Source organism: Notolepis coatsorum (genome assembly GCF_963971535.1).
Source record: "Notolepis coatsorum genome assembly, chromosome: 9".
Classification (NCBI taxonomy): domain Eukaryota; kingdom Metazoa; phylum Chordata; class Actinopteri; order Aulopiformes; family Paralepididae; genus Notolepis; species Notolepis coatsorum.
In genome coordinates this window covers 152,348,022-152,420,110 of record NC_140173.1, presented here as the reverse complement: position 1 = coordinate 152,420,110, position 72,089 = coordinate 152,348,022, and the positions used below count along the sequence as shown (strand labels likewise).

At 44.1% G+C, this 72,089-nt stretch overlaps 1 protein-coding gene across 3 annotated transcripts; it reads left to right on the top strand.

Annotated features, from left to right (window-relative positions):
* The first annotated feature begins 14,940 nt into the window (after nucleotides 1-14,940).
* LOC311233962 (E3 ubiquitin/ISG15 ligase TRIM25-like) lies at nucleotides 14,941-57,626 on the top strand. Of its 3 annotated transcripts, none has more exons than XR_014620048.1 (9): nucleotides 14,941-15,053; nucleotides 16,640-16,936; nucleotides 19,254-19,628; nucleotides 34,129-34,224; nucleotides 49,139-49,372; nucleotides 49,675-49,834; nucleotides 53,164-53,339; nucleotides 54,015-54,074; nucleotides 56,935-57,013. XR_014620048.1 is itself a non-coding variant. In XM_084321031.1 (9 exons), exons 2-9 carry the CDS (start codon nucleotides 16,706-16,708, stop codon nucleotides 57,471-57,473), a joined length of 1,827 nt encoding a protein of 608 aa, XP_084177157.1. In that variant the 5' UTR covers nucleotides 14,941-15,053; nucleotides 16,640-16,705; the 3' UTR covers nucleotides 57,474-57,626. The 3 variants fall into 3 exon arrangements, 2 of the variants coding, with proteins under 2 accessions (XP_084177157.1, XP_084177156.1); XM_084321031.1 differs by having other exon boundaries at nucleotides 53,208-53,339; nucleotides 56,935-57,626; XM_084321030.1 differs by having other exon boundaries at nucleotides 53,184-53,339; nucleotides 56,935-57,626.
* Nucleotides 57,627-72,089: the final 14,463 nt, after the last annotated feature.

Below are 72,089 nucleotides of genomic sequence, written 5' to 3'. Positions count from 1 at the left end.
TCTGATCTGATGGTACTTGTACTTTATAATGTGTTATATATGTATGTACATGGATTTTATGTCCGGATGGTATATCTATGGAATGGTCACTGTCTCTATCACACTCTCATATGCGCATGTTTAGCCGCATACAAGTATCTAGGATACACATATTCGTATGTGTACATAATAGGTTTACACACACTCATATGCACAAGGCTAAGTTATACATGTCAGGGGCACACATACATGCACATACTCACTTATAGGAAATAGGCATACACACACCTACATATACACATAGTTGAGGTATAGGCTCTCACTGACACATATGGGGGATATACATGTACATAGGAGACACACACATACGTAGCTGAGACGCACATATATATGCACACCTGAGATATACACTCACATAGGGGGCGGAGGCACACATGGATACGAGACACACACAAGAGATAGGAGTACAGTCGCATACCTGGAAGATGCACACACACACACATGTGAGGCATGTACACATGCTTACGTGATACACGTACCCACATACATATGTTGGAGACACACATGCATGCATGCTATCATGCACACCTACATGTGTCTGGGACGCTTTCTCTCACATGCAATATGGAGAAGGGTGGCATCCCGATAGAGGATGCAGCACATACCTGCTCGCAGGTAGATCGGTCTACATGCAAAGTATATATATCAGGGATGTATACGCACAATGTATAGTATTTTTCTTTTTTTCGTAAGTCTTTTTTATTTTCCATGTCAGTTGTTAATGTATTTGTATGAGTCCTTTACATGTTTTGTATGTTCTTACAAAAAAGAAAAAGGCAAATCTTGGAAGTTGCATATGGTGATGTGGAAAGAGATGTTTTGAATATTGGAGAGATTTGTGCAAAAAATATCAAAAAAAAAATAATAATGAAATGCGGGTGGTCGTGCCCGCAAAGATGTGCATAATACAATAGTAATAACATATAATAGAATCCAATAGAACGACATTGTGCAATAAAACAAGTAAACAGAGTAGGGCATATCGGTATATGTACATAAGTTATTTACAGAGCATGGTAGGACATGCTAGGTCCTGTGGTAGTGCAATATTAGCTACGGATGAGGCACTGGGTCTTTATGTACATGCTATATTGGTGGTCAATGTCACTTCGGATTGCTACGACACATCTCTACTGCTTGTGACAGGCTGTGGTGCGTTCCAGACTTTACTCCTGTTGGGAAACTATAGCGATGGTCTGTGCTCACCACACTTTTCTTCGGCCTCCCCGCAGCGAGCCGTCGTCGACCCCCGAGCTTCATTTTACGACGGGCAACAGAGGTGGGTTGAGCCGCTATACTTGGCCCAGCACGGTTAGCGACTCGCCTGAGTGCGTGTGCACGTTTTGATGCATGGCTGATACCAGAGCGGCCGAAGGTGTGTAGCGCTGACAGCAGCTTGGAGGGATTCCCCTTCAGCTGATTGAAGGTCTTTATCATGGCTTTATCATCACCACCCTCTGTAGAGCCTCTTGCTCTGCCTTTGTGCAGCTGGATAACCACACAGACTTCACACAGACTGTCTGTACAATACTGCTGTAGGCCTATAATACTTATGTAAATAAGTAAGGCAATTGAAATATATCTGCAGTACAGCTCAATACACACAATTGTTAAGGGGATGCAGACCAGAGAAAGACTTCCGTCTTGTTTACATCAGGGTCCCCCATTTTCAATTCATCATAAATGTACAGTTCCCTCCCCCTTGTATATATTTACTGTATGTCACAAATGTAACAGTACTGCATGGTCTGCATCCCCTTAACAATTGTGTGTATTGAGCTGTACTGCATTCTGCAATCTGTTAATAAAGTTTTCAATCAATCAATCAATCAATCCCGCAGTGCAACGTGCAACGTGACCCAAAATCACGTCACCAAAATCAGCCAATGGAAGCGAGGGGTTGCTATGTGCGGGGCTTGTATGTGCGGGGCTTGTAAGCGCTGGTCTGAAGGTCTGCAGCTGGATACTATTGGTTCAAGGGGGGATCTCCCTTCTTAGATGTCGGTGATAGTAGTGTTGCAGACGGACAGTTGGTAAGCATAAGAGCACCCCTAGGTGTCACTGTAACACAGGCTATAAACATGCCTATTATGTAACAATCACTTCTGTTTGTTCTTGATATATATTACACTAAATGTGGTTTGATTGATTGATTGAAAAGTTTATTAACAGATTGCAGAATGGGTACAGTACAGTACAGCTCAATACATACAATTGTTAAGAGGATGCAGACCTGAGAAAGACTTTCGTCTTGTTTCCATCAGGGTCCCCCATTTTCAATTCATCATATGACACACATGACATACAGATAGACAGTACTGCTACATCTATACATTTATGACATACCAGATTTTCAAATACAGTACTGTTTGTGATACTAAAAAAATCCAGAAGAAGAGTATATACATTTGACATAGAAACTGTGCATTGGGGGAGGTTGGGTAGGTGGGGTGGGGCTGTACATTGGAGGTGGGGGGGGGTTGGGTAGGGGGGGGGGGACACTGTACATTGGAATACTGACATACATTTGACATGGAAACTTTACATTGGAGGAGGTTGGGTAGGTGGGGTGGGGTTGGGTGGGGCTGTACATTGGAATACTGACAAAGCCATGCTTGGTCTTTATTGTACAACTGGGTTAGGACATTTGTAGGGGCCAGTTTTGAATTGCAGTCTCCCGTAGGTGTTCTTTGAGAGTGTTTTTGAAGGTGGGTAGTGATTTACATTCCTTTACAGCTTTGGGTAGGGCGTTCCACATTGTTGTGGCATAATTGCGAAACGTGCTTGGAGATGTAAGAAACCAAATAAATAATATATATAATGGAACAATTAAGTTTTGTCTTTACTGTCTGCATCCTATATTATTTAAAACGACCCCAAAGACATTCTTAACTTTCTATGCTGACTTAAGGCGAGACACTGCAGGTGAATAGGCAAATATACTTTTTTTGTTGATTTTGAGATTTTGTTATATTTTGCTTCCTAAACATGTCTTCTATGAAACTAGTGACAATAAAACGTCAATAACACACATTTAGTTGTTTATTTTACTTCATTTTGCCTTATTGCATCCATAAATGTGCACATATTTAATGGGGAAGTGCCTCATTTGCATATATAAACATAAATTTCAGAAAACTTGCAATATATTTTTTCTTAGTTTATATGTACATAACAAACTGGGAAAGTTTCATAGTGATATCTATTTAAATATTGTTTGCCTATTAGGGGGTACTACACTGTACTACACTGTTTGTAGCCTGTGTGTAGTTCTGTTCAGTTCAATAACATCATTATTATTATTATTCAGTCATCAGGCATGTGTTTAGGTTGTCTATTACTAATGGTTTGATTAGATATTGTGTTTGTAAAAATCTGTTAAAAAAAAGTATGGCATTTTACAATACAGAACTTTGAAGGCGTTTTCCCAAAAATGAGTTTTAAGAGTTTTTCCTCATACTCTGAGCCAGAAATCTCCACTTCAGTAGCACTCACATACACCAAACCTTCCAGTTCTATTCATATCTATGTTCTGAAGGTATTTACAGAAGGGTTTGTTGATATCGCATTCATACCCTGATTTATATCACATTTTATTCCTAAAAACATGGCGAAATATGGAATTTTACCATAAAAATTGACTGAATGGAGTATTTTCTGATTTATGGAGTGATAAAAAGAGATATCCAAAATCCCCTCTGTAATAACCTTTGGCTCTAATATGTCAACAAAATGAAACTATAATTTTGAACATGGCTTTATCCAATGTTCAGATTTCTGTCCTGGAATTATATGCAAATTAGTGCATATTTAAGTAGATAATGCCTCGTTTGCATATTTAAACATACAATTTCAGAAAACTTGTAATACAAAAAAGTCTTGTCTTATTGTACTGTTATTATAAGTAATCAACTGGGGAAGTTTCATTGTGATATCTATTAGTTAATTTTTTTACCCTATTCACCTGTAGTGTCTCCCCTTAAATTCCACCCCCTGGGAGGAAACCAGGAAGTAGCCTGGTATGTTCGAGCATAGATATATATAGAACACTAGATAGCTTGCCCGCGCTGCCGGCCAATGGAGAGCGACGTCACTGAACCGCCGCCATCTTGCCCAGGTCAGCCTTGAGTGAGAGTGAGTGAGCTGCACAGACAAAAATACTCATAACTCGCTGAAATATTGACGGATTTACAAACGGTTTGGTTTATTACAAGCATTATTAACGTGGCTATGATTCAAGCGGTTTGTAAAAAAAAACATCTTTAAAAAATTTATTTTTTTATAAGTATGCAGTATCATAACTACATCTTTGATGTTTATAGCAAACCAACCCGTTTGTAAATCCTATCTAGTGTTCTATAGATATCTATGTGTGCGAGTACTGTAATAGGCAGGAAACAGTGGAGCATGTGTTGCTGGCAGCGTGATTTTTTTCCGTAGCCGCATTTCTCGGAGACGCTCTCTGATTGGCACTGACTGACGCTCTCTGATTGGCCACTGACGCGTTTGCCCAATCGCGTGACGAGCTGTGTCTTTGCCCATTTCCACGTCAAACAGCCTGCAAACTACCTGGTGTTCTATTGCCATGCTCTAAGACAAACTCTAACCTTAACCAACTTGGAAAGAGTGCCTAAGCTTAACCGTTGAAAGAACTTGCCGTCACGCTCTAAGACAGACTCTAACCTTAACCAACTTCGAAAGAGTGCCTAAGCTTAACCAGTGTAGAAACAGGCGTCGGCAAATCAGAGAGCGTCTCATAGAAATGCGGCTACGGAAAAAAATCACGCTTGCTGGCAGGGGTGTAAAAAGTACCCAGAAATGATACTTAAGTGAAAATATGGGTACTGTCTCAATATCTTACTCAAGTAAAAGTCAGAGTATCTGGCTAAAAACACAGTTGAGTAAAAGTAAAAACGTTTCTACTTTTAAATGTACTTAAGTACTAAAAAGTAAAAGTTTAAACTTTTTTTCTGACTGTCTATTCTTCTGATATAGCAGGTGTTTAAGGATGATTTAATGTTTAAAGATCCCGCTTTCTAGTCTTGCACAAGGACCAATCAGCATGGGTGTGGGCGGGTTAATTTTCCATATATGGGGGTTTGATTGGCTGTTTTTAAATAAAGTGCGGATTAATAACGTCAACGTTAGTTCGGCCACTCGGCCAGAGAAACAAATATACTAATTAAAATTGTTGGACCTGCGAGATTTGTACTTTGTACTTTGTAGGTCTGCATTTTAAATGTAAGGAGTGAAAAGTATGTTTTTTTCCTCTGAAATGTAATTGAGTAAAAGTACAAGTATACAAACCTAATAATACTTGAGTAAAGTACAAATCCCCCAAAACAGTACTTAAGTATTGTAACAAAGTACAATTACTCAAGTACTTTACACCACTGGTTGCTGGATTGTATCAAATACCAACAGGAGAGACAGATCCTCAAAGACGGGTTGGAGAGAGACCACATCAAGCTGGAGGTGAGAGAATTGTTACGACTGAGCTCAGGGAATGTGGGGGTACAGGGCCATTAACTTTTTCTAAATGAGACAGGTTTGAGTGGAAGGATATCGAGTAGTCACTAGTCATTAGCATCATGTGCATAACTCATCTAGATCCACACTCCATTTCAGAAGGTGGCGGTAATCAGTGGTGCGTTATTGAAATCATCTGGGGTTGCACGCTCCTAATGGCGCCACGTGCGCGCGCTCCCGCGAATGCGCATTTAATGTCCCCTCGCTTGAGCACAGACTAAAGACAGTGCCTAATTGCCTCTACGAATGGAATGTAACACATGTCATTCACAATAAGTTAGGTGCGAATGTATCTGAGAACGTATTTAACACACCTGACGACCGGCGCTATTGATATGCAAATAGAGAGTACTTATCTGGGGTTGCAACCCCGTCTCATGAAGAACGCATGCCTGGCGGTAATGCACCAAAAAGTTTGTGCCAACCGCTAATAAAAACCAGAAGAAGAAGAAGCAGCAGAAAGCGAAGAGGCGTCAATCGCGCGTGGCTGTGGACGTCGAGCGGACTCGGAGATGGCGTCGGTTAGAGGAGGAAGGCACGGAGGAGGGTTGGACCCATCGCGTGAATATTAAAGGCAACCAACTTGTGTTCAGCTTTTCGTTCAGCGTTTCTCTGATTGGCCACACGGCCACGTGACCGCCCTAGCACACGCCCTTCGTGGCAGAGAGAGACGCGGCAGACGCGGCAGAGAGTAATCATGCTTTTCTGCTGCCAGTAAGAAGACCATTGTACAATAATCCACAATTATGTCTGTATTTGATTATGGTGAAATTATGTACATGCAGGAATTTGGTCATATAGCAGTTTCATGTACAGTAGGAAGGGACAGAGGTGTGCTAGGTGTGGCGGGGAGCATGACTATGGGAAGTGTGGGGAGGGAGTGAGGCTGAAGTGTTGTAGTTGTGGAGGGGAGCATAGTTTAGGGGGTGTGAGGCAGTGGCGGCTCGCCACTAGGGGCGCTCGGGCGCCGCCCCCCCTCAGGCCCTGCCCTGGTTATATGAGAGAAGAACAAGAAAAATTTTTTAAGTATGTTTGTGTTTCCAATGCACAATATAACGTTAATATATAAAATAAAAAATACTCGTTTTCCTGAACAGGAAGTGACTCACTTTTTTTTTTTTTTTTTTTTTTTTTTTGCCCGGGCTAGACGCAATAGCGCTCTGAGTGCGCGTCACTGTTTGATCGCTGTATCCGTCGCAGCCAATCAGTGCGTAACGCGTTGTGCGTTGAAATATGACTATTGTTACAAAGGGTCAGATTAAACCGAATATATATATTTATTGATTGATATATATTGCATAATATTTGTATATCGTTTGATATCCCTTGTGTATTCTTTGTACATATACACGGAATATCCCTTTAACCTACTACAGACCATAATATTTCATTCTCTTATTGGATGGCGTGCCACCAGCGCCAGTGTCTTACCCCCAGAGTCGAGTTCAAAGCTACCGTCAAGGCTTGTCTCAACATGCCCGGTTCTGCCCAGGACTACGAGACAGGAATAAGGCTGGTACTAGTTTGTTCCCCCAACATATAAATATGGCGCAGGTGAATACAGAAGTAGTTCAGTCCGCAGTTCAGTTCGAGTTCGAGTTACCCAAGTGAAGCCTCACCCACTATGCAACGTGCAGTGAAGTGGGCCCGTATTGCCCCAAAATAGAGTCTTGTTTTATCCTAATACGTTTGTTCAACGTATCGTTCGCTCCTTACTAGTAAGCCTTCATCACGAGTCAAAGACCAAGTGAAGTGAGCAATTGTGTGTCTAAATAGAGCACTTATAGCCGCGTGCGAATAGGATAGTAAAGTATCAGCGCTTGGTTGAATAACGTCCAGTTCAGCTTAGTTAATGTGAACCACCGCGCACCGGAGGATCTACACCGGTGAATGCAGACCCCCTTTCCGACTGGATTATTATTATTGCTTTGGACCAGGCTGTTAGAGCGGAGAAGAATCGTCTACACCCACTGCTGTGGGACCTGCCCGTGAGGAGCATCATTCGAGCCCGTCTCTATTGGAGAGGCTGACCGGCTTCCACCTGTGCTGCACGCATACTGGGATTACAGTCGCTGCCTTTCGTCTGCTGAGCAGGGAGTAATATACCGCCTCCGGGAGCCTATTGAGTCCCCGCTGACCCAGACTTTGCATTAGAGCATTGCCTCCCCCTGCTGGCTTACAACCGGTGGAACCCCCTACCAGTATCCCCTAGATATAATTCTTAATATTCAAGTTGTATTATTATCTCATGCGTAATATGAGAATGGACATTCATTATTGATTTGCCTACGCACATTCCTTTGCCTTACAAGTGCATTCAATTAAAGTATATTATGTATTCTTGCTGCTAATAAATACTTAAAGACAACTTTGTGTAGAACCGATTCATTGTGGGGAAGTGTTCTCATCATATACTTGTGTACGGTATGGCCAGTATAATGTACATAAGACGGTAGTGGTTTAATGATACCATACTTGATTAATACAGTCAGGGAATTGTACCCCTCAGTTACAATTGGTCCTTCGAGCCGGAGATAAGAATTAGCGTAATATTAATATAATATTAATATTAACATGGCCGATGATGAACACTCGACAAACGGTTCTCCCGAGCTAGAACGCCCGCAGCGCAGACGACAGCCACCTCCCTATCTAGAGGCATACACTGTCAGTCCAATACCTAGCTTTAAAGGGAAGTTAAATGCGGATAAAATAACTAAAGCGGATAGTAAAATTATGTCCAACCCTACCGACCAGGCTACCCCGCCAGTAGAGACCCCAGTGGGTTCTAACGTAACTGACCAAGCTCACGGGGGGGACCAGGAGGGACATGACATGACTTTACCCCCAGACAACGTCGACGAGGTAGTCCCCGGAGAGCTCCAGGATAAAGAAAGCCCTCCCGGGATGGAACCCGACCCACCACAAGAAGAGACGCGCACCCAGGAGATGGATCTCCTCGGTACGCGACAGGAGAACGGATCTCCAACAAGTACTGCCGGGAGCCGATCGCCTCGAACGGCGTCTTCCCCCAGCGAGGCGGACAAGATGCTGGCGCAGGCACTCATCGCCACCCTGGCAGCCTCCACCGAACGCGATCGACTTCAAGCGCAACAGACGCGCGAGCGCGAACATTTTGCAGCCGAGCGAGAGCGCTTCCAGGCGCAACAAAGGAGTGAAGACGACCGCATAAGACTGGAGACCAGACGCCTTCAGACGGAAGAGAACATTGAAAGAAGCCGCGCCGATGCACAGCACGCCGCCGCCAATGCACAGCGCGACGTCGCAAATGCACAGCTCCACGCCGCCCATGCCAGCGCCAATGCCCAGCGCGACGCCGCCAACGCACAGCGCGACGCTGCCCAGGCCAGCGCCAATGCGCAGTGCGACGCCGCCAATGCCCAGCGCGAAGCAGCGCGCGACGCAGCCCATGCCCAGCGCGAGGCAGAGCGCGACCGGCTGCAGGCGGAGCTGATGGACAAACTGGTTGCCATGGCGACACCCCCTCTCTCCGCACGGAGCTCCCGGAGATCGTCACGACAAGGGTCAAGGACGCATTCCCCTACCCGACCAAGCGACCCGGGACCCCGCCAACAGGAGGCTCCTGTCCACGTCTCCGAACCCCCTCCCCGGCCGGTCCATACGAGACCCAGCAACCGGGAAGAACCGGACCACGCCGAGAGACTGAACAGAAGACTCCAGGTCCTAGCAGAGGAAGAGGAGGAGGAAGAGGAGGAATGTCAAGCCGACCAGCAGCAACGTACTCTGGACCAGGAGGCCCAGTACAGCCCAGAAGTCAGCCCCGAGGCCCTGCGCTACAAACCCCCGACTCCACTCACGGGTGAGTTTGACGCACCGCCAGCCCCGAGGAACAGCACCTGGGTACCCGGCCCTTGGTACCCACCAAGTACCAGCCCAAGACGACACGTAAGAGGAGACTCGCCTAGGAGGCCTCTCCCCCAACGCTCACCGATGTGCCAGTCATCCATGGCATTGTACCTTGGCACACCGACGTTCCCGGACTTCACACACGAGAACAGAGCACAGTACACAGAGCTACGAATGTGCTTAGAGACTATGCTGTCCGACGTACCAGATGAACCGTACAAGTATGCTATCCTACTCAAGCACCTGAAGGTGCCCAGAGCGCACAATATAGCGCTGGCATATTCCAGCTCTACTACTCCATACACCGCGGCTCTAGTAGCCCTCGACCAACGTTATGGACGCATATGGGACTATGTGATACAGGAGATAAGAGACATTGACCGTCTCCCCCCAGCCAGAGACAACAGAGCATTAGATGACCTCTCCATCAAGGTACAGTCCCTGGTAGGGATGCTGGGGTCCCAAAAGGAAAAAGGGATCTATGAACTGTACGCTAACTCTAATGTAGAGAGGATACTAGAGAAGCTCCCTCCCGCCCGACAAGAGCGCTTCAGGCGGCAGAGAGACCACCGCGACCCCAACGGCCCAGAGGCATCCCTCCTAGACCTATCTGAGTTCCTCGCAAGGGAGGTCAGTAGCCTACGACTCGACACGTTCGTATGGAGTGGATCAAGCCCAAGACTCGGACCTCGGGGATCAACAGATAACCGTCGGTTGGTGACCGTTATGCACCAAGCCGAATCAGTACCACAGCACAGGAACCACAACACCCCCTCGACGAAAGAGGACCAGTGGAAGATTGAGTGCCAGTACTGTGAGGGAGAACATCGGCTGTACCAATGCGACACTTTCGGGAAGCTGACCACGGACGAGGTGAGTCAGTGGATCAAGGACCACCGCTGCTGCTTCCGCTGCGCGCGCAGCCACCTAGCAGCTGAGTGCCGCTTGAAGAAGAAGTGCAGCAGGTGCGGTGGCACCCACTTGGAGGTCCTGCATGACATCAACAGGCGTCAGCCAGGACAACAGAGTGGGCCCGTCGCGGTAATGTACCATGCCGAGGCGGTGGCACCAGTACCGAAGAGCCACCAGACCGCTCCCTACTGTACCTACTGCGACGGCGGACACTGGCTGGCACAGTGTGCCGAATATAAGACACTGAACCCCGTCCAAGTTGACCAGTGGCGTGAGGCGGCCCAGGCGGGCGCCGCTTACCGCGCAGGGGCGGCCCAGGCGGGCGCCGCTTACCGCGCAGCACGGTGCGGAGCCCACCAGAAGGTCCAAGGCAACCGACCAACAGGAGTGCTCCACATTGACCAGCATAGCGGGACCCCCCGAGTGCTCCTCAAAGTGGTCAGAGTGCTCCTGAGCTACGAGGACAAGGTCCTGGACACTTACGCCGTCCTGGACGATGGGTCTGAAAAGACTCTCCTCCTCGCTTCCGCAGCAGCCCAGTTGGGCCTGCGGGGTGTCAAAGATACCATGACCATACGCACCATCAGAAGGGACCAGAAGACCATAAAAGGTGAAAAGGTCTCCTTCAAGATAGCAGCGGTGGACCAGCCCGAGAAGCAGTATAGTATAACCAACATCTTCACCAGCCACGACATAGGCCTGTCGCAGTACACCTACCCCATCCCACAACTGATGGCTAAGTATGTGCACCTACGTCAACTACCTATACCGCTTATCGACGGCGCCACACCGACCCTGCTCATCGGCTCCGACCACGCGGACCTCATTCTCCCAATTGAGGCGGCCCACATCGGACCCAAAGGATGCCCAGTCGCGGTTCAGACCCGACTGGGATGGACGCTCCAGGGCCCCCTCTACGGACTTGACAGTCAACCCACGTCTACACGCTGCCTACACACAAAGGCGAGCGACACCGGCCACTCCCTCGTACAGCAGAGGCTATTGACATTAAGCGAGAGGCCCGTGAGAGAACCGTGGGCACCAGAGGGAGTTCGGAACTCCACCCCCCTCAGCTGCGCTTCAGACGTAGCTGACCTCGAACCCAGCACCCCAAGCGACTCCTTGACGGGGAGGCCGGGACCGGCCCCTCCTCAGACGGGGTACAGAGCAAACAAGAGAAACAGACGGAGGAGGAGGAGGCACAGCGAAGCACAGATCAAAGCAGTCTCAGGCCCGCTTCCTCCTAAGCCCCCCTTCATCCCGTCCAGTCGTCATGACCATAGACCAGTCACTACCCCGAGCTGCGTGGCCGGCCGGCCGCGTAAGCAAAGTGACCACTGGTGCCGACGGAAAGGTCAGAGTGGCAGAAGTGCTCGGCCAAGGGCGGACATACAACCGACCCGTGGCGAGGCTGATAGAGTCGCCAAGGCTCCCCGACTTGCTTAATGACGACCATGACCCCTGACTTTGTGAACTGCCTACCCTCACAACGGACATTGAGTAGTGGACAGTGCGGTTAATCTGTCTCTGCTTAGCTAATTAGGTGGGACTAATTAGGAGGCGGCTGTTACAAAGGGTCAGATTAAACCGAATATATATTTATTGATTGATATATATTGCATAATATTTGTATATCGTTTGATATCCCTTGTGTATTCTTTGTACATATACACGGAATATCCCTTTAACCTACTACAGACCATAATATTTCGTTCTCTTATTGGATGGCGTGCCACCAGCGCCAGTGTCTTACCCCCAGAGTTGAGTTCAAAGCTACCGTCAAGGCTTGTCTCAACATGCCCGGTTCTGCCCAGGACTACGAGACAGGAATAAGGCTGGTACTAGTTTGTTCCCCCAACATATAAATATGGCGCAGGTGAATACAGAAGTAGTTCAGTCCGCAGTTCAGTTCGAGTTCGAGTTACCCAAGTGAAGCCTCACCCACTATGCAACGTGCGGTGAAGTGGGCCCGTATTGCCCCAAATAGAGTCTTGTTTTATCCTAATACGTTTGTTCAACGTATCGTTCGCTCCTTACTAGTAAGCCTTCATCACGAGTCAAAGACCAAGTGAAGTGAGCAATTGTGTGTCTAAATAGAGCACTTATAGCCGCGTGCGAATAGGATAGTAAAGTATCAGCGCTTGGTTGAATAACGTCCAGTTCAACTTAGTTAATGTGAACCACCGCGCACCGGAGGATCTACACCGGTGAATGCAGACCCCCTTTCCGACTGGATTATTATTATTGCTTTGGACCAGGCTGTTAGAGCGGAGAAGATCGTCTACACCCACTGCTGTGGGACCTGCCCGTGAGGAGCATCATTCGAGCCCGTCTCTATGGAGAGGCTGACCGGCTTCCACCTGTGCTGCATGCATACTGGGATTACAGTCGCTGCCTTTCGTCTGCTGAGCAGGGAGTAATATACCGCCTCCGGGAGCCTATTGAGTCCCCGCTGACCCAGACTTTGCATTAGAGCATTGCCTCCCCTGCTGGCTTACAACCGGTGGAAACCCTACCAGTATCCCCTAGATATAATTCTTAATATTCAAGTTGTATTATTATCTCATGCGTAATATGAGAATGGACATTCATTATTGATTTGCCTACGCACATTCCTTTGCCTTACAAGTGCATTCAATTAAAGTATATTATGTATTCTTGCTGCTAATAAATACTTAAAGACAACTTTGTGTAGAACCGATTCATTGTGGGGAAGTGTTCTCATCATATACTTGTGTACGGTATGGCCAGTATAATGTACATAAGACGGTAGTGGTTTAATGATACCATACTTGATTAATACAGTCAGGGAATTGTACCCCTCAGTTACAACTATTATGTTGGAATCCGGGCGCGATTTGAAGCGGTCTAGGCAGCAGCGTCAAGAATTTCTGTAGCCGCATTTCGCGGAGACGCTCTCTGATTGGCCGACGTCAGTTTTTTTTTCCGTAGCCGCATTTCGCGGAGACGTTCTCTGATTGGCCGACGCCACTTTTTTTGTTCCGATTTTAGGTTTTCTAGGTAGAGATAGTTGTGTTGTTGTGAGTTGTTGTTGTCAGCTATTTGTCTTAGAGCGTGACTGCAAGTTCTTTCGACGGTTAAGCGTAGGCACTCTTTCAAAGTTGGTTAAGGTTAGAGTTTGTCTTAGAGCATGGCGATAGAACGCCAGGTAGTTTGCAGTCTGTTCGACGCGGAAATGGACAAAGAAATCAAACTACTTGTTGTGTGGTGCTAACTGCTAACAGCTAACAAGCTATAAGGCAGTCTGGACAGTGGACTGGATTTACATACATCAACAGTCTGGGAGTCGGGACAACAGTGAGTGGACCACGTAAACAGTGAGTTAATTCGGTCTCTCTCTCGCTCTCGCTCTCTCTCTCTCTCTCTCTCTCTCTCTCTCTCTCTCTCCCTCCCTCTCTCTCGCTCTCTCTCTCTCTCTCTCCCCCCCTCTCTCTCTCTCTCGCTCTCTCTCTCTCTCTCTCTCTCTCTCTCTCGCCTCTCTCTCTCTCTCTCTCGCTCTCTCTCTCGCTCTCTCTCTCTCTCTCTCTCTCTAATTTTGCCGCGGGTGGAGCATAACCACTCAGACAATGAATGGTAACTTGTTTAAAATGACAATATATACATATGTGTTATTGAATCGATCTGAGAGAGAGAGAGAGAGAGAGAGAGAGAGAGAGAGAGAGAGAGAGAGAGAGAGGAGAGAGAGAGAGAGGGAGAGAGAGAGAGAGAGAGAGAGAGAGAGAGAGAGCTGTGTGTGTTTGTGTTGGGCTATTGGAAACGTGGTTGCATTTGACTGACTGTGATCATATATTGATCGATGGCAATGGTGATAATATTCGCCAATGCGTGCCTTGTACATGTTTGCAAAATGTTTGGTATAGCGCCCCCAGTGGAGAAGAATCCAGCAGCCGCCACTGGTGTGAGGTGATGAAGAGGGAGGTAGTGGTTCAGAGTGTTAGAAGGGAGGGTAAGTTGTCGTATGCAAAGGCAGCTAGGAGGGTAGGACAAGGACGTCAAGTTAGGGTGCAGGGGTTTGGAGAAGGGCAGTTGGCAGATAGGGTAGGGCAGGAGGATAGAGAGAGGGTGTGGGAGGAGAAATTGAGTATTGTGGGCTTCGTGGCAGGGGTAGTTAATTCTGCGGCAGAGATTGAGGGTAGAACAGATAGAACAAAAATGATTGTTAGGATAGCGGTTCAACATTTGGGTATGGAAGGTCTGACATTGGAGGAGGTGGTTAGGGAATTGAATAAGGGGGCAGCGGGTGACCAAGGAGTACAGAGTCAGGCAGCAGGGGGCAAGGAGTGTCTCGCAGAGGGGGGCTTAATCAGGAAGTAGCAGCATTAGTTGCACTCCATGAAGGTGAGGGGAATTGGATTTTGTAGGAGGTAAAGGATACCAGTAGATGGCGGCAAATACCCTAACAAGTGGTCGGCCGCCGTTAAACCTCAAGAAGAAGAAGAAGAAGAAGAAGAAGAAGAAGAAGAAGAAGAAGAAGAAGAAGAAGAAGAAGAAGAAGAAGAAGAAGAAGAAGAAGAAGAAGAAGAAGAAGAAGAGCAGCAGAAAACAGGAAGTCCCGCCCCTTCTCTCCCTCTTCAGAGAAAACGAAGCTGTTGTTGTTGCCTCTTGTCTGAGGGCGACGTGTGTAACAGAGTGTCGGGTTCACTTCATTTCACCTGGAAGAGACGGTAAGAAGAGGGTTTTAGCCATCTGAATGAATGAATGAATGAATGAAAACTTTATTTAACAGATTGCAGAATGGGTACAATACAGTACGGCTCAATACACACAATTGTTAAGGGGATGCAGACCTGAAAAAGACGTTTGTCTTGTTTCCATCAGGGTCCCCCATTTTCAATTCATATAGACATTTATGACATACACAACATACATGACATTTATGGCATAGGGACATATAGGTATTTAGTACTGATACATTTGTGACATAAACGGTATTCAAATATATAGTACTGTTACCCCTAGATCCTGACAGAGTATATGATGGGGAGGGGACTGTACATTAGGAGGGGGTGGGTGGGTGGGAGAGAAATATCCATATGGCGGGGAGGGAATATATACATGCGGTGGGGAGGAGACTGTCTATTAGGAGGTGGTGGGGGTTTTGGGCATTTACGGTGGCCAGTTTCGAATTGCAGCCTCCCGTAGGTGTTCTTTAAGAGCGGTTTTGAATGTGGGTAGGGATTCACATTCCTTTACAGCTTTGGGTAGGGCGTTCCACATTGATGTGGCATAATTGCGAAACGTGTTTAGTCCCTTGTTTGAGCCGAATCTGGGTTTAACATGATTTGTGGAGCTCCCTATGGTGTTGTGATCGTGGTATTCACTGACCTTTGGGAAGTATTTTGACATGTACATGGGTACCTTGGTCGCGTAGTGTATCTTGTAGACCAGGCCCATTGCAAGTTGCTGTACTTTGTCGTCTACTCTAAGCCATCCTAGGTTGTCAAAGTGGGCAGGGGTGAGGTGGGTTCTAGGAGTAAGGTCAAGCAGTAGTCTGACCAGTTTGTTTTGAGATGTTTGTAATTTTGTCTTTAGCGCCTTTGAAGTGCTTTGGTACCATGAGGTGCAAGCATAGTCGTAGTACCCTTGAATGAGTGCTCCTGCCAGAGTCTTCAGGGTATTCTTGTTTACCAGCGAGGAGATCCGGTACAAGAATCGAGTTCGTTGGTTGACTTTTTTTTATTACATTGGATGCCATTTTGTCACAGGAAAGATTTGCCTCTAGGATGGAACCCAGGTAGGTAATATCTTCTTTCCTTGTGACAATATTGTCACCCACTGTAACTGAGAAGCCGTCGGTCTTGCTGAGTTTGTTATTTTAACCGAAGAGAATGGACTCTGTTTTGCCCATGTGTAATGATAGTTTGTTATCAGCGAGCCATATGCATGCAGGTATGCAAGATGTGCAGTGACCAGAAAACTGTTATTGTATTTGATGTCCTCTTTAGGTATGTGGCTCCATACATAATGTACACATGTTATTTTCAACGTTATATATTGTACCTTTATGCACTGTTGCATTTCCTGCTATGTCCAGCAGGTTGTGCAAGTTTACCAATTTGGTTTATAGACCTACAAATGTATGTTAATAGGCTACTGTGTTCTGGTACATTGTGTTGGCAAGTAGAGATTGTAAAATACATGTGTCATTGAGACATTATAAAAAGAGCAGTCTTGTAGCTATCTGCTGAGGTATGCAAGATGTGCAGTGACCAGAAAACTACAGTTATTGTATTTGATGTGTCTTCTGTAGGAAATAAATAGTCGACAGCAGTCTCTTCAATCTCTGACCAATTGAGAACCGTTACACGTGGGTAAAATGGCTGAACAGCAGGAGGGTGTTGTGTTGGACAAGGACCAGTTCTGCTGTTCTATCTGTCTGGACCTTCTGACGGAACCAGTCACGGTCCCCTGTGGACACAGTTACTGCAGCAGCTGTATTGGAGATAGCTGGGACCAGGATGAGAAGAAGGGAGTCTACAGCTGTCCCCAGTGCAGACAGCGCTTCAATCCAAGGCCCGCACTGAAGAAAAACACCATGCTGGCGGAGGTGGGTGGCTCGATGAGCAGGTTGGCACCTTGCATGGCTCTGCCGTCGGTGTGTGAATGTGTGAGTGACTGGTAAAATGTGAGGAACAAATTGTAAAGCGCTTTGGATAAAAGCACTATATAAATGCACCATTTACCAGTTTAAGAGGGGAACAGATGACCTATGGCCCAAAACTGGGGGAGGGCTCTCAGTGTCTTTACTGAAAGGTTTGTTTTAAAATGTTGTTTTAAAAGTTAGAAAAATGCTGGGCGGCTAGGTGGTGTAGTGGGCAAGGCACTCGCCACCAATGTGGAGACGCTGGGTTCGCGTGTTCGAATCCAGCTCTCCACATTGTTTTCAGTTTAGCTGGTCGTCCGCAGTAATACACATTGGCCGTATTACGGGGAGGGAAACTGAAGGGTGGGGATTGGGCGTTGTGGACCGCGTCTCCTACAGGTCGGTTGGTGCGCCTGCGCAGTAGAATCAGGAAGTGTCGGGGGCAGCGTGAGCCTCCCACGCGTTATTCCTCGCCACTGAGAGATCGAGCTGCGCAGGTGAAAAGATGCGACTGCTGTTACCTCAAGTACCGGAGGGGACTTGTGCTATGTATGACTTAAGGCCTCTGCATGCTACAGAAACTTCAAAGCAACTGCACCACAACATCGACAAAGCAACGGTGTTGCAGACACTCTACCTTTATGCTTCTGCAAAATCAACGCGCAGCCTATGTAACATAGTACCCCGTACGTAGCTAGGTTCCCTAGATAGATGACGCTTCCCTTCTCAACCAACCCATTGATAACAGGCAGAAGAATAAGCATCATTTTTACTTCCGGGCGGGGGGTTTCAAAATAAAAGAGCGAGTCTAAAAGCACCGTAAATACGTTTATTTTTTACAATATCTAACGTTACACGAACCTAAACTAATCTAAAGTTAGTTTAGGTTCGTGTTAACGTCAGATAATGTACAAAATAAACGTATTTACGGTGCTTTTAGTCGTCGCTCTTTTATTTTGAAATCCCCCGACCGGAAGTATTATAGTGTCTGTTGCTAGCAGCTTAACTTTTGTCAGCCGGTTCTGTGCTTCAACGTAACTTCATTCGTTTCCAATGGAGAGGAGAGAAAGACCGGCTCACATGCAGCTCAAACTACCTGTTGGAATAAATTAATTGATTGATGTTTAACTTGTCCCTGTGTGTGTCCAGTCATTTCGACTAGCAAACGTTGTATTTAACATTACCTCAGGATACCATTGTATTTAGTTGGTTAGCTATGTAGCTAATGTGGATAGCATTTTGAATATCACCAATGCTAGCTGGCTGGCTACAGCTTTATTTACTAAATTATGGAGGCTTTTTAATCGTCAAGGTAAGAGAGGATTTGTCATGATCAACTGAAGGCGTATGCTATGGAACAATATGTGCTTGGGTTTTCAGAAAAAGGCCAGTTATGACGCTAATTATTTAGCTAATATTGATAGCATAGCTTGCTGCCTACAACAATGGCGGAGGGTATTCCTCGCTGACCAATATTATTCTATGACAGCCCCACCCCCATTCACTACCAACCAATCACTGCTACGCAATACCAACGCAACGGGTCTTTAGATTAGATTTTGGACACAGGTACGCAACGCCCAAGCAACACAGTCTACAAGACTGTCTGCAACAAGCGCGCTGAAATCGCGCCGATGTTGTGTTGAAGTTGCTTTGAATTTGCTGTAGCATGTAGAGGCCTTTAGTCCACATTGCAGCCGGCTTGTGGGAGGCAAGAAACAGCGTTCATGACAGGGGAGGGTTGAATTGGATGATACGAAATTGGGATGGGAGAAAAACATAGAAAATGGGAGAAAAAGTGGATACAAAAAAAAAGTTAGAAAAATGCGTTTTCTTCCTGTGCAGGATATTGAGCTTTTTGAACATTTTAAACATAAAGGCATTTTTGCATGTGCGATAATAACAATGCTAACCATACGAATCCTCATTTCTACTATGGATGTGTCAATCATCAATGAATTAATGAACAAGGCACAGAAAGGTCTTGCTATGCCCCTGTATACATAGTGTTCCTACACATTTCAGAACTTTTTTCCAGGCCTACATTTCTTTGATTGAATTTTAAGTGTTTGGTCAGTGTGCAATATGAAGTAACTTATGCTAATAGTCTACTCAATAACAACAAATATCTCTGATGGTCAGTTTTGCGTATCGGTACTGAACCCCTCCCCCCATGTACATGAAGAGAGACAGAAACACGTGTCATTTCTCATTGCAGATGTATTGTTTTCCTTGTTTTGTGCTCATCAGTGACTGAGCCGTCCTCCTTCTGTCCTCCTAGGTGGTGGAGCAGCTGAAGAGGACAGGGGGCCAGCAGGCTTCTGCCTCTGCTGCTCTGACCTACGCCGGACCAGGAGACGTGGCCTGTGATTTCTGCACTGGAACCAGACGCCACAAGGCCCTCATGTCTTGCCTGGTGTGTCTGGCTTCTTTCTGCGAGACCCACCTCCAACCTCACCACAGTATCCCCGTGTTGAAGAAGCACAAGCTGGTCAAAGCCACGGCCAGACTGCAGGACAAGATGTGTTCTAGTCACAACAAGCTGCTGGAGGTCTACTGTCGTACGGACCAGCAGTGTATCTGTTATCTGTGCACCATGGAGGAACATAAAGGCCACGACACGGTGTCGGCTGCAGCAGAGAGGACTGAGGAACAGGTAGGACCAGAACATCTACTTCATGACGAAGATCACATTTAAAGAATGAGAAAAAAAAACAACATAGACAGTATAAAAGGACAAATGCTAAGGTTGATATCAACATCCCCTAAAAGTGCATATCATAGTAAAGTGCATAATGCATAGGGGCACAATTTACAGTAAAAGTGCATATAATCAAAGTGCGTGATGCACAGACACACAGAAACAGCACTTCCACAACCTGACTAATAACACACCAAAATAAAATAGGATAATATACAAATCTAGCTTTTGGAGTTATTCAGTAAATAGTAAATAACTATCCCAACAAATTTGATAAAAACAATATACACACATACATACCAACACATATACACACACACACACACTCACTCACACATAGAAATAAAAAGAAAGAAACCAAAACATAGAATTTGGTTCGAGAAGGGTAGAAAGAATTAGTGCTTATCTAGTCCTTACATCACACAATTGACAGATTCTTGCTCTCTATCTATAGTAAATGATAAAAAAAAATTAAGAAAACTGAGAAGAAAAGAAAGCAGTATTTGCAAGGAATAGAATGTCATAATCAGTACTACTCTAGATTTTCCTCTTTCATGTATTTATTTAAGAATGTTTGTTTATAACGGCTTTTAAATGTTCTAATATTTTTACACATTTTTAACGTCTCATGCAGGCTGCTCCAAAGTGACACCCCACAGACCGAGATGCCCATTTGCTTCAAGGTCGTACGGACCCTAGGGTGTTTTAGGAGCAGTTTCCCTCTTAACCCGTAGATACCATCTCTGCCTGTGAACATGCACTGAATATTACTAGGCACTGTATTATTGATTACTTTAAACATAATTTGCGCTGTTTTGAATTTAACCAGGTCAGTGAATTTCAAAGTTTGATTCTTTAAAAACAGAAGGTTAGTGTGAGGGAGTGAGGAGTTCATTTTGTGATGTGAACAGCGTGGCCAAAGGCCGCCAGCACGTCTCTTGTTTTCCAGTAACCAGCTAGTGTTACTCAGTTGTGTTTTGAGAAATCATGACATGACTGGTTGGGCAGTCAGAGTAAACGCTAGCGTTTTCTATTGGAAGCAACTTGTGTAGCTAAAGGCACATCAATCCCAATGAAAACCACAAACTGCAAGAAAGCACTTGTGACTCACAGACCTCCTGAACAGACCACAAGAGACGATATAAAACATATGTATACATGCCATACCTCCTTCACTCATTGGGGGGACATATTTATTCCCAATTATATAGCATGTCGCGGACATATGTATGGAAGCAAATGAGTGACAGAAGTATTTGAATTTTATCAGACACCGAATTTATAGCATTGAAAATAATTACTTTGAAAACATGTATCTGAATTTTTTCAGACACCGAATTTATAGCATTGAAAATAATTACTTTGAAAATCATGTATCTGAATTTACCTGAATTTACCTGTGAAATAAAAATTCAGTGTTTAAAATTCAATGTAAAAAATTTGAATGCATAATAAAATTCAATGTAAAAAATTCGATGCATAATTGCGGTGGATAAAATTCGATGTAAAAAACCATCATCCGGGCCGCCTATTCTTTATTCCCAGCGGAAGAGTGCTGCCGAGTGCTTCCGCGTTTTCCCTGATTGGCTGCGACACGCCCCGCGGCAGCATTATGTAGCCGTAATCCCAGATGTTTTTCATTCGACGCTTAGCTCAACTGGTATGCCGCCGTGCTGTGGATCCTGCGGTCCGTTGTTGACAAGTTTGATTCCCTTCAATTTTTTTTTTTAACGTGCATTCTTTCGCCGGTTAAGTTTAGGCATGTTAACTTTAAGCATTGTTTCGGAGTTGGTTATGGTTAAGGTTAGGCATTGTTTCGGAGTTGGTTAAGGTTAGAAGGGTTAAGTTTAGGCGCTGTTAAGGAGCTGGTTAAGGTTAGAGTTTGTCTTAGAGAATGGCAATATTCTTTCGGAGTTGGTTATGGTTAGAGTTGTTCCGATACCGATACCAGTATCGGAAATGCCGCCGATACTGCCTAAAATGCTGGTATCGGTATCGGCGAGTACCCTCTAATGTTGTGCTCCGATACCATATGACGTAATTTATCAACAACACTGCGGACGTTGGGCTCTGTAGATATACCCTACTCGCTGAGTGAGCATTATAAAACAAACGTGTGCTTAATCGACCGTGAATTAAAGTGTCAATTGCCATTTGTCATTTTAACAGCAGAGCAGATACTTTCTTAAAATACCATCGTCCCGACAGAGCGCTGTTGACGGGGAGCTCTGATGAGTTCGCTTGGTGGCTGGTGTTATTAGCATTGAACAGCTAACCGAAAGCTAGCTTTGACGTTACCTTGGCTAAAGTTGTGGCTATTCATAATCCAGCAATAATGGCTGCAGACCTGCAAGCAAAGTACAGCAAGTTGGCAAAGGAGTATTCCAAGTTAAATCACAATGTCACCAGTAACGTTACAGTCTTCTATGGTCTTCCCATCTGCCGGTAGCTCCATGCTAGCTAACCTAGCTCACGTTAGCGTCGTCACTGAACCACCTCGCGTACACAATTAATGACATGTTGCGGACAACCATATCGGCGACAATGTTTAGCTTTTAGTGCCAAATGATAAGAGTCTGAGGCGGAGTCTCAAAAGAGAATGTTGAATATTTATTGTGCAAAAATCACAACAGATCCTCTCCAACGGAGCCTTGTAGACTGAGTAGGGTATATCTGCAGAGCCACTGGGTAGCGAGTGGATCATTGGAGTAGGGTATATCTGCAGTGCTGCAGCCCCATACTCATTGATTAATGATACTAATACAAATCTATACAATCACCTGTTGAATAAATACCATTACTTTCTAGTTATTACTAAAAAACAGTATATATAAAACAGTATCTGTAAAAATATATATATATAATTTATATACTTTTTTTTTTTTTTTTTTTTATGTATGCACTGGTATCGGATAAGTATCGGTATCGGCCGATACCCAAAGCTTAGGTATCGGAATCGAATCGGAAAGGAAAAAATGGTATCGGAAGATCTCTAGTTATGGTTAAGGTTAGGCATTGTTTCGGAGTTGGTTAAGGTTAACGTTAGGCATTGTTTCGGAGTTGGTTAAGGTTAGAAGGGTTAAGTTTAGGCGCTGTTAAGGAGCTGGTTAAGGTTAGAGTTTGTCTTAGAGAATGGCAATAGACAGCCTATTTCCGCACTGCCGCTCTCTCGCGCTGCCGTGGTCACATGGGCGTCGCAGCCAATCAGGGAAAACGCGGAAGCACGCGACGCACTCTTCCGCTGGGAATAAGCTACACACTTCCGGGCTACCCAGACAGGATAAGCAATCGAGCCTGGATGCAATCGAACTGACTTCTGGCCTATCACTGCACAGCTTTGTCAGTCATGTGATCACACCAACCCGGGAGAAAGATGGCGGTATATATACATACGGTGGGGAGGAGACTGTACATTAGGAGGGGGTGGGTGGGAGAGAAATATACATATGGTGGGGAGAGAATATATACATACGGTGGGGAGAGAATATATACATACGGTGGGGAGGAGACTGTACATTAGGAGGGGGTGGGTGGGAGAGAAATATACATACAGTGTGGAGAGAATATATACATACGGTGGGGAGGAGACTGTACATTAGGAGGGGGTGGGTGGGTGGGAGAGAAATATACATACGGTGTGGAGAGAATATATACATACGGTGGGGAGGAGACTGTCTATTATATGTATTTCTCTCCCACCCCCTCCTAATGTACAGTCCTCCCCACCGTATGTATATATTCTCTCCCCACCATATGTTTATTTCTCTCCCACCCACCCACCCCCTCCTAATGTACAGTCAAGTCAAGAGTTTTTAATTGTCACGGCATACAAGTATACAATGAAATGCGGGTGGTCTTGCCCGCAACGATGTGCAATACAGTGGTACAACATATAGAATCCAATAAAAAAACAACATTGTGCAATAAACAGGTAACGGGTAACATGGTGTGACATCTCGGTATCTGTACATAGTTATTTACAGAGCATATAGGACATGCTAGGTAGCTTTGGTAGTGCAATACACTGTTCCTGTTATTCTAATTTAAAGTGGCCTTTCCTTTTGGCCATAAGTGTGCGGCATGAGTGTGTGCCCGCTCATGTTAAAGTGTTAAGTGGCTGCTAGTGTGTGAGCGTGCACAGCGTGCGTGTCGTGTGTGTGTTCATGTGTGCTTGTGTGTGGATAGTTCAGTGTTCTGTGGCACTCAATGTTCATTGTTCAGGGCTCTGATGGCCTGGGGGAAGAAGCTGAGCCTAAGCCGCTCTGTCCTAGTAGCTGGGGTTCGCAGGCGTCTGCCTGACCTCAGCAGCTGGAACAGGCTGTTATTGGGGTGGTGAGGGTCTTTCATTATCCTGCAGGCTCTAGATTTGCACCTCTTGTTGTATATAACCTGCAGGGGAGGTAATGCAATACCCGTGGTACGCTCGGCTGAGCGCACCACTCTCTGTAGGGCCTTCTTGTCCTGTGCCGTGCTGTTTCCATACCAGGCAGTGATGTTTCCGGTCAAGATGCTCTCTACAGCTCCTGAGTAGAAGGACTGGAGTATCTTCCCCGATACTCTGAACTTCCTTAACTGTCTCAGGTGGTAGAGGCGCTGTTTCGCCTTCTTTACTACTGTGTCTATGTGTGTTGACCATGTCAGATCCTCTGAGATGTGGACCCCCAGGTAGGGCTGGGCGATATGGCCTAAATATGATATCACGATATTTTCTGACCTTTCGGCGATACACGATACGCATCACGATGTTTTTCTTTTTTTCCCCAAACAATTCATTATGAGGCTTACCAAGACAGTATTTGAGTTCGCAAGCTAACATTAAAGACAAAATAAAATACCCATGCATTTAGCATTTTTATATTATATATTAGATTTAGATTATTGGATTATTAGATTATATATTGCATATATTTAGCAATGCGATATATGATTTAGATATGAAATATGATGAATTGAAAATGGGGGACCCTGATGTAAACAAGACGAAAGTCTTTCTCTGGTCTGCATCCTCCAGTCCACTGTTGTTGTATTGAGCTGTACTGTATTGTACATTTACATTACATTTACATTTAGTCATTTAGCTGACGCTTTTATCCAAAGCGATTTACAAGTTCTGTGCGACAAGACAGCAAGAAGGGTATAACTCTATCAGCTGAGTAACAATGTTCATCAAAGTGTTGCGTGTTACAGTGTAGGTTAGTTTATTAGGACAAGTGCATGACATTAAGGTTAGTCGGTTTTTTTTTTTTTTTTTTTTTTTTTTTATCATTTCAGATAATGGTTGAAGAAGTGAGTCTTTAGTCGACGGCGAAAGATTGGACGGGATTCGGCTGTCCTAACTGGGATGGGTAGTTCATTCCACCATTGTGGGGCAAGGACTGAGAATAGGCGGCTTCTCTTTGATGACCCTCCGGGAGCTTGCATAGGAGTAGATCTGAGGCGGCCAGAAGATGCAGAGCATAGGGGTCTTGAGGGTGTGTAGTTAGAGACCATTGACCGGAGGTAGGCGGGAGCGGTTCCCTTTGCCGCACGGTATGCTAGGTCGAGGGCCTTGAAGCGGATACGTGCAGCAATGGGGAGCCAGTGCAGGTCCCTAAGAAGTGGGGTGACATGGGCCGACTTCGGTAGGTTTGAGATCAGGCGGGCCGCTGCGTTTTGAATGAGTTGAAGAGGCTTGGTGGCAGTGGCCGGTAGGGATGGGTATCGTTAGGATTTTATCGATACTACTACTCCTATCGATACTGCTTAACGGTTCGGTACTTTATCGATACTCTTATCGGTTCTTTTTGATAATTTTTTTATGATTTTTATATTTGCAGTTGAGAGCATTGGTCATCTCCCTACAGTAAAGATTAGAAATGATTGAATTATTGTAAATGTGTGTGGAGTGGTGGGAATAGCTGCTTCAATAATAACTTATAACAACAACAGACAAGTTAGACAACTATGTATACAAAAAAAACGATATACACTGAATGATTAGTTGTTACCTAAAGTCCTTGGACTCCACTGTAGAGAACGGGTGCAGGCCTTTGACAACAAACTTTGTCACAGCCCTGTGACACTCGTTCACCCTATCCTCTGTCATCTTTCCTCTAGCTGCTAGGGAGAAAGGACTTTGGGTGGTGGAGGTAGAGGGAGGATGTGTGGTGGGCTCACTGGCCTGGGACACATTGGTGGCTGACCTCAGCTTGACGATCTATAAAAAGTTTTTAGATTGTAGTATTTGTAGCTAAACAATTATTTTGTTTATTAGCCTATTTGTAATAATTCGTTATTAGCCTAGGAAACTCCGTATCTTGGCTTACCGGCTGCAGTGGACGTGGATGCAGATGGACCACTGCGCGCAAGGCAGTCGAATACGGCGCATTTCTGCACACTAATATAGTGTTTTGCAAACAAATGTTTTGATAGATTGCTCGTATTGCCACCCTTACTGGCAAATGTTTTGTTGCACTTGTGAACGCTTCGCTCTATCCGCCATCACGACTCAGTCCATGCAGAGCTGTCTGTGTCTGTGTGCAGCGCGCGTCGGCACGGAGACAGCGCTGAGATGCTTCCAGCTGCAGCACATCAGGTGTGCGGGGCTTGTATGTGCGGGGCTTGTAAGCGCTGCTGTCTGACGTGCTGCAGCTGCATACTATTGACAGCGCTTTCATTAAGGAGTACCCGTATGTATGTGTAGCGCGACTCGCGAGGAGTGTGTGTAATAATGACTCGCTGCTTCTCGTGCAGAGACAGAGAGAGGAGAGATCGTTCGCAACTTTTAAATAATAATAATAATAATAATAATTTCTCTAGAGTATCGATAGCAGTACCGAGGACGTCGGAGCTTATAAATACTCCGGTATTTTCTAATATATTACCGGTTCCCGTTTAAAACCGGGGTCCGGGGGGCATCCCTAGTGGCCGGGAGGCCAGCTAGCAGTGCGTTGCAGTAGTCGAGGCGGGAGATGACTGTATGAGATGATTGTACCCATGCTGCAATCTGTTAATAACGTTTTCATTCATTCAGACGGCAAACGGAATCATTTTGATTGACAGTCGAGTCTGCCAATGACGTCACACCGCTTGCACCCGCCCTGCTGTTCTTAGCACCAATCGGCAAGCGCGTATTAATTTTTTACTTCCACCATTGGAGAGCTCAATGACAACAACAATGGTAGCAGTAGCTCCCCGCGGCCGACGTTTAGCTTTTAGCTACGCAGGATGACTAAACGACTGGAGGCATAATGATTTTACTGCAACAGATGTTATAATAAAAGCCTTTCCATACATCTGTCTGATTGAAAACTTTATTAACAGACCGCAGAATGGGCACAACTGAGTCAGCACGGGCTGAGATATGAACGACTAATGCTTGCTATCTAGGTCGACCTCGGACGTTGCTATGTAAATACGCTGATGTTATTGAACATGTAACTATATAACGTTAATGCCACAAAACGAATGCCTTTGTTATCATAAGTAGTAACTTTGATGCAGTAGTGTGTGTGTGGGGCGGCACTGTTCAAAAGTTTCAACGTGTGGACCAGATTGACGCAACACAATCCTCTTGGGCAAAACATCACGATATCCACGATACGTTTAAAAAGTGTATCGTTAATGAACTGTACCCGATATTTATATAATATTGTCATATCGCCCAGCCCTACCCCCAGGTACTTAAAGCTGCTCACCCTGTCCATGGTAGCCCCGTTAATCATCAGTGGTGTGTGTGTCTCCTGCTGTCCTCTCCTATAATCCACGATCAGCTCCTTGGTTTTACCAATGTTCAGGAGCAGGCTGTTGTCCTGGCACCAGCGTTCCAGTTAGGGCTGCAACGATTAGTCGACATAATCGACGACGTCGATTATAAAAAATCGTCGGCGAGAAATTGTTGCGTCGATTAGTCATTAAAAAAAAAAAAAAAAATAAATTTATTTATTTAATTTTTTTTTTCTTTTTTTTTTTGTGCACTACCTATCTTTGTGAGAGTGGCTTCTCAGGGTTCCAGACAACATCATAACATGATGATCCCATAGCACATTTTGGACATTGAAAACATTGTTCCCCTGCAGGAGATGATGATCAGACTAGACACACAATACATTACACACGCACTCCTCTCACTCACACACGGCGATCAGAGTAAGACACACACATACACACTCCTCTCACTCACACACAGCGATCAGAGTAAGACACACACACATACACACTCCTCTCACTCACACACAGCGATCAGAGTAAGACACACACACATTCACACTCCTCTCACTCACACACAGCGATCAGAGTAAGACACACACACATTCACACTCCTCTCTCTCACACACAGCGATCAGAGTAAGACACACACACATTCACACTCCTCTCACTCACACACAGCGATCAGAGTAAGACACACACACATACACAAATTACACAGTACACACCTCTCACTCACACAGCGATCAGAGTAAGACACACACACAAATTACACAGTACACACACTCCTCTCACTCACACAGCGATCAGAGTAAGACACACACACATACACACACACACAGACTCCTCTCACACACAGCAAACAAAAGTTATTTAAAGTACACTTCCACTTTAATTTGTATTATTTAATTTATTTATCTTGTTATGAGTGATTGCTGTATTGTTCTTCAAATACATTTTCATTTAAAGTGGCTTAAAGATCCAAATTCAAATGTTTCATGAGTCATTATTTTAATTTGCTATGGGATCATCATGTTATGATGTTGTTGTTTGGTCCTGACAAGAGTCTCAAAGTCTGGGGTGATGGTAGACAAGCAACTCTGAGGTCATGCTCAATGTCCAATCTGTTCCTCTGCTCTGTCTTCAGCTGGACCAGAGCTGAGAAGCCACTTTCACAAAGATAGGTAATTAAAAAAAAAAAAAAAAAAAAATCCTTTTTTTTTTTTTTTTTTTTTTTTTTTTTGTTTACATTGGTTTTCGATTAGTCGACTAATCGAAAAAATAATCGGCAGATTAGTCGACTACCAAATTAGTCATTAGTTGCAGCCCTAGTTCCAGTACCTCAACCTCCTCCCGGTAGGCCTTCTCGTCGTTGTCCGCGATCAGCCCCACCACCACCGTGTCGTCTGCGAACTTCACTATGGAGTTGGAGCTGAACTTGGCCACACAGTCGTGTGTGTAGAGTGAGTACAGCAGGGGGCTTAGAACACAGCCCTGGGGGGACCCGATGCTCAGGGTGATGGTGTTGGAGGTCTGACCCCCCACCCTGACCGCCTGGGGTCTTTCACTCAGAAAGTCCAGTACCCAGGCGCTCAGGGCGGAGCTCAGACCCAGCTCGATCAGCTTGTCCACCAGTCTGGTGGGGACTATGGTGTTGAACGCTGAGCTATAGTCAATGAACAACAGTCTCACATAGCCCCCCTTCTGACGGTCAAGGTGGGAGAGGGTGCTGTGCAGTACCTGGGACAGGGGTGTACAGTGCGACATATATGTTGCACGTGCGACACTGACGTCAGTCTGTGCGATGAATGAATTGACTTCACTAGCACGGGTGCGATGGCCCGTGGCGCAAGCAAAAAAAAAAGTGTGACGGTAAATGAATGGACCACGGCGCTATCCACTTGGGACTTGTAGTCTTGTGCGATTAAATACAATGTCCCTTCTGCGTAAGACTCCATATATCAAACACCAAATCCCATAATCCCTAGCGAACAATATCCCCGCGAGTTGCGAGCAGTGACTCTATCCGCTCGGCTCAGCTCACAACACAGCAGGTGATCAGGACTCGTCTCAGCAGCAGACAGTAGCCTTTGGAACGCGGACATTGAAACAGAGCTAGTGGATAGTGTTGTCGCGACCCAAAACAAATCCCTGCTGTTTTATTCGGCAACGGGTCAAATGCATATAACATGCTTTGCAATCCTCGCGTCATAAAGTCCGAAATGAACGTTACGTTAGCATGAGCTAACAACAAGCTGTTCATAGCCATATAGAGAGAACAGCAGACGGGCAGAGTGAGGAGGAGGGGGCAGACATTCTCCCTTCTCTGTGTGTGTGTGTGCGTTTGGAAAGATCACATGAAGTCAGACGAGTATATTATATTGATAGTAAATGTACTGAGGGTGGACAGATAATGTTGATATTTAAACATAAAAAATACAATACAAAATAAATGTATTCATGATCATGCAACATAAAACTGTTGCGTGTTGTGAGTTCCAAAACATTTAACTTAAAGTTTCAAGCTCAATATATCAAAACGTGGCACTTTACAGTGAACAGGAGGTCTATGTGTATTAAAAACAATAGATTGTTTTTCCTTTAAAAGTCTGGAAGAGGTCAAAAATAAAAATGTCAAATGATATTTCCGTTGCCTTTTTTGAGTTGATCTAAATGTTACTGATTGTGTTAAATGGGCTTATGTTATGATATCGTCTCATATCGATTAGGGATGCACGATATTGATTTTGACACCGATACCGATACCGATAAATTTATGCTCCTCAAGTCGATACCGATACCGATAACCGATATTTATTGTAATCAAATTTTTTTTTTTTTTTTTTTTAGTATTTATAAGCTCCGACGTCATCGGTACTGCTATCGGTACTCGAGAAATTATGGAGGTTTTTTTTGAGGAATTTAAACGTCGCAAACTAATCTTGTTGGCCGTTGTCTATTATCTCTCCTGCCTCTGTCTCTGCCTGCTGCGAGCAGGCTCCCTCCCACACACACACACACACACACACACACTCACTCACACGGGTGCTGCGCTGCCGACTCAGTACAGACAGCTCTGCTCTCATAATGGCGGAGAGAACGAAATGTTCAAAAGTCTGGGTCTATTTTACTAAAGTCGAGTGCAACAAGACATTTGCCAGTAATGTATAAGCGCTGGTACTTGTCAATGTGTCTGGCAGGGAGCAGCTAACGTTATAGCTCCGAGTAGAGTAATGGCTGACAATCCGGAGGTAAATAAACGAACGAGAGCTTCTGATTGGTGGTAAGAAGAAGAGGTGGGTGCAAGCCGTGGGACGTAATTGGCAGATCGACTGTCTGTCTCCGAATGTAACGTGACTACGTCACAGCCAAGAAAGGGAGCACTCGATTTGTGAAAAACTCCCTGTTCCTAAACCACACGCTATCAGTTTTACCACAGTACTGGCAAAACGGGAGGAGGCTATAATAAAAACAAGCGCCCTTCATCCAAATCCACCCACACCGGATTTCTTTTAACCAAAAAATGTATTATATGTTATCGGAGCTATCAATAACGTTATCGAGTTTATCGGGATGACGTCATAATTGCTGATATCGGCCCGATAATTATCGTGCATCCCTAATATCGATTGCAGGCACCTGCATCGTATCATATCGTGGCATATATCAGCAAATATCGTATTGTTGTCCAAAGAATCTATATCGTATCGTATCGTGATGAAACTGGTGATTCCCACCCCTAGTAGAGTCCATACACCCAACACCAAATCCCATAATTCCTTACACGTAACGTGTCTGGCTGTGTGATGTCAACTTGTCAGCATAAAATGACAGCCAAACATGGCACTGCAACTAAATAACACAAATACAATAGGCACATTTGTGACTGTTACAAATATAACACATTTTATATCTGTGCTACAAGATTTTGGCCTGTGCTACAAAACGATCAACCTCTGTAGCACCAGTGCTATGTGCAAAAAAAGTTAACGTACAGCCCTGACCTGGGAGACCGCGTCGTCAGTGGACCTGTTTGTCCTGTATGCAAATTGCATAGGGTCCATATCACTGGGGAGGGAGGCACAAATGTGGTCCTTGACCAGCCTCTCAAAACATTTCATGACCACAGAGGTGAGTGCCACCGGTCTGTAGTCATTTGGACATGTTGGGGAGGGTTTCTTCGGTACAGGGATGATGGTAGACATCTTGAAGCAGGCAGGGACCACTGACTCCGCCAGGGATTGATTAAATATGGCGGTGAACACCGGGGCAAGCTGGTTGGCACAGGACTTAAGTATGAGTCCTGTTATACCATCTGGGCCAGCAGCCTTCCTGGTGTTCACCTGCATAAATGCTCTTCTCACACTGTGTACCGTCAATGAGAGAGCGTCCCCGCCCCCCGCGGATGCCCCCCCCCCTCCACAACAGCCGGCGCACCAGTGACGTCACTAGCCGTTGGGCTAGCGCAGTGCCACTGTTTGCACCAAACCGCGCGTAGAAGGTGTTGAGCTGGTCCGCAAGGGAGGCGTCGTCGCTCCCCATTGAGGGGGCGCTGACTTTGTAGTCAGTTATAGCCCTCAGTCCCTGCCATAAGCCTCTTGTGTCATTCTGTGCCATTTGTGCCTCCATCTTGTCGGCATACGTCCTCTTAGCAAGTTTGACAGCCTTGCGCAGAGTGTAGACTGTTGTCTTGTACTCTTCCATGTTTCCTGACTCTCTGCCCCGGTTATAAGCAGTGGTGCGAGAGTTCAGGGCTGCTCTGATGGTACTGTCCACCCATGGTTTCTGGTTTGGGAACACCCTCGCCTTCTTTGTGGGGACGATACTATCAGCCAGTGTTGTTATGAATGACACCACAGCGTCTGTGAAATCGCTGACGTCACTGTTACTCCTCCTGAACATTCCCCAGTCGGCGATGTCTAGTGCGTCCTGAAGCGTGGCCTCTGATTGGTCGTCCCATTTTTTTACCTCACGTGACGCCGTCGTGTTTATATGCTGGGACCAGCAAGATGGCGGCATGATCCGACGTGTTTGTTGCTCCCGCTAATGGTGGAGCCGGTACAGCCTTGTATCCGGCTCTGAACGGGGTGTAACAGTGGTCGAGTGTATTTCCTCCCCTTGTGGAGCAGACGATGTGCTGGAAGAAAGACGGCATGACTTTCTTCAGATTTGCCTGATTGAAGTCCCCGGCTACGATCATGGCTGCGTCCGGATGCTTGATCTGGTGTGTGTTCAGATGTTCGTGTAGTTCCCCTAGCGCCCTGCCGACGTTCGCCTGGGGGTCGATGTACACTGCACATGATCACTGCAGTGAATTCGCGCGGAAGATGGAACGGGCGACATTGGATCGTGAGGTGTTCCATGTCGGGAGAGCATGAACGGGAGAGTATCTTCACCTCCCCTGGGCTAGTCCAGCCGTTGTTGGTCATAAGGCATAGCCCCCCGCCGATGCTCTTCCCGGAGGCTTCTGTACGGTCCGCTCTGAAGATGGTGAAGGAGTTGGAGGGAGAGATGCTGTGATCGGGAGTCACTGTTTTCAGCCAGGTCTCCGTGAAGCACAGGATATTGCATTCCTTCATCTCTCGCTGGAATCGGACCCGCGCTCGTAAATCATCCATCTTACTCTCTAGCGAACGAGCATTCGCCAGGAAGATAGATGGAATAGCCGGACGGTAAGCAGATTTTCTTAATCTTAATCTGATCCCGCTCCTCTTCCCCCTGTGTTTCTTCTTTGTCTTGCGGCCGTTTTTGTCTCCCGCGTTGTCTTTGTCTCGTCTGATCTCCGTTGGCCATTCTTGGCATGATAAAGTGTCTCTAAACTCCTCTTTGAGTCCGGAGTTTAGGTCAATAAGTGACTGGCGGTTGTATGACGTCCCCGCCAGTGATGCTTCGATAAAAAAAGTAGTAAAAACAAACGTAATAACAAAAAATTTGCACATTCGTTGCTGAGCAAAACCCATGGCGACTGACTCGGGTCGCGCCAATCAAGTCTCCTCCCCACCGTATGTATATATTCTCTCCCCACCGTATGTATATATACCGCCATCTTTCTCCCGGGTTGGTGTGATCACATGACTGACAAAGCCGTGCAGTGATGGGCCAGAAGTCAGTTCGATTGCATCCAGGCTCGATTGCTTATCCTGTCTGGGTAGCCCGGATGATGTTTTTTTACATCGAAGTCTATACACCGCAATTATGCATTGAATTTTTTACATTGAATTTTATACACTGCAATTATGCATCGAATTTTTTACATTGAATTGTATACACCGCAATTATGCATCACATTTTTTACATTGAATTTTATACACTGCAATTATGCATCGAATTTTTTACATTGAATTTTATACACTGCAATTATGCATCACATTTTTTATATTGAAGTTTAAACACTGAATTTTTATTTCACATAGGTAAATTATTTCACATAGGTAAATTCGGAGCAAAGAAATTCAGATAAATGATTTTCAAAGTAATTATTTTCAATGCTATAAATTCGGTGTCTGAAAAAAATTCAGATACATGTTTTCAAAGTAATTATTTTCAATGCTATAAATTCGGTGTCTGATAAAATTCAAATACTTCTGTCACTCATTTGCTTCCATATTCTAGTTTGTTACTGTTTTCTCATCCACCATGTTTAAACAAGATGCAATTACCTCTCATGGCCACAGGGTGCCAATCTTACACTATAGATAAAGCTGTCTCTAGTGTAGCTTTAAATGAAGTCCCTAACTAAAACACTTCTTCCTACGTTGATTTGTTACAGAAACAGCTGGCGGAGAGTCTTTTCAAAGTCCAGGAGAGAGTCCAGGAGAGAGAGAAGGAGCTGAAAGCACTCAGACTGGCTGTGGAGACACTGAAGGTGAGGTCATATGAAACTGGACTTTGAAGAAGAAGTCTTTATTTGTAGCACATTGCTACATCGTCATGCAGCGAACACACACATGCGAGATGGGTGACACATCCTGTAGGACATGGGTTCCCAAACTGCCACTGAGCTAATTCAGTACCCTCTTGAGATCATGTGTACAAAAGATCTAAGGAAATTAATAAAGGGAAGATGATAAAATTGAAGGTTTTGTATATACAGTACTGAATTCTCCCATCCGGACCAATGCAATTTGAAATATTATTATAGAATATAGAATATATGCTTATACATTACCTTATTATAGCCAATTCGCACATTTATATATATATACATATAGTATCTTTCAAATGGCCGAGTTCAATTTGGATATAGTATCACCAGGCATGTATAATAACATATACAGATATTTAATGTAATCGACTGTACTTTTTTATTTCTCCCACAGTGTAATCATTTTGTAACTAATTTCAGATCTAATTATTCCTACATGATTACAATAGTGTGGAGAAACTGACTGCGTTTCAATATTTGTCAAAAACGTTACCTTTTGTAGCTTATTATCGCGAATCATAACAATTATTGATATGATTCATTCAGAATGCCTAACTTTGAACGACCATAGCGGACCATGGGAAGTGTAGTTTTGAGAAATTCCGACGCTGGCAGATAGCTGGCAATGCGCTCTTCAAAATGGCCGCAAAAAAACTACAATTCCCATGGTTCAACATTTCCATTTACGCTTCAGCGTCAAAAACGCGAGTGAAAAATAAAAACTTAAAATGATATAAACTCACTTTTAACCTATTGCTAAACTATTGCCAACCTAACGTTTTACATTCTACATGTATTTGTGACATAGTAGTGATAATAATACTTGAAAACGTTTGATTTTAAAAACGTTAAATTATTGCAGCACTCATAAAAATACTAATATATGATAATAATGTCAAAAAGGGGTCGGTACCGTGGCCGTGGGGTGGAACAGGTTAATGGGACGTTTCGTTTTGAACAGTAAGCTAACGCAAGCTATCATGCACTACTAGACTTACTGGAGCATTTGTTGATAGCTATCAGTAGCTAGCCGGCTGGCAGGCTCACCGAGGTCCCAGTGTTTACAACAGCCACGGGTGCGAGAGGGCTGGAGGAGAAGCAGATGCCACATCTCTCTCCGTGTGTCTGAGTTCAGTTCAGTTCGGCTCACTATAGGAGGTCGAACAACGCGTCGAAAATATGAAGCAATACTAACTTTACTTTTCTTCATAGCTAAATCAGACAGTCAGCCAGTCTATCAGAGTGAGTGCTCAGTCGATTGTTCCCGCTGATCATACCTGCTGAGTGCTCACTGCTCAGCTCACGTGAGTGACGTCATCGCGTCATCACACGCCTTGGATAATTTAGGAGTGAAATGCGAATCCAAGGCTTGAAAGCACTACTCGCAAGCCCGCCCCCAGATAATATTTACCAATCGCAACGGCCAATTAAAGGGGCAATTCGCGACGATATCATCGCAGCGTACAGCCCTGGATATATTCCTTTACTGCATAGTGAATTCGGCGTCGCAAAAGGTATTCCAAGCTACAGGCTGCACATCCAGAATCCAGCTAACTGGAAATTCCATTTAAAAAAAATAATAATAATTAGTGCACCGTTCTGCCACAGGGCACACTGCATTATCGAGACAGCGCCCCTAAGAGGATCTGGCCGGTAATGCACTTTTCAGAATTCGAAGAGGAGGGTAGATCTGCAGTGCAGCTCGGTAACATTGAGTAGATTATTACAATGGAATAAAAGCCAAAACAACCTTGCCACGGACATGTCCATGGTTGGTCCTCAACCGTTGGATTCGAAACACTGATTTATCCGTGGTTGGCCCCGAAACGGTTAAATGCCAGTGTTTGTGATGGCATCACAAATTATTGTTAAAAAACAGGCTAGCATAATGTATGATTAGCAACAACACTGATTTTGATGGATTTTCAGTTTTTTTGTAATGTCAGATTGAAAAAAATACAATCTTTTATTCAACTTCAGCCCTGATCATAACACCACATATTCATTTTATAATTCTAACCCTTTAAATGCCAGTGTGTGTGATGGCATATATTTGCAATATATCAAATGCAAAGTAGATTTTTCTGGGGGGGATTATTACAGGCTAGCATGTGTCAATGATTAGCAACAACAGTTTTTTATAAGGGTCCCGCCTCCACCAATCACATGCGGCTCCCTTTGTGTGTGTGTGTGTGTGTGAGAGCAAGAGAGCGAGAGATAGTTCTCCAATTTGTGTGAGTTGCAGTGATCTCCTCGTTGTTCCCCACCTAGGTTATCTAACTATTGCGCTGCTGCAACTAGAAACACTGGCCTGGCCGCGTGAATATTTTAGGCAACCAACTTGTGTTTAGCGTTTCTCTGATTGGCCACTACGCCCATGTGACCGCGACAGCGCGAGAGAGAGGCTGTCTATTGCCATTCTCTAAGACAAACTCTAACCTTAACCAACTTTGAAAGAGTGCCTAAGCTTAACCAGTGTAGAAACAGGCGTCTGCCAATCAGAGAGCGTCTGCCAGAAATGCGTCTAGGAAAAAAAATAACGCGCCTGGCCTGCTTCTAAGTTCAGTGGCCTGACTTTTTTTTTAATAATCTGGCGACCCCCACTTTGGGAACCCCTGCTGTGCATTTTTGGGCATTCAGTCGTCAGGTAATGTGAAGGTTCCCGGTTCGATCCCAGCTCTTCCAGGAAGCATGCCGAAGTGTCCTTGAGCAAAACACACTGAGCCTCATTCACGAAGCAATATAAGAACTAGGGCTGTCCCCGACTAAGGAATTGGATAGTCGACTTTTATCGGCCGAAATTAGCCGATAGTCGACTATTAGTCGACAATGAAAATATTTTTTTAGGACTTAAAATCGTCTTACCTTGACGATTAAAAGCCTCCCCAATTTAGAAAACAGTAATCCAATGGCTGGTATTGATAATATAATACTAACTACTGCACGACGCTAACCGGAGCTAACACAGACCCGGACGGTCGCTAAAGCAAATATAATGACTTCCTTCTGGGGGTTTTCAAACTAAAAGAGCGACGTCTATAGCAGCGGAAAACGTTTATTTTTTACATCATCTAACGTTAACACGAACCTAAACTAACGTTACAACTAACCTAAAGTTAGTTTAGGTTCGTGTTAACGTTAGATAATGTACAAAATGAACGTATTCCGCTGCTATAGACGTCGCTCTTTTATTTTGAAAACCCCCAGAAAGGAAGTCATTATATTAGCTTTAGTATTAGCTCCGGTTAGCTCCGAGCGTACAATAGTTAGTAGTATATTATCAATACCAGCCATTGGATTACTGTTTTCTAAATTGGGGAGGCTTTTAATCGTCAAGGTAAGAGGATTTTAAGTCATGGTATCCATAAACTTCAATCGGTTCGGATCATTTGAATGAAATGAGAATGTAAACAAACACGGCGTCACGTTAGAAAGTAGCACTGAAATCACTGCGCCCAGAGACGAGTGCTTAGGCAAAAAATTGTTCTGAGTATATCTGCTTAGAAAACGTAATTGTCGAATTCAATAATTTTTTATTTTCTCCACGATGTGAATACACAGGTCACAACATGTTTACAGGAACGTTTTGGAGTTGTATTTGGAGTGTATTTGGTGACTGTAAGACCCTGTAGGGAACGTCAGGCTATTGTCCCCCCCCCACTTCCAGTGATAAAGCTAAGCTACGCTAACTGAGCGGCTGTTCCCTAAGCCTAATGCATGCACAGAGACAAAAAAGGTATGTATCTTCTTGTCTAACTCCAGGGAAGATGTTAAATAAGCTAATTTCCCAAAATGTTGGAGTTTTCCTTTAATAAGAAACTCTTTCCCAGATTAAAAAAAGAATAGAAAAGCCTACCATTGGTCAATTGCTCCCAAATATGACTTTAAAATCCCAGTGTGTTGAGATAACAGACGGTTAAGCAAAAATATAAGAAAAATAATGAGAGTATTGGTGAATGAGGCCCAATGTGCCCAGAGATGGTGTAGTGGTTAGGACCCTACTCTGGAACCACATGTACCCCTGTTAGCCTGCGATCCAATCCTGCCAGAGCCTTCTTTCCTGTATCTGCCCTATTCTGCATCCCTCTCCACCATCTTACTGTCTAAATAAAGAAAACATACTCTAAATAATAATAAATAATGGTTTTAATTAGTGATGCACGATATATCGGCCGCCGATATAATATCGGCCGATATGGCCGTTTTTTTACACATCGGTATCGGTCCGATATCAAGATGGGGCCGATATTAAAAAAAATTAATTTCTTTTTTTTATCTTTTTTTTATCTTTTTACATGTTTTGGCCTTAACACTTTCTTTGCCACGCTTATGTACATCCTTATACCATCCTCTGCCAGCTCTATTTGTCTATGGAGAAGTTCCCCTTCTTTGCAGGGCTATCACTTTTTAATTTGTATTGCTAAATTGACATTATTATGGCCCATTCAACGTCAATTATCTATCGTTCAGGATGTAGGAACGTTATACTTTTTCATTCACATATTCATAATAAAATACGGTCTAAAGCAGGGGTCTCAAACTCGCGGCCCGCGGGCCAATTGCGGCCCGCGGGATGATATTTTGCGGCCCCCTACTGGACGTCAACGTTTAGTGTTAGTGTGGCCCGCGCGCAACTGTTTGCCGAGTCGTTGCGCGAGAGTTGGAAGTTTTATTTATTTTATCACTTGTAGGCTACCATAGCGCAGGCTCATGACAGCAACGTTATGTTAGTGACTTGGTTGAAACGTGATTCCGGAGTGATATCAACTATCAAGTAAAGTGGAAGCAAATGCATCCTCGCTCTCTCTCTCTGCGAGCAGTGCTCTGCATGTCCCGCAGCACTGCCACTGTGTGTCTGTGTATGGGTCTGGTCCAATCACATACGCGTCCCGTCAGCGTTTTCCCCCCTCACCCACAGTCTGCGAATCAGATGCAGAGTAGGGGAGTAGGGCGGGTCTTCACGGACTGCATGTCGTCTCTCTTTCAGTTCAAATCGGAGCAGAGTTGACAGCGCATCTATTCTACAGTAAACTCGCTCCCAGTTTTATCTCTGTGAGATAAATGTAGCTATTAGCCTATTTTCGCCAGCAGGCAGGCAGCAGAAAAATATGGCATTTTCAAAGATGGTCAGTAAAAGAAATGTCGACTGCATTCAAAGGTGAATGGACGGGAAAATAATCCGTTCATGCTGAGTCCCAGCCAGGGGCGTAGCTGGAGATTCTGGGCCCCATGAAAGAATCAATTTGTGGGCCCCCAATCTATTAAAAAATGTGGGGCCCCCAATCTATAAAAAAATGTGGGGCATTTGCTGGGCCCTTGGAATCATCCTAACCCCCCCCCAGCTACTCCCCTGGTCCCAGCACCAAACCAATTATGTGACTATATGCCAAGAAACGGTAGCTATTTGAAAATAATGTATGACTGAAGTGATGGAGACCATGTTTGAAGGCAAACAAAAGCAAATCCCCCTCAGATCGCACAGCAACCAGAATAACTGAAATACTGGCACAGTGCATTTCCATAGCTGTGGATAAGTCTACTGACACAGCTGTGGATAAGTCTACTGACACCACTAAGAAGCCTGAAGATAAGATTGAGAAGATTGGATCAGTTGTACTTTTTTTTGAATACTTGAAACCCTTTTTTTGTGGAATATTTGATGCGGCCCAGCCTCACCCAGACTCCACCTCCAGCGGCCCCCAGGTAAATTGAGTTTGAGACCCCTGGTCTAAAGTATAAATATGTTTTTATCGTTTTCTGCAGCATTCTGCAGAACGTGATTTATAGCCCTAAATGCATTATATTGATGATCAAATACAGTTTGATAGCGATCGGCGCCAGATGAAAAATTTCAAATGGACGTGCTTCTAGAAGTTACTACTTATCATCTGATGTTGACCGGATGGGGGGGGGGGGGGGTCGTTTATAATTCCGTGGCCAACGTTAGACGATTCATGTCGTGTAGGTGATATGATCATTAGAGCAGTTTGTATCGAACACGGTAACAATAAACGCTGAAACTTACCCCAGTCTCCTCGGGCCGTTGGGCGATGAGCGTTGAGCAAACAGATTCCTATTATGGGATGTTGAAATATGCGATCCATCTCCAGGTTGTATAATAGTATATACGTCCAAATCATGTTGTTTATCGAGTTATTGGTAACGGATCGCTATCCATTGTGTCAAGCTCGAGTCCCGGGACATATAGCGAGTGGTCGGACCGAATTAGAATGAGCACCAGTTCCCGGTTTGGGCGATCCGCCGATCGGCCACCAGATGGCGCTCTTGAACCGTTGGAGAGTTGAGAGGGGATCAACAGTAGATCTCAAGTCTCCGCGGGAGAATTATGATTGAGATCACAGATTTTTGAAATATTGATCTCAATGACGTGTGACGGCGTCATTGGCAGAATTAGCATGGCGGGGAATGACGTGTTAAGGCGTCCTTGGCGATTATAGTGTTAAATCGTTTCAAAATATCAGTCATTTCTGAAAATAAGTTACAAAAGTAAAAAAAAGTATGCGTTTTGGAAAATAGCTCTTTATTTGATTATCATAAAGTGTTTTCTATACAGAGATATCGACATCGGTAAATATCGGTATCGGCCAGAACAGCAATATATCGGTTATCGTATCGGCCACAATTTTCACATCGGTGCATCACTAGTTTTAATAAAGAAAAAGACACTGACGGAACCAACAAGCAGGTTAGCGCCTTCCATGTTAACCTCAGCCTTTGGTGTGTGTAGGTGTGTGTGTGTAGGTGTGTGTGTGTGTAGGTGTGTGTGTGTTTGATTGAATACTTTATTGACAAGTTCAAGTTTCTTTATTAGTTGTCATACAGAAGTACAGAATACTTTTATACAAAATGCTTCTTTCTGTTTCGCAGACTGTGCTAGGCAAAAATAGATAATAAAATAAGTATAGCAAGTATAAAATAGAAGTCAAGTACGTAGACAAATGTTCAGTGTATATACAATGCTCTATGTAGAAGTAACTGAGTTACCATACAATATACTATACAGTGCAAAGCAGAAGTGGGATGAGGTACAATTTAGGTACAATATAACTTACAGTAAGGTGTAATGAGGTATTGTAGTTGAGGTTGTAGTGCAAATTCTTTACCGATAAATATAAAGTGTGCTTAGGTGTACTAAAGTGGTTAAAGTGGGTGCTGCAGTGAGTTGTATGTTTAGAGTGAGTGTGCGTGTGGATGCGTGTGCTGTGAGTGCATTTGATGGTTGTTACATAGTGTTATTGTTCGGTGAGCATCCTGATGGCCTGGGGATAGAAGCTTCTTCTGAGTCTCTCTGTGCTCTGTGTGGACTCCGAGGTACTTAAAACTGTTCACTCTCTCAACCGGTGCCCCGTCGATGCTGAGGGGGCTGTAGTCCCTGACCCCCGACCTCCTAAAGTCCACAATAATCTCATTTTGTTTTGCTGACGTTCAGGGAGAGGCTGTTCTCTTGACACCATCCCACTAGAACCTTGACCTCCTCCAGGTAGGCCCTCTCGTAGTTTGCAGAGATCAGGCCCACCACTACTGTGTCGTCAGCAAATTTGATGATTGTGTTGTTGTTCCGCTGTGCCACACAGTCATGTGTGTACAGGGAGTAGAGGAGGGGACTCAGAACACAGCCCTGGGGGGCCCCTATGTTGAGAGTGATGGATGAGGAGGTGCAGTTGCCTGCTCTCACCACCTGGGGTCTGGCGTCAGGAAGTCCAAGGCCCACTGGCAGAGGTCATAGTTCAAGCCCAGGTCCCTGAGCTTGGCTATGAGTTTGGAGGGGACTATGGTATTATAATAATGCAGGACCTGTTGCAGAGGTATTGAATGCTGAGCTGTAGTCGATGAACAGCATTCTCACATAGTTCCCCTGCCTCTTGTCCAGGTGTGATGCTGCTGTGTGCAGCACATGGGCTATGGCGTCCTCCGTGGACCTGTTGGGGCGGTATGCAAATTGCAGGGGGTCCAGGTTGATGGGGAGGGAGGAGCAGATGTAGCCCTTTACTAGCTTCTCAAAGCACTTCATGGCTATGGAGGTGAGAGCTACAGGGCGGTAGTCGTTTTTTGGGTACAGGGATAATAGTGGACTTCTTCAGACAGGTGGGGATGACAGCCTGTTCCAAGGACAGGTTAAATATGTCAGTGAATACCGGGGCCAGTTGGTCGGCACAGACTTTTAGGACGCGGTCGGGGATACCGTCCGGTCCTGCTACCTTCCTGATATTCACTTTCTTGAAGGTCCTCCTCACCTCATGTTCTGTTAACCTGAACACTGAGTCTCAATCAGCAGTGTCTCCCCCCCCCCCCCTCCATTGCAGTGGATTGTAGGCTGGTGCTGTTATTCCCAGCCTCAAACCTCGCATAGAAGGTATTGAGATCATTTGCTAGGGAGATGTCACTGTTCAGCTTGAGGGAGGTGCCTTTGTAATCTGTCATCGTTCTGAGGCCCTGCCACATAGCTCTAGAGTCAGCCTGTTCATATTGGAGTTCAATTTTATCCCTGTAGCGCCTCTTTGCTTCTTTCACTGCCCTTCTCACGTTGCATGTCGCCACCTTGTGGTCATTCATGTTGCCTGCCACAAGCCCGGCGTTGTAGGATGAGGTGCACGCTTTCAGAGCCTCACGGACGGATTTGTCTACCCAGGGCTTTTGGTTTGGGTAAACTCTAATTGTGGTAGTGGGGATTGTTTCTTCCACCAAAGTACAAACAAAGTCCAGCACTGTTTCCGTGTAGTCATTAATGTTATCTGTGTTATCTCGGAACACACCCCAGTCTGTACATTCCAGTGCAGCCTGTAGCGTTTCCTCTGATCCCAGTCCATTTCTGCACCTCTCGCGAGACTACCGGCGCGTGTTTAATACTTTGTTTATATTTTGGGAGGAGGAAGATAGCGTTATGATCAGATTTGCCGAAACCACTGGCAGAATGAGATTTGTAACCACACTTAAATTGCGAGTAACAATGGTCTAAAATATTACCGCCTCTGGTGTTACAAGTCACATGCTGGTAGAAGTCTGGCAATACTCTCCTAAGATTGGCGCTATTGAAATCACCCACAACCACAATAGCAGCGTCAACATTCGCTGCTTGGATTCTATTTACCTCGTCATGGAGTTTGGAGAGCGCGTCGCCTGTGTTAGCGTGTGGTGGAATATACACTCCGATCAAGATGATCGACGTTAACTCTCTCAGGAGAAAGAAAGGCCGGCACTTGATGGATATATACTCCAGGTTGGGGGAGCAGTGGTTCGAAAGCTCCTTCACGTTGCCTGGATCGCTCCAATTGTTGTTCAACATGAAGGCTATTCCACCACCCCGCTGTTTTCCGGATTCTGCTGTCCGATCCTTGCGGTGGATGAAGAAGTGATCGGCCGGTTGAATACCGTGGTCTGGGACGTCCGGCGTCAACCATGTCTCGATGAAGCAGAGAACGTTACAGTCTCTAACGTCTCTTTGGAATTGAATCCTTGCTCTGATGTCGTCCAGTTTATTGTCTATTGAGTGTACATTGGCTAGCAATTGCTTTTGTTATTGTTTGTTTGTATTCATTGCATGTTCGAAATAAAGATTTCAAATCAAATCAAATAAAAAAATACTGGGCAGTGGCGTTCTGTGCCGCCTGGCTCGCAGTCTGTTTCGGACACCAGCTCTCCTTCCTCGTCGCCTGGATCCTTTGTTGTTCCGTGAGCCGAGGTATGGTCCTGATGTTCTCAAGATCTCAGTGTGTGTCTGTGTATGTGAGTGAATGTTCAAGTTCAAGTTCAAGTTTGTTTATTATTTGTCATAGTAAAATACAGAATACTTTAAATTAAATGCTTTTTTCTGTATGAGCCCCTGAGAGTGTGCTTCATACAGTAATAGATCAAACATTTTAAATAAGTAAAAATTTACGTAGAATTGATTGATTGATTGAAAAGTTTATTAACAGATTGCAGAATGGGTACAGTACAGTACAGCTCAATACATACAATTGTTAAGAGGATGCAGACCTGAGAAAGACTTTCGTCTTGTTTCCATCAGGGTCCTCTATTTTCAATTCATCATATGACACACACGACATACAGATAGACAGTACTGCTACATCTATACATTTATGACATACCAGATTTTCAAATACAGTACTGTTTGTGATACTAAAAAAATCCAGAAAAAGAGTGTATATACATTTGACATAGAAACTGTGCATTGGGGGAGGTTGGGTAGGTGGGGTGGGGCTGTACATTGGAGGGGGGGGGGGACACTGTACATTGGAATACTGACCTACATTTGACATAGAAACTGTACATTGGAGGAGGTTGGGTAGGTGGGGTGGGGTTGGGTGGGGCTGTACATTGGAGGTGGGGGGGGGGGGGGGGGGTTGGGTACATTGGAATACTGACAAAGCCATGCTTGGTCTTTATTGTACAACTGGGTTAGGACATTTGTAGGGGCCAGTTTTGAATTGCAGTCTCCCGTAGGTGTTCTTTGAGAGTGTTTTTGAAGGTGGGTAGTGATTCACATTCCTTTACAGCTTTGGGTAGGGCGTTCCACATTGTTGTGGCATAATTGCGAAACGTGTTTAGTCCCTTGTTTGAGCCGAATCTGGGTTTTACATGATTTGTGGAGCTCCCTCTGGTGTTGTGATCGTGGTATTCACTGACCTTTGGGAAGTATTTTGACATGTACATGGGTACCTTGGTCATGTAGTGTATCTTGTAGACCAGGCCCATTGCAAGTTGCTGTACTCTGTCGTCTACTCTAAGCCATCCTAGGTTGGCAAAGTGTGCAGGGGTGAGGTGGGTTCTAGGAGTCAGGTCAAGCAGTAGTCTGACTAGTTTGTTTTGAGATGTTTGTAATTTGGTTTTTAGTGCCTTTGAAGCATAGTCGTAGTACCCTTGAATGAGTGCTCCTGCCAGATTCTTCAGGGTATTCTTGTTTACCAGGGAGGAGATCCGGTACAAGAATCGAGTTCGTTGATTGACTTTTTTTATTACATTGGATGCCATTTTGTCACAGGAAAGATTAGCCTCTAGGATGGAACCCAGGTAGGTAATTTCATCTTTCCTTGTGACAATATTGTCACCCACTGTAACTGAGAAGCCGTCGGTCTTGCTGAGTTTGTTATTTGAACCGAAGAGAATGGACTCTGTTTTGCCCATGTGTAATGATAGTTTGTTGTCGGCGAGCCATATGCAGATTTTGCCTAGTTCCGAGCTGAGGGTTTTTTCAACCTGTAACTTGTTCTTGTCAGAGACCAGCAGGGCTGAGTCGTCCGCAAACAGGAACAAGTTGCAGTCACAAGCTGACGACATGTCATTTGCATAAATTAGGAACAGTAGTGGTCCTAGTATGCTTCCTTGTGGAACACCACAGTTCACTGTGAGGGGGGGGGATTGGGTACCGTTTACCTCCACCATTTGTTCTCTCCCCTCCAGGTAGGATTGTATCCAGCTCACTGATAAACTATCAAAACCAATTGCTTTTAGTTTGTCAATCAGAATGGTGTGATTGACAGTGTCGAAGGCCTTTTGTAGGTCTAGCATGACCATGCCGCAGTATTTGCCCGCGTCCACCTCTTGCTTGATTTTACATTTACATTTAGTCATTTAGCTGACGCTTTTATCCAAAGCGACTTACAAGTTCTGTACGACAAGCCATCAGGAAGAGCACAACTCTATCAGCTGAGTAACAATGTTCATCAAAGTGTTGAGTGCTACAGTGTAGGTTAGTTTATTAGGACAAGTGCATGACAGTATGGTTAGTTAGGGTTAGATTTTTTTCTTTTTTTTTTAATTCAGATAATGGTTGAAGAAGTGCGTCTTTAGTCGACGGCGAAAGATTGGACGTGTTTCGGCTGTCCTAACTGGGGTGGGTAGTTCATTCCACCATTGTGGGGCAAGGACTGAGAATAGGCGACTTCTCTTTGATGACCCTCCCGGCTTGATGTGGTCGATCAAATAGAGAAGGCATGTGTCAGTGGAGTGGGATGTTCTGAAGCCAGATTGGAATTCGTAGATTAGATTTTTATCCGTAAGGTACTTTTCGACCTGTTCGTATACTCTTTTTTCCATGACTTTCGAGATGGATGTAAGGATAGAAACAGGGCGGTAGTTGCCTGGGTCTAATTTGCTGCCCTTTTTGTGCAGGGGTGTTACTCTCGCTATTTTGAAGTCCTTGGGGACGTGTCCCTGTTTTATGGAGAGGTTTATTATGTGTGTGATGACTGGGGTGATGGCGGCTGCTGAGTCTCTAAGGAATTTGGAGGGGATGTTGTCATGGCCAGTGGCCTTGTTCGGTTGGAGGGCGCTCAGTTTATTGAGTACCTCATCTGTAGTTACCATTTCCAGTTTGAAATCGTCTTTGTGGACGCCTAGGTTCTTGTAGTATGCTACTATGTGTTCTACCCCATACTGCCCTGAGTGGGAGGGTAGTTTGTTTACCAGTGTTGTGGCTATGTTTGTGAAGAAAGTGTTGAAGTAATTGGCTACATCCAGTTTGTCTGTGATGAGCGTGTTGTCCGTCTTTATGTTTGTTTGAGAACCTGGTTTTAAGTTTTTTACTGCAGCCTAGTTGATTATTGAGTAATTTCCAAAGTTCACGTGGTTTATTTTTGTTTTCCTCGGTTTTGTCATTGATGAATTTTTTTTTGCAGTTTTTATCATGGAGTTTACGTCATTTCTTAGTCTGTTTCTTTCTAGTTTGAGTTCAGTCACGTGGGCTTGGAGTTCACTGCTCGTGCTTTTGGTAAGCTTTGACTGACTTTTACGAAATTCAGCGCATTTTTTGTCTCTGGCTTTCATAGCGGTCAGTATTTCAGTGTGCATCCACGGCTCAGCGCGATTTTTTTACCCTGGTGGTTCTTAGGGGGGCCATGTTGTTTAGTATTGTTGACAATTTGGTTTTGAAGCCAAGCCAGGTTTCTTCAACCAGTGTACCATTGAGTTCATCTGACCAGTCCAGGCTCTTCAGTTCAAGGTTAAAGGCCTCGCTAGAGTAGGTTTTGAGGTCTCTAGATGTGACTGTTTTGTGACAGCCAGCCTTTTGCTTTAGCTTTTTGCGGGTACAGAATATCATATAATGATCACTTAACCCGCATGCTATAACCACTTTATTGGAGATCATGGACTTGTCGGAGGTCAGGATGAGGTCAATGGTAGTCTGAGTTGATTCACACACCCTTGTGGGTTGGGTGATTAGCTGGCTGAGGCCGTGCAGATCACAAAGCCTACTGAAGGCCTTGAAGACGGGTGCTGCTTTACGTAGCATGTCCGTGTTCCAGTCCCCAATAAGGATTTTTTCTACGCCCTCCACCCCAGTTAAGCATCCATCAAGTGAGTCATAGAAGCCACTGTGTTCTGGTGGTCTATAGATTGTGCCTATTAGTACTGATTTTGCCCTTTCAAATAAGATTTCAATCCATACAGTTTCAATCTCGTCATGGTTAAGGTCAGTACGGTTGCTGAATTTGGTATCTTTGTGTATATACACACAGACACCACCTCCATACTGGTTCCTATCCCTCCTGACGATTGAATAGTCCTCTATTTCTATCTCTGGATCCTGAACAGATGAGTCAAGTTTTGTTTCTGTGAAACATAATATATTAGCCTTACCGTTTAAAAACAAATGTCTGATTTCAGCCAGTTTGGGTTTCAAGCTGTTTATGTTTAAGTGAAATATGTGAAGTCCATTTGAGTTTGTTATTTCATTAATGTCATCAAGTTCAAAGTGATTTTCCACTGTGGTGTGTGGTTGATCTTGTGGCGGTAGGTGGGGAGGGGGGGATGGGGTCCTGTGTTCATTGATGTTAGGAGGGGGGATGGGGATGATCCTTTGTCCTCTGCTGGTGTGTTTGGTCGGTGTGAAAGCCCGCGACGTGGGGGGGGGGGCTCGTTGCTGTCCTCAGATGTGTCTGGAGGCCCTACGTTGTGGGGGAGGGGGGGTGGGTCTGTCCTTTGTCCTGGCCCGGGTAGCCTACCTGGCCTGGCGGGGCTAGCCGAGTCAACCAGCGGGTCCCTGGTGATCTCGTCCCGCGCTGATCCGTGTCCCATTTTTACAAGCTCTCTCCCTCTCGCCTCTCGGCTCCTCTGCATGGGCTTCGGTGAGGGGATGTCGCCGCCTGCTGGTCGGTTGGTGCATCTGCTGTCTGTAGTGGAAGCTGCGTTGATGTTGTTGACGCTGTCGTCGGCCGGCGACGGTGTGAGGATGAGCTGTTGATTCTTCGCCTGTTGGCGTGTTAAAACAGGTCCTGGGTTCTGATGGATGTCTCCAGACAGGAGCAAATACAATAAAAACATCAATTTTCTATCAAACTTGCCTGTCGGGGGTTGTTTCTTTCTTTCGGGATACGCCGTCAACGGCCTGTGAATGGTTGCCGCTCCAATAGCCGGATGTTTCCTCTCTGAGCCATTCAACAGGTAAAAGTCACAATGGGACTGTAGATTTTCGTTTTTGTTGCTTTCCACCGCCGTTTTCCTGACGATTCTGTGCTGAATTCAGGCACACGTCTGTAATGTAGTATGGCAAGCAAGAAATGCGCAAATATTCCTGTATATCTTCTTTTTGCTGATTTTTGTTGTTGGTTTCCATGGGAACAGCAAGAGCTGGATATTCTGCGACCGTTCATGTCGAGAGCCGGAAGTGATAGAATAGAATAAAGTAGTGTTCAGTCAATATACATATATACAATACAGAGTAAAATGAGTAACAGTGAGGTACAATGCAGAAATGGAATTATGTACAAAACTTAGGGTAAGGTGCAATGAGGTATGAATTGTAGTGCAAATCTCTTTGAATGTGAAGTTGTAAAGCTCTTTAGAAGAAAGTGCTATAAAAGTGCAGTCCATTCATGTCTTTGTGTCTTAACAGAGTTCAGCCCAGACAGCAGTGAAGGCCAGTGATAAGATCTTCTCTGAGATGATCCGCTCCATACAGACGAGGCGCAAGGAGGTGAAGGCCCTGATCGGAGCCCAGGAGAAGACTGCAGTCAGTCAGGCTGAAGGGCTCCTGAAGCAACTGGAACAGGAGATAGAGGAGCTGAGGAGGAGAGGGGTGGAGCTGGAGCAGCTGGAGCACGCTGACGACCACATCCATTTCATTCAGGTTCACTAGATGTTAATATATTCTATTCCTTTTATATTTAAACCATATAGATCTACTTTAAAATGTCTGTTTCTGCCCATGTACTATTTGCAGTAGTAAAGTCAATAGAAATGTACGGTGAATCACTAGTATCCTTGTGGTTTTACCAAAGAAATACTATGTATATAGTTATTTCTATAGTGATTCACTATAGTATTTCTACAGCCATTTGTACATCTGGAAAAAAAAGAAATACTAGTTTTACTGTAGGTGATTTTCATATGATTCTGACTCTTTGTTTAATATAATGTCTCTCTATTCAGGGTTTCCAGTCCTTCTCCAGTCCCAGTGTATCTCCAGACTTACCCAGTATCGCTGTCCATCCTCTACGTGACTTCAGGAATGTGAGTGATGCTGTTTCTGAGCTGAGAGACGAACTGACGAACATCCTGAAGGATACGTGGCCGAAGATATCAGGAGAAGGTGAGATGAATATATACACTGTTGTAAAACATGAAGATATCAGCAGAATGTGAGATGAATATATACACTGTTGTAAAACATGAAGATATCAGCAGAATGTGAGATGAATATATAGACTGTTGTAAAACATGAAGATATCAGGAGAAGGTGAGATGAATATATACACTGTTGTAAAACATGAAGATATCAGCAGAAGGTGAGATGAATATATACACTAGGCTTGGGCGGTATAATTTTTTTCATACCGTCATACCTTGCTGACATAATATAATACCCCGGTATACGGTATATGACGGTATGACTTTCATTTTCATCAGCGGCAGGGGGGGGGCAACCCGTGTTACCAAGTAAACAAATCACGGAACGTTAGCCACGTCAGTTAGCCAGCATCAGCCAGGTCCCGTTAGCTCTCAGAACGTTAGCCACGTTAGTTAGCCAGCATCAGCCAGGTCCCGACGTTAGCTCTCAGAACGTTAGCCACGTTAGTTAGCCAGCATCAGCCAGGTCCCGACGTTAGCTCTCAGAACGTTAGCCACGTTAGTTAGCTAGTTAGCCCGCACCATCCAGGTACTACTATAACATTACGTTTCTTTAATAGTTGTCATACAGAAGTACAGAATACTTTCATACAAAATGCTTCTTACTGTTACGCTCCAGAGACTGCTAGACAAGATAGTATCAAATAACATAGTATAGCATGTAAATTAGAAGTAGAAAATGCGGTCACAGTGTTCAGTATAGTCATATGTACAATGTTCGATGCAGAATAGACGTAACTGAGTTACCATATAATATACAATACTATGCAGTGTACTAATGTACAATACTATATAGTGCAAAGCAGAAATGGGATGAGGTACAATTTAGGTACAATTTACAGTAAGGTGTAGGGGTGGGAATCACCAGTTTCATCACGATACGATACGATATCGATTCTTTGGACAACGATACGATATTATCCGATATCACACAGTCTGCCACGATACGATACGATTCGACTCAGGTGCCTGCGATCGATATGAGACGATATTATATGCCCATTTAACACAATCAGTAACATTTAAATCAACAAAAAAAAGGCAATGGAAATATCATTTGACATTTTTATTTTTGAGCTCTTTCAGACATTTAAATGAAAAACAATCTATTGTTTTTAATACAAATAGACCTCCTGTTCACTGTTTTTGGTTTGTTTTTCTTTTTTTTCTCGATATTAATATCCTATTCACTGTCACAGAGCTGTATTTTGGCTGGAAAAGCCGGCCAGATCCTGTTAGTGGGGCTATCCCGAGAATGCACCCTCCTTCCCAGTCCCCACTTCTCTCTGCCTATGGCTCTGGGTTAGCTTACGCTAATGTAACGTTATCTTCGATCTTTAACGCGACATGGGCATAATGGAGTGGCGAGGATTGCAAAGCAGGTTAGATGCATTGGACCCGTTGCGGAATAAAACAGCAGGGACATGTTTTGGGTCACAGAATAGGCACAATAGTCTTGCTTGGCTCTGGGTTAGCTTGTTAGCTTACGGCGCTAACGTAACGTTATCTTCGATCTTTAACGCGACATGGGCATAATGGAGTGGCGAGGATTGCAAAGCAGGTTAGATGCATTGGACCCGTTGCGGAATAAAACAGCAGGGACATGTTTTGGGTCACAGAATAGGCACAATAGTCTTGCTCTAGTGACGCTCTGTGTGCTGTTGATGTTAAACGGAGTTTCACAACACTGGGCGCGGGGCGATGACGTCGCCGGATTTTCAAAATAAGAGTATCGCAATATGAATAGATCTTTTTACGTGGCATCGATCCTATTTGATTATTGATAATAGATCGATATATCGATCTGGATCGATGTATCGTCCCACCCCTAGTAAGGTGTACGAGTTGTAGTGCAATCCTTCATCAATAAATATAAAGTGTGGGGAGTGGGTGCTACAGTGTGTTTGTTTAAAGTGAGTGTGTGCTATAAAGTGTGGGGAGTGGGTGCTACAGTGTGTTTGTTTAAAGTGAGTGTGTGCGTGTGGATGTGTGTGCTATGTGCGTTTGATGGTTGTTGTTGTGTAGTGTTCATTGTTCGTTGAGCAGCCTGATGGCCTGGGGATAGAAGCTTCTTCTGAGTCTTTCTGTGCTCGCCTTGAGACTCCGGTATCGCTTGCCTGACCGCAGCAGTTCAAAGAGGCAATTGTTCGGGTGACTGGAGTCTTTAATGATTCTCTTAGCCTTGCCCCTGCACCGCTTGTTGTAAATGTTCTGGAGGGTGGGGAGCCCCCCTCCAATTGTGCGTTCGGCTGAACGTGTCACTCTTTGTAGTCTGCTTCGGTCTTGTGCAGTGCTATTCCCAAACCAGGAGGTGATGTTGCCAGTCAGGATGCTCTCTATTGTACATGAGTAGAAGTTCTTAAGGATCTTCTGACTGACTTGGAACTTCCAGTCCCAGAATGGTAGCTAGTTAGCCTGCACCATCCAGGTACTACTAACGTTAGCTCCCAGTCCCAGAACGGTAGCTAGTTAGCCCGCACCATCCAGGTACTACTATAACGTTAGCTCCCAGTCCCAGAACGATAGCTAGTTAGCCCGCACCATCCAGGTACTACTATAACGTTAGCTCCCAGTCCCAGAACGGTAGCTAGTTAGCCCGCACCATCCAGGTACTACTATAACGTTAGCTCCCAGTCCCAGAACGGTAGCTAGTTAGCCCACACCATCCAGGTACTACTATAACATTAGCTCCCAGTCCCAGAACGGTAGCTAGTTAGCCCGCACCATCCAGGTACTACTAACGTTAGCTCCCAGTCCCAGAACGGTAGCTAGTTAGCCCGCACCATCCAGGTACTACTAACGTTAGCTCCCAGTCCCAGAACGGTAGCTAGTTAGCCCGCACCATCCAGGTACTACTAACGTTAGCTCCCAGTCCCAGAACGGTAGCCACGTAACCCTGCACCATCCAGGTACTACTAACGTTAGCTCCCAGTCCCAGAACGGTAGCCACGTAACCATCTGCTGGCGCGTGCTGTGCAGTGCACTACAATCAACTCCGTGTCAGTGTAATAGCAGTCTGTGACGTCACGTATTGAGAATCATACCGGCGGGATCTCGAAATACCCTGGTATACCGTAATACAGTCATACCGCCCAAGCCTAATATACACTGTTGTAAAACATGAAGATATCAGGAGAAGGTGAGATGAATATACAGGTGCAGCTCAATAAATTAGAATATTGTGGAAAAGTCATTATTTTCAGTGATTAAATTAAAAAAGCAAAACTCTTATAGATTCATTACATACAAAGTGAAATATTTCAAGTCTTTATTTGTTTTAATTTTGATGAGTATGGCTTACAATCACAAAGCGGGCGCTGACATGGAACCCACAGCGCAGGAGGAAGAGAGGCAGACCGAAAGCCACCTGGAGAAGAACCACAGAACAGGAGATGAAGAAAGAAGGGCTGTCCTGGCAACATCTGGAGCGGAGGGCACAAGACCGGGATTTAAAGGCCTAAGTAAAAGTTAGTAATGGCTTACAGCTCATGAAAACCCCAAATTCAGTATTTCAAATGTTTATATTACATAAGATCAATCAAAAAATATATATATTTAATATAGAAATGTCAGCCTACTGAAAAGTATGTTCACTCTACTAGTACTTAGTTGGGGCTCCTTTTGCACATATTACTGCATCAATGCGGTGAAATAAATGGACTTTTCCCACGATATTCTAATTTATTGAGCTGCACCTGTATAGACTTGTAAAACATGACTCAATGCTGGCTACACTCCAGCAGGTTCTATGATAGCATATATATATATATATAAACAATATTTCAGTAAGATGGTATCTATTTCTGCTAATTTATTTTGTTTACTTTAGATGATCATGAAAGTATGTTTTAGGAAAGGCATTTTCCTTTTGGCTGGGGAGGGGGGGCGGGGCAGAATGTTTTGTTTGTGTGAAATGGAATTTATTTTCATTTTGAATCAATAGAAATTGTAATCAATGTATGAATGATTCAATCAATCAACGATACATCGATCACTCAATCCAATCAAATGTGAACTCCCTGTGAACCCACTCGTCAGGACCTCTGGAACAGCTCAAGGAGCAAATCAGAAATAAGTGATGAGTTCTATTGTTTCATCCATGTTGATAATAACATGCTGTGACTGATATTTTGTGTCTCTAGTTTCTCCAGTGGCTGTTCTACTTCCACCAAAGCCCGGGACGAGAGAGTACTTTTTACAATGTGAGTTCCACGATGACCTCTTTCTCTCACTTGTGTTGTTGTGTGTCGGCTGACTGACAGACTCTGACATAATAGGGAGGTGTAGTGGTTACGTCATTGCTGTTTCCGGCCGGTCCACCATCTTGAAAACGCAACGTATTTGCCCATTTCTAAATTGTCTCGTTTAAACCAAGTAAAGCATGAACATTTGGGCAACTTTACACAATTCATGTGTCTAGTGAACACATCTGTAAGGTTTATTAAAAAAAAATTAAAAAAAATCATTGTTTTATATTTCTAATGGAGTACTCAAAAGCATAATTTTCCAGCCGCAGGATTTCAGGCTGCTTTGTCTCGGGCCACATAATGGGTTCAATAGCACGGGATCCTCCCAGTGCCAGAGAGCGAGAGAGACTCTCTCTGCCTGTCAAACCCCGTTTGAGGAAGTGTCGGGTTACACTGCACTACAAACATAGAAGGGGCGTTACTGCAAATCAGTGCTATATTAATGTCAGGAATACCGTCAAATCAGAACACATGCATTAAAGCGTTCAGTCTCCAGACGGATTTCAGTATTTTTTTCTTTTTTTCGTCAATTTGATTTGGAGTCTGACGGAATTGGCTACCTGGTATAATATGATTTGTAGATGCACACAGATTGAAACAACATTTAGCCAATCAGAGGCGTCAAATATCATGAAAAAGGGCATTTTGACCATTCTAACCAATCAAACGTGAGCTTGACGCACACGCTGCTCGCAGTGCCCTCCCCCTCACAGACCTGTCTTGTCACAGACCCGTATAATTTGCACTGAAGATAGCAAGCGTGCAGGTCCTCTTTTAACACCACTGAAGCATTAAACAATGGCCCAGTAAACTATTCACTTTAGTTTACTACACGAGGCGTTGTCTAACGTTATCTAGCTGGCTAGCTTATAGCTCATAACATAATTGAAATTCGTTTAATTGAAATTCGTTTTTGAAGCTGTGGCTAACGTTAGCTAGCTACTGATTTTCGGGTGGCTAAACGTTAGCTACCTAGCAACTGTAGCTTGCTAATACGGGCTGTCCTGGCTGGCTAACTTTTAATTCGCAATGGAGTGGAGCTAACTAACTGTACAAATCGATGTGATTGGCTGAGACTGTATTTTGTACTGTTGGCTGCCTGGCTGTTGTGGATTCGGGTAGCCAGCTAACATCAACTCAACATCAACACTCTGTTGACACTCTGAGCGAGTTTGCCGACAGCAATGTAACAAACAATATGGTCCGTGCGGAACCATTATCCCCAACACATAGTTCCGTGTGTGAATAATGTTGAGCCACCACAAAAGATGAATCCAAAGTTTAATATAGTAAGAATAGTACTAGGCTATATTATAACACATCTTTGCAAGTAGATTACATTAGCAAAATGCCCTTTTGACATGTAGCCTACATATTCATAATCATGAAAGTTTATTTGGTAGTATTTTATATTCTGTACTTAGTTTTAAAGTGGTCAGACAGTTCCCTCTGTGTGTAACACATCACACATTCATAAATAACACTTACAGAAAAGCTTATTGTGCACTGTAATACGTTTTGTTCAATGGGGGATTTTTTTATGTACCGAATACCGTGAAACCGTGGTATTTTTGCCCAAGGTTATCGTACCCTCAAAATGTCATACCGGCACATGCCTAGTTACACTATAGGCTACACTACTAGGTCTACACTATACTATAGTTTAAGGCTACTTTCACTGTTTTACTGCATTACTGTTATATTGTCGTTTTTTTATCAATACAAAAAATATATTACATATATATTGTTGGTGCTCCTTACATTTAGGTGGGTGCTACTACATTTTTGCTGGTGCTCCCAACTTTTTGAAGTTGGGAGCACCAGTGCTACCAAGTAAAAATGTTAATTTCGAGCCCTGCATAATTTGAACTATACACAATACATAATTTGAACTATACACAATACATAATTTGAACTATAGACAATATGTAATTTGAACTATAGACAATACGTAATTTGAACTATACACAATACATAATTTGAACTATACACAATACTGAATTTGAACTATACAAAATACTGAATTTGAACTATAGACGATAGATAATTTGAACTATACACAATACTGAATTTGAACTATACACTATACTGAATTTGAACTATACACAATACTGAATTTGAACTATACACAATACTGAATTTGAACTATACACAATACTGAATTTGAACTATACACAATACTGAAATGTTACAGTATGTAGATTTGTTTATTTGTATGACAAAGTCAGTCAACCCTTGCAATCAGTTTCATTTAATGAATTGAAAACAGCATTGATATTACGTAAAAACAAACTGGCAATAGAAAAGATGTTCAAAATGATCTAGTTCCCTTAAAACGCTAACGCTATTAAATAAAAATATATAGTGGAGGTTAAAATAAGAATGACTTGGCCTGAAAAAAGTTCAGTCAGGAGATTTTTTTTGCTTTAATCCCTGAGAACAGCTTAGTTGAGTGAGGGAAGATCTCGTGAACTCGAGACTAGACTGATGAGTCAATATGGTAATTAGAGACACAGACCCATTGATACTAACCCGTATTACTATAAAACCATGCTAAACACAGAAAAAAGCCATTTATAATGCATGTCCCCTTTAAACAATGTTAGTGATAGAAGGGAACACATCTTGTGCAAGAATGGAACGCGTTAAAATTTTCATTCGGCAGAATTGTTACAATAGCTGATAATCCATTTTCCCAATGATGAATCCCTATACGGGTGGACCTCGCGGGCGCTCCAGAGTGACGTCAGACTGCACCTCCCTGAGGTTGTGTGTTTAATTTGCTCTGATTTTATGTCATGTATTTTTCTCCCAGACGCCCGTCCCCTCTCACTGGACCCAAACACAGTGGAGAACACCATGTCCCTGTCAGTGGAGAACAGGAAGGTGACTCATACAGGAAACAACCACGACTACGCTTACCATCCTGAGAGATTCACTTACTATCCTCAGGTGTTGTGCAGAGAGGGTCAGTCTGCACGCTGTTACTGGGAAGTAGAGTGGAGCGGCACCTATGTTGTGACAGCAGTCTGTTACAAAGACATCAGAAGAAAAGGTGGTGGTTGTGATGATGATCCATGCTTTGGATACAATAACAATAAGTCCTGGTGTTTACAGAGCTCCAGTGACACAGGTTACATGGTCAGACACAATAGTGTTCAGACTACAGTCTCAGGCCCTCGGTCCTCCAGGATAGGAGTGTACCTGGATCACAAGGCAGGTACTCTGTCCTTCTACAGTGTCTCTGACACCATGACCCTCCTCCATACAGTTCACACCAGGTTCAGACGCGCCCTCTATCCAGGGATATATGTTCACTGTGATGCAACAGCAGAATTAATGAACATATGGTAGAGCATGAGATCAGCGTATCTATTTTTAAATATAATTGATACCAATTAGAGATGTCCGATATTTTCGGCCTACCGATATTATTGGCCGATATTTGGCATTAAAATGTAATATCAGATTTTTTTTTTTTTTATGTAACCTTTATTTACCCAGGCAACCAAGTAAGAACAAATTCTTATATACAAAAGCAGCCTGACCAAAAACCTATATCCTTTAGAGGGAATGGGGGGGGGGGGGGGCTGCAACAAAAAACAAGGTTATGTGTACTGTACAAGTAAATTAAATACAAAATTACAGTAGCAATAGTATACAAGGAGAATTACAATAAATAAGGGAGAGAGAAGGAAAGAGAGGGAGGGGAAAAGGGGAGAGCGAGAACCAGAGGGAGAGAGAGAAGAAAAGGGGAGGTGCACAGATAATGTTTACATTTAGAAAGCCTTGTTGATGCATCCAGTGAAATTAACCCAATTAATACTTATTGTCAAAAGTATGCATAATGTTGTGTTAATTCCACGACAAGAGGAATGCAATGTTAGTTACCTGAAATTAATTTGTATGTGCTCATTTCATCATTAATGTCTTTTCTAATAAAACCGAATCAAACCATAAACAAGGTGGCCTGTTGGAATGTTGGATCCTAATGTGAAAAACTGTGATTTTTATGTCTGCTAACTCTACCCTTGGTATTATTTGACTTATTTTTACTTTTATCTTTACGCCCCACTATCCGCTGGGTCCATACACTATAACCTTTATCATGTTTTGTAACAGATTACAGAAATTAGAAGCCTATTGGAACATGACGTTCTGATATGATTTGATTAATATATCTGCATTATTTTATCCCACTTTATGCTTTGCTCTTGCTGCTTGTTTTACACTGATTTTATGTCTTATTTCTTACTGATGTAAAGCACTTTGAACTGCAATCCCCTGTATGAAAGGTGCTATACATAAAGTTATTATTTTATTATTATATGAGAAAGATAAGATGCTATGAGATAAGATAATCCTTTATTGATCCCCTTGGGGAAATTCGGGCATCATGGGGGATGATCAGGTATGGGAAGGGTAATAGTAGAAAGACATAAACATAGGCAATACAATTATAGTAAGATAGAAATAAGCAGTGTAAACACTATAATTATAATAGATGGATGATGTTGAGGATGTATCTTATATCTTCCACACATTCTTAAATTCCACGTTGTGATATTATATGAATATGATTAACTAGGATGTAGATTTAAGTATTTTCTACTTTGAGATGAGACGACATTAAACCATTTGTTTTACTCTTCACACAGATGAAGTCACGTTATGCTTCAGGGGCTAAGATGAAAGGACTCACATTAACTGCATTATTCATGAATTGTTAATTATGGTTAGTCACAACATTGGGTTATATGAAGGTGAGGAATATACAACTCTTGTTAATTAATAATACAACTGTTAATATTAAGAATAGCTCCAATAGGCTCCAAAATGTGCTCCGTTTTAGTTCAACGGTGTGGTCGGTCAGTTTTGTCTTGAACATTTTCAGAAGAGATCTCTGAGAGAAGGTTGACAGACGACCCTGAGGTTGTGACTAAAACCATGTACGTGTCGAAATACTTCCCAAAGGTCAGTGAATACCACGCCCACAACACCAGAGGGAGCTCCACAAATCATGTCTAACCCAGATTCGGCTCAAACAAGGGACTAAACACGTTTAGCAATTATGCCACAATAATGTGGAACGCCCTACCCACAGCCGTAAAATTCCTAGCCTCCTTCAAAACCGTTCTCAAAGAGCACCTACGGGAGGCCCCAATTAGAAACTGGCCCCGGTAAATGTCCAAAACTGTTTTAAGTACCTCGGAGTCCACATATCCGAGGACTTGACATGGACCACACACATTGACAGTGTAGTGAAAAAGGCACGGCAACGCCTCTACTTCCTCAGGCGCCTAAGGAAGTTCAAAGTGAGTCAGAAGATCATCAAGAACTTCTACTTGTGCACAATAGAGAGCATCCTGACTGGTAACATCACCTCCTGGTTTGGGAATAGCACCGCAGCAGACTACAGAGAGTGGCCCGTTCAGCCGAATGCACAATTGGAGGTGGGCTTCCCACTCTCCAGGACATTTATAACAAGCGCTGCAGGGCCAAGGCTAAGAGAATAATCAAAGACTAGTCACCCAAACAACTGCCTCTTTGAACTGACTACTTCCATGTCACCTGTACAGATTACCATGATGTCACCTGTACATTTACCATGATGTCACCTGCACATTTACCACGATGTCACCTGTACAGATTACCATGATGTCACCTGTACATTTACCATGATGTCACCTGTACATTTACCATGATGTCACCTGTACAGATTACCAGACAACCGTTCTGCCTCCTGAGCCACTGTTGCCCCAATTCCTTTGCAATGTAAACATATAGCAGGTTTTACACACTGCATTAATTCCACACAGGCTAAACATGTGGAAGACACTCAATAACTTGTGTTTACATGTGGAAGACACTCAATAACTTGTGTTTACATGTGGAAGACACTCAATAACATGTGTTTACATGTGGAAGACACTCAGTAACACATGTTTACATGTGGAAGACACTCAGTAACACATGTTTACATGTGGAAGACACTCAATAACATGTGTTTACATGTGGAAGACACTCAATAACTTGTGTTTACATGTGGAAGACACTCAATAACATGTGTTTACATGTGGAAGACACTCAGTAACACGTGCTTACACATGGAAGACACTCAATAACATGTTATACTCTGTGACATAAAATAATCTGACACTATTAGAGGATAAACTGACACTAGGTTAGGTTTACTTTATTTGATCAAGGGGGACAGTGTACTAAAACATTTTACAAATGTAAATGCACCCAAATTTAGCCAAAAGGCTAATTTCCATTGGCAGTCCCCCTGCCAGAAGGTACAGGCTAAAATCCTGTGTGAAAAAGGGTTAGCAATACAAACGATATAAATAAATAAAATCAAGATAAATAACATTAGAATAAAAACACAACAAAAGCACATAGAACATACGATAGGGATACAGGGCACAATACAGTCATGGACACAAGGACAGAGCACATCATGACATAGAAGACCAAGGCATAGACAAACACACCATATCCACACACACACACACCTCAGTGTTGACAATGCTGGTTTTCAATGAGCCATTCCTTAACCCTGCACTTGAATGAGTGATATGATGTGGACACTCTAATTGTTTGAGGAATTGAGTTCCATTGGTGGGATGCTCTGTATGAAAAGACGGCCTGGCCAAATACACTTTTTTTTAAAGTGATTGTACAGTCCCCCCTTGCAGCACCTCTAGTGTTCCTGCTTGAGGCAGACTTGAGGTTGATGAAACCAGACAAAGGAGGAGGAGCCAATCCACACTTTATTTTAAAAACTAGACGTTTTGATAGAGTCAGGTTTTCCCAACTGAGTAGATTATATTTTTTTAGAATGCGACAGTGATGGTACCTGAATGGTTTCTTGTCTATAATTTGTATTGCTTGTTTGTATAGTGATTGAAGTGGTTTCAGAATGGAGGAATGTGAATTGGACCAGGTCATCAAACAGTATGTAATGTGGGAAAGAACCATTGAGTGGAAGGGCTGGACTGGGACCAAAAATCGGCCCTGGCATTTTTGGCCCAGACCGGCCCACCATAATCGGTCGGACACCACCCACCAGTACTCCATCCTTGCAGTCCCCTTAAATATGCGTACCTACTGTACTATTCCCCCAAACCACTACAAAGTGCCATGGTCAAGTGTACCAGTGCAAGTGGACCAGTACTCACTCTCACTTGCTCTTGGCTGAATTCCTGGCGATCAGAGGGGGCCGTGGATTAGACAATCTCCATACTCAGGTACAGGTATCTTTAGAGATGGCATTAATTGTATACTTACTTAGTGTAATCCAGAGTCCTTGAGCAAGACACTTAACCCCTAATTGCTCCTGGTGAGCAGGTTGGCATCTTGCATGGTCTGCTCTGCCATCGGTGTGTGAATGTGTGAGTGAATGGGTCAAATGTGAGGAACAAATTTGGATAAAAGCGCTATATAAATGCAGCCATTTACCATTTAGTGGAAAAGGCTGCATGGCCCTCTGAACACCTCAACAACAATGGCATCCTGAGAGAGTGAGAGGTCAATTACATCAATTATTGATTTAGATTGGTAGCAGTATCTTCTAGAAAATGTAAGCAGAGTTGCATAGATTGTAAACGCACTAATACTACAAAGGATGCCTGGAACTCCACTCCAGTTAAAATCAAACACCTTCTCTTCAATGAGGGTAACCTTTAAGAGAGAGAGAGAGATGAGACATGATAAATGAGATAAATGATAGATTTAAGATTGGTAACAGTATCTTCTAGAAAATGTAAGCAGAGCATTTCATCTCGCCTTACTGTAACAGCAGTTTCCTCAGTAGCTCACTCTTTTCTGCAACTCTGTCAATCACAGCGTCTGCGTCCAAAGCCACAAGGACGTCCTTTTCAGTGGCCGTCAACGTGAAGGCTTCCAACGTGCTGCAGACAGGCTGCTCCTCAGGCTGCTGTTTACACATCCAAGTGTTGAAAATGATCGTCCGCAGGCCACCTGGGTTATGGATAGTGTCGGCAAGAACTTGTATGCAAGTCCAAGCAGGTGATGTGCATCTGTGAGCACGTTGCATCTCTGGAGACTTTGATAGCAGCATAGTGGGCACTCTTTGCAGGAGGCACAGCTTGTATTGATGATTTCCATGTCCTCTTGCTTTCCATCGGGCCCATCCTCCACTGTCCTGGTCGCATATATCTCTCTCTTCCTCTATATCTTTCTCTTCCTCTCTCTCTTCCTCTCTCTCTCTTCCTCTATCTCTCTTCCTCTATCTCTCTCTTCCTCTATCTCTCTCCTCTCTCTCTCATCTCTATCTCTCTTCCTCTCTCTCTCTCTTCCTCTTCCTCTCTCTCTTCCTCTCTCTCTCTCTCCTCTCTCTCTCTCTCTCTCTCTCTCTCTCTCTCTCTCTCTTCCTCTATCTCTCTCTTCCTCTATCTCTCTCTCTCTTCCTCTATCTCTCTCTTCCTCTGTCTCTCTCTCTCTCTTCCTCTATCTCTCTCTCTCTTCAAGATTCAAGAGTTTTATTTGTGACGGCATACAAGTATACAATGAAATGCGGGTGGTCTTGCCCGCAACGATGTGCATTACAGTGGTACAACATATAATAGAATCCAATAAAAACAACATTGTGCAATAACAGGTAACAGGTAACATGGTGTGACATCTCGGTATCTGTACATAGTTATTTACAGAGCATATAGGACATGCTAGGTAGCTTTGGTAGTGCAATACACTGTAACTGTTGCTATACTAATTTAAAGTGGCCTTTCCTTTTGGCCATAAGTGTGGGTGTGTGCGGCATGAGTGTGTGCCCGCTCATGTTAAAGTGTTAAGTGGCTGCTAGTGTGTGAGCGTGCACAGCGTGCGTGTCGTGTGTGTGCTCATGTGTGCTTGTGTGTGGACAGTTCAGTGCTCTGTGGCACTCAATGTTCATTGTTCAAGGCTCTGATGGCCTGGGGGAAGAAGCTGAGCTGAAGCCTCTCTGTCCTAGTAGCTGGGGTTCGCAGGCGTCTGCCTGACCTCAGCAGCTGGAACAGGCTGTTATTGGGGTGGTGGGGGTCTTTCATTATTCTGCAGGCTCTGGATTTGCACCTCTTGTTGTATAGAACCTGCAGGGGAGGTAATGCAATACCCGTGGTACGCTCGGCTGAGCGCACCACTCTCTGTAGGGCCTTCTTGTCCTGTGCCGTGCTGTTTCCATACCAGGCAGTGATGTTTCCGGTCAAGATGCTCTCTACAGCTCCTGAGTAGAAGGACTGGAGTATCTTCCCCGATACTCTGAACTTCCTTAACCGTCTCAGGTGGTAGAGGCGCTGCTTCGCCTTCTTTACGACTGTGTCTATGTGTGTTGACCATGTCAGATCCTCTGAGATGTGGACCCCCAGGTACTTAAAGCTGCTCACCCTGTCCACGGTAGCCCCGTTAATCATCAGTGGTGTGTGTGTCTCCTGCTGTCCTCTCCTATAATCCACGATCAGCTCCTTGGTTTTACCAATGTTCAGGAGCAGGCTGTTGTCCTGGCACCAGCGTTCCAGTACCTCAACCTCCTCCCGGTAGGCCTTCTCGTCGTTGTCCGAGATCAGCCCCACCACCACTGTGTCGTCTGCAAACTTCACTATGGAGTTGGAGCTGAACTTGGCCACACAGTCGTGTGTGTAGAGTGAGTACAGCAGGGGGCTCAGAACACAGCCCTGGGGGGACCCGATGCTCAGGGTGATGATGTTGGAGGTCTGACCCCCCACCCTGACCGCCTGGGGTCTTTCACTCAGAAAGTCCAGTACCCAGGCGCTCAGGGCGGAGCTCAGACCCAGCTCGATCAGCTTGTCCACCAGTCTGGTGGGGACTATGGTGTTGAACGCTGAGCTGTAGTCAATGAACAACAGTCTCACATAGCCCCCCTTCTGACGGTCAAGGTGAGAGAGGGTGCTGTGCAGTACCTGGGAGACCGCGTCGTCAGTGGACCTGTTTGTCCTGTATGCAAATTGCATAGGGTCCATATCACTGGGGAGGGAGGCACAAATGTGGTCCTTGACCAGCCTCTCGAAACATTTCATGACCACAGAGGTGAGTGCCACCGGTCTGTAGTCATTGAGACATGTTGGGGAGGGTTTCTTCGGTACAGGGATGATGGTAGACATCTTGAAGCAGGCAGGGACCACTGACTCCGCCAGGGATTGATTAAATATGGCGGTGAACACCGGGGCTAGCTGGTTGGCACAGGACTTGAGTATGCGTCCTGTTATACCATCTGGGCCAGCAGCCTTCCTGGTGTTCACCTGCATAAATGCTCTTCTCACACTGTGTTCCGACAACGAGAGAGCGTCCCCGCCCCCGCGCGGTTGCCCCCCCCCTCCACAACAGCCGGCGCGCCAGTGACGTCACTAGCCGGAGAGATAGCAGCGCCACTGTCTACACCAAACCGAGCGTAGAAAGAGTTGAGCTTGTCCGTGAGAGAGGCGTCGTCGCTCCCCATTGAGGGGGCGCTGACTTTGTAGTCAGTTATTGTCTTCAGGACAATACTCTCTCTTCCTCTATCTCTCTTCCTCTATCTCTCCCTCTTCCTCTATCTCTCCCCCATCTCTCTCTCTCTTCCTCTCTCTCTCTCTCTTCCTCTCTCTCTTCATCTATCTCTCTTCCTCTATCTCTCTCTACCTCTATCTCTCTCCTCTCTCTCTCATCTCTCTATATCTCTCTTCCTCTCTCTCTCTCTCATATCTCTCTCTTCCTCTATCTCTCTCTCTTCCTCTATCTATCTCTATCTCTCCTATCTCTCTCTTCCTCTCTCTCTTCATCTTCCTCTCTCTCTTCCTCTATCTCTCTCGTCCTCTATCTTTTTCCCTCTCTCTCTCTCTCTCTCTCTCTCTCTCTCTCTCTCTCTCTCTCTCTCTCTCTCTCTCTCTCTTCCTCTTCCTCTTCCTCTATCTCTCTTCCTCTATCTCTCTCTTCCTCCATCTCTCTCTTCCTCTATCTCTCTCATCTATATCTCTCTCTTCCTCTCTCTCTCTTCTTCTCTCTCTTCCTCTATCTCTCTTCCTCTATCTCTCTCTTCCTCTATCTCTCTCCTCTCTCTCTCATCTCTCTATCAATTCAATTCAAGTGGCTTTATTGGCATGACGCAGCTTGTACATGTTGCCAAAGCAAATGGTTGATAACATAAGCATGGATTACAAAACACATATTAATGTCATAGTATATACAAAGATTTTCATCATAAAATAGAACATAAAATATTACGGCATAAACATGTCAGGTGACTGTCACTCACTGTCCCTCAGTTTGTGGCAGGCAGCAACATAGGCTGCTGCTAGCTCACAGCTTGTTGAGTCCTCCCCTAGTAGGACTGGTAGTTTTCCTGTATCTGGTAGTGCAAGAAAACCTTTTGTTATTAGTTCAAATTTTTTAAAATGCGTTTCTCTAATATCTTTATATTTTTCACATTTGGTGAGGAAGTGCAACTCAGTTTCAGGCTCACTGAGGATGCAATGACTGCATAGCCTTTGCTCTAATAATAATAATAATGGATTGGATTTATATAGCGCTCTTCTCTGACTGACTGTTGCTCTGCAGGGAGCCAGGTTTTCCTGTGCCTCCCCTTTTCAACAGCGAGGCTGTGCTCACTCAGTCTGTATTTTGTCAAGGTTCTTTTTAGTTGTTGATCAGTCACCATGCTCAAGTAATCTGCTATGGTGTACTGTCGATTTAGAGCCAGATAGCACTGCATTTTGCTCTATGCTTTTGTTTGTGTTTTCCAATAGGTGATGTAGTTTTGTTTTAGCTGTGTAGTAATTTGATTTATTCTGATTGGTGATGTGTTCTGTTCCTGAGGTGTGTTAAGAGAGCAGGTTTGTGGACTCAGCCTCAGGACCAGCTGGGTAAGGGGGTTCCTGATGCTCCTCAGCTCTTGGCACTGCAGGGCTTGATAATGGTACGAGAGGGGGTCACTTCGTTTTAGGTGTGTCCAAAAGTTAATTGCTCTTTTTTGTATTTTTAGTATTAGTGGGTAACGGCCTAATTCTGCCCTGCATGCATTGTTTGTAGTTTTCCTCTGGACATGTAGGATAATCTTACAGAACTCTGCATGCAGGGTCTCAATGGGGTGTTTGTCCCATTGGGTAAAGTCTTGTTTTGTAAGTGGACCCCACACCTCACTGCCATAGAGTGCAATTGGTTCAATAACACATTCAATTAATTTTAACCAGATTCGAATTGGTATTTCTGTTTGTATATTTATTTTTATGGCGTAGAAAGCCCGGCGTGCTTTCCCTCTCAGCTCATTGACTGCTTCCTTAAAATGTCCAGTTGAACTTAGTTTTAGGCCTAAATAGGTGTAATGTGTGCAGTACTCTACATGTTTTGTACCAATTGAGAACTTTGGTAGGACGTCCTGAGATCTGGATCTTTTTTGGAATATCATTATTTTGGTCTTTTTGGGGTTTACTGCCAGGGCCCAGGTCTGACAGTAATGCTCTAGCAGGCCCAGGCTCTGCTGTAGGCCGTCTGCTGTGGGGGACAACACAACCAGGTCATCTGCAAAGAGCAGGCATTTCACTTCCCGATTGTGGAGACTTACACCAGGGGCAGAGGACTTTTCTAGTATATTAGCCAATTCATTAATATAAATATTGAAGAGTGCCGGGCTGAGGTTGCAGCCCTGACGAACGCCTCGCCATTGGGTAAAGAATTCTGTTCTTTTTTTGCCAATTTTTACGCTGCACATATTACCAGAGTACATTGATTTAATAATATCATATGTTTTACCCCCTATACCACTCTCTATAACTTTATAGAACAGTCCTGTATGCCAAATAGAATCAAAAGCCTTTTGGAAGTCAATAAAACAGGCATATATTTTGGTTTTATTTTGGTTTATATGTTTATCAATTAGGGTATGTAGGGTGTAAATATGATCGGTTGTGCGGTGTTTTGGTATAAATCCAATTTGGCTTTTACTCAAGACATTGTGCTTGGTAAGGAAGTTTAAAAGTCTGGTATTCATAATACTACAGAAAACCTTCCCCAGATTACTGTTCACACAGATGCCTCTGTAGTTATTAGGGTCAAATTTGTCTCCGCTTTTATAGATTGGGGTTATGAGTCCGTGATTCCAGATGTCAGGAAAATATCCTACACTCAGGACCAAATTGAATAGTTTTAATATAGCCAATTGGAATTTCTTGTTCATATTTTTCATCATCTCATTCAAGATGCCATCAGGTCCACAAACCTTTTTAGATTTAAGAGTTTGTAATTTCTTAAGCAGTTCCTGCTCAATAATTGGGGAGTCTAATGGGTTTTGATTGTCTTTTATGGCAAGCTCCAATTTATCAAGAATTTGAGATTGTTCTGTGTTTCCATCAATTTGAACAGTGTGGTATAGTGTTTTAAAATGGGTTGTCCATATATCACTGTTCTGTATAGCCAATTCCTGTTTTTGTGGTTTGTTTATGTGTTTCCAATGTTGCCAAAAGTTGTTTGTATTGATTGCCTCCTCAATTAGTGTCAGTTGCTGTTTGTCATATTGTTGTTTTTTGGTTCTGAGTGTACGTTTGTACAGTTTTAGGGTCTCACAGTAGAGAAAGCGTACATCAGCATTACTGGGGTCTGTGTTTTTGATTTGATAGCATTCTAATTTTTTTCCTAATGATTTTACAATCTGTATCAAACCAGCTGTTTTTTGTTGCAGTTTTTGGTTTGTTTGTAGTACATTTCAGTTGTGCCTCCTTTGCTGTTTGTCTGTATATATTGTTAATATTGTTTACTGCTAGGTTGAGGCTTTCTTTACTGTGAGAGTATGTGAAGTCCAGAAAGTTATCCAAAAGTGTTTGGATTCTTGGGGTATGAGTTGCTTTCTGGTATTGTTCTGCACTGTTTTGGTCCCATCTGTATGAATTCCTGATATTGTACAGCTTACTGTTTTGTGTTTGTGCCATTGTTGTGTCTGATCTTTTAATAAACAGGGTAATTTGGCTGTGATCAGACAGAGGGGTTAGTGGTTTCACAGTGAATGAGCTGAGGGAGGAAGGGTCAAGGTCTGTGATCATATAATCTACAGTACTGTGGCCAAGAGGTGAGCAGTAGGTGAATCTACCTAGGCTGTCCCCCCGAACCCTACCGTTGACAAAGTACAGACTGAGGCTCTGACAGAGCTGCAGGAGATCTCTTCCACTCCTGTTGATGACCTGGTCACTATTGCTCCTGTGGGGGAGAGTGAAAGTGTGAGAGACATTTTCGTTTGAGATGTAAATGTCTCCTTGTGGATCTGTGAGGTCAGCAAGTGTTCCTGTGCGTGCATTGGTGTCCCCACAGATGAGCACATTTCCCTGGGCCTGGAAATGGCATGTCTCTGTCTCAAGGGTAGGGAACATGTCCTCTGAGAAGTATGGGGATTCGGAGGGGGGGATATATATTGCACAAATAAACAAATCCTTTTCTGTTAATAGGAGCTCTTTCTTTAGTTTTAACCATATGTAATATTTGCCCATTTTTAGGGCGTCAATTTGATGATGTAGGTCGGATTTATACCAAATGATTAATCCTCCTGATCCTCTACCTCTATTAATGTTGCTGTGTTTCTGAGATGGTACTATTATTTCTCTATAATCGTTGGGGCAGTGGGTGACAGTGTCAGCTTTACACCATGTCTCCTGTAGAATAATGATGTCGACATCTTTAAGGTTTGTTTTGAGTTCCGGGGCTAAACTCTACTCTTCCTCTATCGCTCTCTCTCATCTCTCTCTTCCTCTATCTCTCTCTTCCTCTCTCTCTCCCTCTCTCTCTCTCTCTTTCTTCCTCTATCTCTCTCTATTGCACTACTAAAGCTACCTAGCATGTCCTATATGCTCTGTAAATACTATGTACAGATACCGAGATGTCACACCATGTTACCTGTTTATTGCACAATGTTGTTTTTTATTGGATTCTATTATATGTTGTACCACTGTATTTTTATTGGATTCTATTATATGTTGTACCACTGTATTGCACATCACCCGCATTTCATTGTGTACTTGTATGCTGTGACAATTAAAACTCTTGACTTGACTCTCTTCCTCTATCTCTCTTCCTCTATCTCTCTCTCTTCCTCTATCTCTCAATTCAATTCAAATGGCTTTATTGGCATGACGTACTTCTACATGTTGCCAAATTCCTCTGTCTCTCTCTTCATCTGTCTCTCTCTCTCTCTCTCTCTCTCTCTCTCTCTCTATCTCTCTCTGTCTCTATCTCTCTTCCTCTCTCTCTCTCTCTCTCTCTCTCTCTCTCTCTCTCTCTCTCTCTCTCTCTCTCTATCTCTCTCTCTCTATCTCTCTCTTCCTCTATCTCTCTCGTCCTCTATCTCTTTCCCTCTATCTCTCTCTTCCCCTCTCTCTCTATCTCTCTTCCTCTCTCTCTTCCTCTGTCTCTCTCTGTCTCTCTCTCCCTCTCTCTCTCTCTCTCTCTCTCTTCCTCTATCTCTCTCTCTCTCTTCCTCTAACTCTCTCTCTCTCATCACTCTCTTCCTCTATCTCTCTCTTCCTCTCTCTCTCTCTCTTCCTCTAATCTCTCTCTTCCTCTATCTCTCTCCTCTTCCTCTATCTCTCTCTTCCTCTATCTTTCTCTTCCTCTGTCTCTCTCTGTCTCTCTCTATCTCTCTCTATTTCTCTCTCTCTCTTCCTCTATCTCTCTCTTCCTCTATCTCTCTCTCTCTCCCTCTCTCTCTCTATCTCTCTTCCTCTATCTCTCTTCCTCTATCTCTCTCTTCCTCCATATATCTCTCTTCCTCTATCTCTCTCTCATCTATATCTCTCTCTTCCTCTCTTCCTCTCTCTCTTCCTCTATCTCTCTTCCTCTATCTCTCTCTTCCTCTATCTCTCTCCTCTCTCTCTCATCTCTCTATCTCTCTCTCTCTCATCTCTCTGTTCCTCTATCTCTCTCTTCCTCTCTCTCTCCCTCTCTCTCTCTCTTCCTCTATCTCTCTTCCTCTATCTCTCTCTTCCTCTATCTCTCTCTTCCTCTGTCTCTGTCTCTGTCTCTCTCTCTCGCTTCCTCTCTCTCCTCTCTCTCTCTCTCTATCTCCCTCTCTCTCTCTCGCTTCCTCTATCTCTCTTCCTCTCTCTCTCTCTCTCTCTCTCTCTCTCTCTCTCCTCTCTCTCTCTCTCTCTCTCTCGCTCTCGCTCTCTCTCTCTCTCTCTCTCTCTCTCTCTCTCAGACACAGCAGGACCAGAGTTAAAAGATGCTCAGGCTGTGTGCTCTTTATTGGGCCTGAGGTCGCAGCGCTGTGCAACCAGGATGCTGATCTCTGGAGACAGAGGTTGACTGTCGAGGAGCTGGGCATGCTTAGCTTATACAGCAGTGGAGCATTAAAACCGGACAAACAGGATGAGTTTCCAATGTCCTACCTGAGCCCTGTACTGGAGAGATGTCTGGTCCTCTACTTTCTATAAAGGACTTCAACATTGTACGAAATGGATAGGAAATCATGGTACAGAAACATGTGTCAAAGTACTTAATAAGAAACCGGCTAAATAACAGAGTGGACACTGTATGGAGGAGCAGGCTGTGTGCAGGTAGTGACACTCAACCTGTGTGGAGGGTTTTATACAAACCTCCTGTAAAGAAACAAACGGCAGACCTTCAGTGGAGGATTCTGCACGGTGCTGTGCAGTGAACGCTTTTGTTTCTATCATCAACCCAGAGGGGGATAATAAATGTCCTTTCTGTGGGTTAACTGAGACTGTTTTTTCATGCATCTTTAGAGTGTAACGGCTTTTAGGGCTGTTTGAGCTGCTCACCGATGTTTTCAGGCATTTTAGTGAAACCCTCTCTGTTATTGGTTATATTTTTGGAGCAGGATATAAAAATAAAATAAGAAAAAATGGCAACTGCTTAATTTTCTGGTGGGGAAGCTAAGCGTGCAGTCTATGTGAACAGGAGAAACAGAGTGGAAGATGAACCGGACCAGGATGCAGTGTTAGTGTGGTGCTGTAATGTGAAGGCTAGAGTCTGGCTGGAGTTCAGGTTTTATAAAGCTATGGGACATTTGGAGGCTTTTGCTCGGGAATGGTGTTATGGAAATGTGATTTGTGATGTCATTGATGATGAATTGGTGTTTAACAACATTATGAATATGTGAAATTCAATTTCTTTGTATTGTTGTGTATTTTTTATTTTTTTTTTTATCTTGAAGATGTAAAGTATTTTAAAGGCTTGTAAAGGTTTTTGATACAGTACAAAATAAAGTACTTTAAAAATCTCTCTCTATCTCTCTTCCTCTATCTCTCTCCTCTCTTCTTCTCTCTCTCATCTCTCTCTCTCTTCCTCTATCTCTCTCTTCCTCGCTCTCTCTCTTCTGTCTCTCTCAATCTCTCTCTTCCTCTATCTCTCTCTTCCTCTCTCCTCTCTCTCTCTTCCTCCATCTCTCTCTCTCCCTCCTCTCCCTCCTCTCTCTTCTCTCCCTCTCTCTCCTCTCTCCCTCTCTCTTCCTCTACTCTCTCTTCCTCTATCTCTCTCTCTTCCTGTCTCTCTCAATCTCTTTCTTCCTCTATCTCTCTCTTCCTCTCTCTCCCTCTTCCTCCATCTCTCTCTCTTCTCTCTCTCTCTCCCTCCTCTCTCCCTCTCTCTCTCTCTCTCTCTCTCTCTCTCGTATGAGCTGTCCTTTCGTGTGAAAGAGCGAGGAATGGTGAACATGGCCACTTCACCTGGTTATATACTACAGAAGTGGGCGTGGCTCGGTAGATGTAAGGTGAAAAGTTCTTTCAACGTGCGCAATAGGCGCAAAGGGTTTTAATAGCTTTTTTTCTTTTAATTAGGATGTTCATTCATATGTCACACGTCAGTCCAGGACCCGCACATACCTTATTGTGGTACTTCTCTTAGGCAGTTCTCAGTGAGGTATAGAGGGTCCAGTCTGTGGAATGCAGCCGATCCTATGCTGAGGAAATCTCCATCTCTGCTTATTTATAAAGCAAACTACAAAAAAAATGCTCATGTCCAAAAAGTAGTAGATAG

Bases quoted from the DNA above. Each gene is read 5' to 3' on its own strand.
- LOC311233962 (XM_084321030.1), top strand. From the start codon at position 16,706: ATGGCTGAACAGCAGGAGGGTGTTGTGTTGGACAAGGACCAGTTCTGC. The intron at 49,835-53,183 runs GTGAGATGAATA...ACAATCACAAAG, and splicing joins GCCGAAGATATCAGGAGAAG to CGGGCGCTGACATGGAACCC. The intron at 54,075-56,934 runs GTGAGTTCCACG...TTTTTCTCCCAG, and splicing joins GAGAGAGTACTTTTTACAAT to ACGCCCGTCCCCTCTCACTG.